General features: G+C 41.9%; 2 protein-coding genes and 1 non-coding gene across 3 annotated transcripts; all 3 read right to left on the reverse strand.

Moving 5' to 3' along the window:
- Positions 1–2,786: 2,786 nt before the first annotated feature.
- Positions 2,787–4,735, reverse strand: MSGN1 (mesogenin 1). Its single transcript, XM_056856898.1, has 2 exons — positions 4,584–4,735; positions 2,787–3,339 (listed from the first exon to the last, which is right to left on the reverse strand). The coding sequence occupies exons 1-2, from the start codon at positions 4,733–4,735 to the stop codon at positions 2,787–2,789; spliced, it is 705 nt and encodes a 234-aa protein (XP_056712876.1).
- A 21,072-nt stretch (positions 4,736–25,807) lies between these two features.
- Positions 25,808–56,217, reverse strand: GEN1 (GEN1 Holliday junction 5' flap endonuclease). The gene is made up of 13 exons (XM_056856723.1): positions 56,037–56,217; positions 51,398–51,584; positions 50,415–50,591; positions 48,747–48,857; positions 43,983–44,056; positions 34,832–34,923; positions 33,735–33,885; positions 33,612–33,648; positions 33,439–33,519; positions 30,407–30,537; positions 28,340–28,401; positions 27,469–27,612; positions 25,808–27,210 (listed from the first exon to the last, which is right to left on the reverse strand). The coding sequence occupies exons 1-13, from the start codon at positions 56,195–56,197 to the stop codon at positions 25,808–25,810; spliced, it is 2,811 nt and encodes a 936-aa protein (XP_056712701.1). The 5' UTR covers positions 56,198–56,217.
- On the reverse strand, positions 32,703–32,895 carry LOC130484036 (U2 spliceosomal RNA). The gene has a single exon (XR_008933678.1). It is a non-coding gene; the product is annotated as a U2 spliceosomal RNA (small nuclear RNA).
- Positions 56,218–60,948: the final 4,731 nt, after the last annotated feature.

Raw genomic sequence — 60,948 nt, forward strand, 5'->3', positions numbered from 1 at the left:
CGCTCTTAACCACTACACCACGCTGTAGCCTGAACTCTCTTTCTGTGTGATGAGCATGGAACACACTTATGTCAGTGCAAAATTCATATTGGTGTTTAACAATGATGTGTTACTCTCAGACATGGGAAGCCTCTGCCTGAGACCCTGGAGAGCCGCTGCCGGTCTGAGTAGATAATGCTGACTTTGATGGACCTTGATGGTCTGATTCAGTATAAGGCAAGGCAGTTTCACGTGTTCAAGCACCATAGTGTATATCATCCATTTAAAGAACAAGTGTTTCTTGTGTTTTCAAACCCATGGGCATACTAACATGCAAATTACCAAGGTAGGGGAGTATTTCAAACATGACACCATGCTACTAAAAATGTTTTGTATAGAAATAACATCCAATATATGCATAGCTTGTCCCATGGGCCAATTGTACCTGTCTGTATATTGTATGCAGACACGCTGGAGAGCCATTCGTTGCCTGTACATAGACACGTGATAGACAGAAAAATGCTTTGTCCATACATTTTGTCACATTTAAAGAAGCCCATACATATCACTTGTGGGGTACATGATGTCTTGGTGAATAATTTGCACAATACATGATGGGTACAACCTTTAAAAAGTCAGTTGTGACTGACTCTGTCATGAAAGCTTGCTGGGTGATTTTGGTCCAGTCACACACTTAGATTAACCTACCTCATAGGATTGTTGGGAGGATAAAATGGAGGAGAGGAGAGAAATGTAAGCTGCTTTGGGCCCCCGTTGGGGAAAAAGGTGAAATATAAATGAAGAAAAGTAATAAATAAAAGCCATTGCTTTCAAAGGGGCTTAACTGTGATGAGCCGCTGCCCTAATTGTTAGTCTTGTTACTACCTGGGCTTCGCACATCTGCTAAGCATGCTTTGAAATCAATGTCCAGATCAGTTTCCCTTGCTCTTTGGATGCTACACATTTGTGTTCAAACTACACTTATAGTGCAATCATATGTAGCTTAACTCCAGCCTAAGCCCTAAACCCTGTTGTTTCTATGGACCTCAAGCTATAACTTATTCAGAAAAAGAATATGTTTAGGATATACTGAACACGAGAGCACCTTTTTTGTAAAGGAGTAAGTACAGTGTCTACTTGCTGGTGCTCTAACTTAAAAGACACATCTTTTAAACATATGCTTTGGGCCTGTCCAGCTATTCAGTCTTTTTGGGAGGAAGTGATTACTCATATCAATTTAGTATTAGATTATTCATTGATCTTTGAGGATGTTTATGTCCTTTTAAATATCTACCTCTCTCTTGGAAACTAACTGATGGTCAGCTAAAATGGACCTTCTGTGCCCTTATGGTTGATAAAAGGCTTATATTACAACACTAGAGATAAATGCCCACCTCCCATAAGCCAATTGACTAGTAGTATTTATTGATATGGTTTATTTGAACAGCCAAAAGGTAATACATAAAATTATCTGACTTAATAGAACTGCAAAACTAATATAAATTACAAAATTAGATAAAAGTCTAATGATATTAAAATGTAAAATATTAATACATATCACGAGAATTAACTTAACATCCTAATATTTCTAAAAGCATAGCAAGGTTTAATAATTTTTTCCATCCTATTTTTGTGTGTTTTAATTGCGATGGCGCATAATTTGGTAGCTGGGAGCAAAAAGTGTGGAGTTTCACCTGTCAGGAGCCTCTTAATTAGGAAACCAACAGACTGAAGAATTTACAGCCTTATTAAAATTTGAACATATGACATATAGACAGCAATTTCGTGTCGACATACTTTTAGATATTTAGGAACCTTTTACAGATGCCTATCTGTGGACATGCTACCATTAATATTATATTTTTTATTTCTATTTTGTTTGGGGGTTGTGTTTTTTTAAAAAATAATATATTAACTAGTAGATGTCAATATTAATTGACATCTACTAGTTTAGACTGGAGTAACTCTGCATAGGATTGCACTGTCAGTGGCCAGTTACAAATCTGTCCCATGTTTATAAAGGAGTAAATGCTTTCTGGCTGAAATAGACCTAAAACATTATACTGTTTATTGGAAGAATAACAATCTTGCAACTAATTACTGAAATTTGACAAAAGGTAAACAACTGCTAAATAACAGTAATAGTAATGATAAAAATAATAACAATAGGAAAATAACTACTTAGTATTATGAATCAGTAAACAGAACTTAGATGGAAATGTCTTTTTTTAAATTTTACTTTCAGTCAAATAAATTTTTTTTTGTAACTACTGTAGCATATAGGTTTTTAAAGACTATCCTTCAACGAAGTATACATACTTTTTTCCTTCCTGCTAATACAAAGAGCCTACTAACCAATACACATGATTTCAAACATGTGCATTTCATTTAGAATCCATCGATGAACTTCTCAAAACGTATCCCAACATCTGAAATTGGGTCAGCTAATAACAATAAGGAAGCAGAATGGTGGAAGATAAATCCCATCAGAGTCAACATCGCATAAGAAGAACATAAGAAGAGCCAGGCTGGATCAGGCCAAAGGCATCAAGTCCAGCATTCGGTTGGCACAGTGGCAAACCAGCGGGATGGCTTCTGAAACCTCTGAGCTATTCTTTGCTGCATCCCAGAACAACCAAGGTCCTCTTTAACTCTGTCACTTCAGAGCAGGGGGGGGGGGAAATCTTCTGTGGAATAAATTCACTGTTATCCAAAAAAATTTAAAATGTCCTTTTCCTGTGGATGAGGGCTGGGAAGGGAGCCTGGTGCTTTTTTTTTGGTCTGGGGTCTTAAACTCCCAAGTCTCGTCAGGGCATTTGTGCCTGTTTGACGCTGTTCAGCAGGTCTGTGAGCTCGCCGATGTACTTGATGGTGCACTTCAGCGTCTGTATCTTGGTGAGAGGCTGCCCTCTTTGGCTGTAGACAGGAGGCAGATAGTTGCGCAGAGTGTGAAGCGCCTCCGCCAGGGCCCTCATCCTCAGCTTCTCCCTTTCGCTGGCTTTTCTCCTGCGCTGGGCCGACATCCTGACCTTGGGACCTTTCTGGCCCTTGCCCTGCCCAGGGTTTGGTAGATAGATGGAAGGAAACTCCACCAGGGTATACCCCATCAAGCTATTGCTGCTGTCACTCCTGCTGCTGCTGCTGCTGCTGTTGGCGCAGGGGACCTCCACAACAACCGGACAAGGAGAGGATGAGTAAGATTCAAAGGAAGGAGACGGAGACAGGCTCTCAGGGGATGGACACTGCCGCAGCACCACAGTTCCTGCGTTGCTCTTCCAGTCCCAGGAAGAAAGGAAAGGCGAATTCTCGGAGCTCGCATTTTCTCCCATGCTCACCAAAGTCTCTCGTAATTTCTCCTGCCTGGAACAAGGATGTGGGAAACCAAGAAGCAATCCCTGTCAGCTGCCAGCAAGAAAAAAGAAAGGTCTGTGGTCTCAGCCTCGAGAGACCCTTTTATGAGGAGGGAGGGGTGGGGTAATAAGAAGTGACAAGATGGGAAACAGTGTCAGGGTGTGGAGAATTCAAAAGGACCCAAGTGCTAAGATGGAAAATGAACTCTTGATGTGCTGCCTTCTCTATGATAATTATCAACCTTCAGCTAAAACTCATTTAATCTAACAGGCGACAGTGAGAAGGGAGGGGGAGAATTATCATCTTGTAACGAAAGCCAATTGAGCCTTCTTATCTACATTTAACAGTGCCCTGAGGAATAACTGACACCTGGAAAGGAAACAGAAAGAAAAACAGGCCACGGGTTCAATGCCCAGGTTTGAATTTTACTTGATGGAATTAAGAGTTGAAATGGTCATGGACTAAAAAGAAAAAAAGAAGACTTCTATTGAGTAAAATAGTTCAGGTAGAATTGTTTTAAGTAAAATACAGCCCACTGTAGCCAAAGGGAGGCACTTCATTACCCATGATGATCCAACACACTCCACATACAAAATACACCAGAGAAATACAAAATATTCCAGAGTTTGTATCTCAGTTTTGTGTCGTTTCAGAATAATTCAGAATATAAACTGAGAACATGTCTGAGAACGTTGTTTCCCAATATACATTTTCAAAATATTTAAATGCCCCATTATGTTATTTTCTAAAGTTATGAAACACATTTAAAAGGCTTCTAAATTTATAATACCCCTAGTCTTATCTAACATTTAGAGAACTTTCAATAAAATAATACATCATGCAAACTTGTGGACTTCTGGAAGCAACAGTGATAGCTAAACTGGTTTAAGTTAGGATGAACATTCCCCAAGGGTGTTTTCAGAAGTGATACTGGTTTTGCTAAGTACACATGAAAGGAGGCTCTGCACTAGAGTTGCCAACCTCCAGGTGGGGCCTAAAGTTCTCCCAGAATTGCAACTGATTTACAGAGATCAGTTCCCCTGGAGGAAACGGCACCTTTGGAGGGTGGACGGTATGGCATCACATCCCCACTGAGTTCAGTCCCCCCAGACCCTGGCATCCCCTTCCCAAATCTCAGGAATTTCCCAAACCAGAGTTGGCAACCCTACGAAACACACTGGGATCAAATAGCAGCAGCAGCTATATGCCTTTGTTCTGTGCTAAGTCCTAGGATGGAGCTCGCCCCACCATACCAATGCTGTGCTTCACTATGCCCCGCAGGGTAGAGAAAAGACCTCTGCTCCATACCTGGCCACTGAGCAGCCCAGGTGTGCTCAGTGATGTACTCTTCCTTGGACAATGTTGGAAGTTCACACATCCATATCCCGGTAGTTCCAGCTAACATATTGTGGAGTGCGAGGAAGGAAGGGCACTGCCAGCCCTTCTATGCCAACACTGATTGATTGAAAACATTTATATCCTGCTGTATCTCCTTAGAGTTAAGGCAGCTGACAATGCAACCAGAAGTTACAAGGCCACAAAAACATATCCATGAATAACATAGAAAAGGAACACATGGTAAAAACATTTTAAAGTATAACTTAAGAAGAAGAAGAAGAACTATCTAGGGTTGCCAACTGCCAGGTAGTAGCAGGAGTAGCAGGAGATCTGCTAATTCAACTGATCTCCGGCCGATAGAAAAGAGGAAGGCCCAACAAGAGATGGATTGACTCAATAAACGAAGCCACAGCCTTCAATTTGCAAGCTCTGAGCAAGGCTGTCAAGATAGGACATTTTGGAGGACTTTCATTCATAGAGTCGCCATGAGTCAGAAGCGACTTGACGGCACTTAACACACACACACACCAGCCAATAGAGATCAGTTCACCTGGAGAAAAATGGCTGCTTTGGCAACTGAACTCTATGGCATTGAAGTCCTTCCCCTCCCCAAACCCCACCCTCCTCAGGCTCCGCCCCAAAAATCTCCCGCTGGTGGCGAAGAGGGACCTGGCAACCCTAAACCTATCCTAGGCTTTCACCGTAACCCCCCACCAACCCAGCAGCATTTTTGGATGCAGTGGGTGGAAGGAGTCAGGGAAGTCCCCATTCCATGCAGGGAGCTCTTTCCGTGCACAGGAATTTTAGATGGCAAGTTATATTGGAGGGAGGCGTCCAAAATTCTGTCTTCTATATTTGCAAAGAATATTTTGCAAATGTGTATCTAAAATAATCTCATATTTGTGTGGTACAATTGCCAGTCTAGGATCAGGGAGACCGATGCTTGAATCCCCACTCGGCGATGGAAGCTTATTGAGTGGCCTTGGGACAGTCATTCTCTCTCAGCCTAACCTACCTCATAAGGTTGTTGTGAGGCTAACAGGAAAGAGAGGAGGAGGATGTAAGCCGCTTTGGGTCTCCATGGTGGAGAAAGGCCAGGTACAAATGAAGTAAATAAATAACTATTACTGGGAGGTATACGAATATCCGCTTTGGATAACTTAGTGCTGGATTCATTTTACTGCACAATAAATTAAATACTCTTTCTACATACCTTAAGGACTGCCTTCTCCCATACGAACCTTCCCGCTCCCTCTGGTCATCCTCAAAGGCTCTGCTTTGGTTGTCCCCACCATCTGAAGCTAGACAGGTGGCAACCTGAGAAAGGGCCTTCTCCATCGTGGCACCAAAACTTTGGAACTCCCTCTCCAGGGAGAGTCATCTGTCTCCCTCTATCAGTGTCTTTTACCAGCAGGTTAAGACTTTTTGGTTTCATCGGCATACCCCCAATAATGGTGTTGTCCCTTGTTCTAGGGCTGTGTGTTCATGTTTTTTTAATTCAATTTATAAATTTAATTGTATTTTTATTTGTTTAACTGTTTTCATGTTTGCCACCTTGTGGACCCTTATTTGGGTGGAAAGGAGGCATAAAACGTTTTAAATAAATAAAATAAATTAAATGCTGTAGGCCATTGAACCTGACATGGATAGCCCACGCAAGCCTGATCTCGTCATATCTCGGAAGCTATGCAGGGTCAGCATCTGGATGAGAGACCACCAAGAAATACCAGGGTTACTATACAGAGGCAGGCAATGGAAAACCACCTCTGAAATCTCTTGCCTTGAAAACCCTATAGGGTCACCATAAATCGGCTGTGACTTGATGGCAAAAAACAACAGACAAGCCATAGGGGGGAAAAATCGAGAGATTGTCATTCAGCTTTTCTGGTCCGTCCATGTTTTAAGGCATTTTTAAAGATAGGTATAAAAATAATTATTTGAGTCTCTCAATTTCTTCTATGTCATAAAAATCTAGGAGAAGTCCCTTTTGTCATTCAGCAGTTTCATAATGTTGACAGTTTTTTGAGTTATGGATCTAATATCATAGGTATGCTCAGTGACAGTTTAAAAACGATGAAGGCATTTTTTTGCCTGAATGATAGTTTTGTTTTTCTCTGCTGTAATTTATTAAGCTATCTGAAAGTCTTCCTCCGCTTTGTATAATGAGGAGTTCCTTAGACATATTTCTGAATATATAATTAGAGACTAAAGCAAAATGTGTGTGTGAAATTATATTATTAAATAGGTTTCTCCTTGAGCAGTTGCTGGCAATTTTTTTATGCAAAATAAAGTGGATAATTCACAGTGGGTAGCCTTGTTAGTCTGTCTGCAGTAGTAGAAAAGAGCAAGAGTCCAGTAGCACCTTAAAGACTAACAAAAATATTTTCTGGCAGGGTGTGAGCTTTTGTGAGCCACAGCTCACTTCTTCTGAAGAAGTGAGCTGTGGCTCACGAAAGCTCATACCCTGCCAGAAAATATTTTTGTTAGTCTTTAAGGTGCTACTGGATTCTTGCTCTTTTCTACTAAAATAAAGTGGGTAATATCACAGAAAGTTTTGTTTTATTGCCTTCATATTCTTCTAGAGAAATAGTTAAAGCCCAAGATAGAAAATCTTAGATGATACAAAGTGGTAAACTTCATCCAAGATAGCAGAGCTACTTCTGTCCGTATCAGCTGACTCAGTTGACTCTTACAATAAACTATTTATTTATTTATTATGAGAGCCAGCGTGGTGTAGTGGTTAAGAGCGGTGGAGGACTCTAATCTGGATGACCAGGTTCGATTCCCCACTCCTCCACAAGAGTGGCGGACTCTAATCTGGTGAACTGGGTCGGTTTCCCACTCCTACACATGAAGCCAGCTGGGCGACCTTGGGCTAGTCCCAGTTCTCTTCGAGCTCTCTCAGCCCCACCTACCTCACAAGGTGTCTGATGCGGGGAGAGGAAGAGAAGGAAATTGTAAGCCGGTTTGACTCTTCTTAAAAGGTAGAGAAAATCGGCATATAAGAAAACAATTCTTCTTCTTTATGAATGCTAGACCTATCTTTACTAGCTAGGGTTGGCAATCTTTTGGTGGGGCCTGAAGTTCTCCAGGAATTACAACTTATCTCTGCACTACAGAGATCGGTTCTCTGGAAAACCTGGAAGTTTTGGAGGGTGGATTCTTTGGCATCACGCCCCTGCTGAGTTCCCTCCCCTCCTCAAACTCTGCCTTCCCCCAGGCTGCCCCTCATAGGTATTTCCCAAACCAGACATGACAACCCTGCTAGCCACCCATATTCAGCCATATTACAGACCATATCTGCATGCATTTCTTTCTAATTATATATATGGCGACTAAAAATAAATAACAAAACTGCTATGTTTAAGAATGAATTTATCTTCCGAGATTAAATTACTATTTCAGTATCCAAAATCATTATCTGGAAAGGATGACAGTATTCTCACACCTCTATGGAGTTTTCTGTATATTCTAGAATCAGTTTACAAATTCTACCCAGATGTTCACCATCCTTAAACTTTTGGAGAATCAAAACTCCCTTCGTCAAATACTGACATTAGATATCTGACTTTCAAAAGCTTATACCCTGAAACTCTTGTTGGCCTCTAAGGTGCTACTGGACATGAATTTAGCTCTTCTACTATAGACCAATATGGCTACCTTCTGAAACTATCTTCATGCAAAGTAGTACTGGTTGGAGTATCAGACCTGGACCGGAGAGAATTCGGCTTGAATCCCCACTCTTGCCATAGAAGCTCACTGGGTGACCTTGGGCCAGTCGGTATCTCTCAGGCAAATGTATCTCACAGGGCTGAAGTTATGAGGATATAGTGGAAGTGGGGAGAACCATGTAATTAGCTGATTTGGGTTCCCTTTGGGGAGAAAAATGGGATATAAATAAAATAATAATAAATCCATTTCAGACACAGAATTATATAAGTTCCTTCTCCTTTAGGGAGAATGTTTATGAATTTACTGTGTCTATACCTTGGTCTTTCATTTGGAAAACCCAGAGTAGCTTCTGTGGAGTTCCAAATAGACTTCCATACAACTGCTGCTCAGATCCACACCTCCTGAGCTTTAGCAATGGTATAGCACTGGATGATTCCTGACTAGATACAGAATTCAGTGAGTATCTCAGTGTCTTGTGCGAAAAAGGCCCAGAAGCTGGATCACACAAACATTTTTGAGGTGTGTCACCACTAGGGTTGACAACCTCCAGGTGGTACAGCAAACTATTCACTAATGCGATAAGTTGGTTATCAAGAAAAAATCAGCACTTGGCTCATATCTAAACACATATATTAGAAGGAGAGATGCAAATAACAAGGCAGTGCAAATATCTACAAGTGAACCGTCATCAAACAGGAAATAAATACCTAACAAGAGTACAAGAAAATGTGTACAAGAAATCTATGTGCAGGTTTCCTTCAGAGTCCAAAAGACACTTCATGTGACTAAAAAGTCCTTGTAAAGGCAAGCCCTCGAAACCAAGGAAGAAATCTTCTTCATAGATCTGTACTGGTGAACAGACACTTGGAACAGCAATCCAAATGGTAGCTGTAATGTTTTTTTTCTGACGAGGAACCTGCTGGCACGAGCAAAGGAAATGTCTTCCAGGTAACTGACGCTTTCACCAATAATGGCTTCTTCAGCCTTATCTTCTATGGCTGCATAGCAGTCTTCAACAAGTCACTAAACTTCAGGTGGTAGCTGGAGATCTCCTGCTATTACAACTGATCAGTTCACCTGGAAAAAAGGGCTCTTTGGCAATTGGATTCTTAAGACATGGAAGTCCCTCCCCTCTCCAAACCCTGCCCTCCTCAGTCTCCCCCAAAAAAACCTTCAGGTATTTCCCAACCCAGAGCTGGAAACCCTAGTCACCACCGTGTTTTGTGAATGCTGTTCAGAAAGCATCCTTGCATGCCAAGATGGCCAGTAACCATGGCCTGGGGAAAATGCCTCTTTTGCAATATTTTTAAGGATATGGGTTCTTGCAAGTTTCCATATGAGGGACATTTCACAGGAATACTTCACAGAAATACTGAGAGGGAACATCAATGTGTCATAATGGTTGTTAGGGTAAGACCATGGCTTTGTGGCAGAGCATCTGCTTTGCACACAGAAAGCCCCAGGTTCAATCTCCAGCATTTCCAGCTAAAAGGATTGGGTGGTAGGTGATGTGAAAGAGTTGAGACCCTGGAGAACCACTGCCAGTCTGAGTAGACAATACTAATGATAGATGAGACATGTGATTCAGTAGAAGGTGTTGGTGTTCATGGGCAACTCTTCCATCTCAAAAAAGTACCCTATGAATGAACTCATGGCTCTTTTTGAATATTCCATTCAGAGAATGACAAGCCAATAATTCTTCTAGGCAAACAGGCCTGAACTGATTCCAATTCTTTTAAATAAACGAGCTTAAGACTGCAACATCTCTCTCTTACTATGATCCTCAGTTGATAGCAAATGCCCTACAGGTGACATTTCTGACCACACTGAGGTCTTGTACAGATGCTGTTTCACAGTCACTTACTTGCAAGATCAGGGCCAACACGCTCTCTTTAAACCCCTCAATGTGAACATTTGATCCTCTCTAAAGTGGCAATCCCAACGGACTGAGATGTGACAGCAACTTCCCAATTCATTAAGACAACTGGCCTCTAATCAACCAGCTTCCTAGATGAAAAAAAAGGAGACCCATGTGCTGAATTTACACCTACACACCTTTTAAGTACAGATTTTATGACTTGGCCTTTTCCAGCTGATATTAGGGAGGGCCTTTTTAATACCCCTGTTAACAGAAGTTGAAAGACGATTATACTGTGTGGTTGGTCTTTAATGTTTTGCTTCCCATCTCCGTAAGAAAAGGAAAAGGTCAAGAGATGGTATAGGGTTCAGACAGGCTGGCCTTTATTATATGATCAGAAAAGAGGAACTCTTAAGAAAACATATACTTCATCGACCACAATGGTAGAAGACCAGGATTAAAAGAATAATTTCTATTTTAAAAAAAAATCAATTCAACACCTTAATTTAGTCTAAATTCTACAGTAATTCTTAAATCTATAACATTTATCGTTTCAATAAAATTTTCAAATATTACCTAGTCTTCAAAAAACAGGCACAGGCACACTTGTTTGTGAACTAATCAGTCAGCAGGGCTTACCTGTGCATAAATTGGGTTGCCAACCTCCAGGAGGTGGCTGGAGATCTCCTGCTATTACTACTGATCTCCAGCTGATAGAGATCAGTTCACCTGGAGAAAACGGCCGCTTTGGCAAATGGACTCTATGGCATTGAAGTCCCTCCCCTCCCCAAACCCCGCCCTCCTCAGGTGCCCACCTGTGTGTTTTAGAAAGTAGGTGGGGCAAAGTGGGACTCCTGCCCAGCAGGGCTTCTGAAAGGCCGCTGGAGATCTGATTGTCCATGCAAATTAAAATTAGATTGTTTCAGTGGCAGCTGCCACCACAGTGTTGGTTTCACTCTCACTGTCTCTTCTTTCCCAGTGTATTTTAAAAAATTATTCCTCTTGCCCCCCGCACTTGGGTTTCCCCTGCGTCTGTGTGTGTGTGTGTGGGGGGGCTCTGCCTCCCATGGTGGCTATTTTGTGGTTGGCTCCATCTTCCATAGTGGCCATTTTGTGGTTGCGCCCACCTCCCTGTGTCCGAGATTCAAAAGTGCCCACAGGCTCAAAAAGATTGAGGACTGCTGCTACAGTTACTTTTATACCAAATTCTTGTCACTTCAAATCTAATACTGTTCAAAATGCAGCTCACAAATTCATCAACAAAAAAATAAAATAAACTTACATATGTGTGTGAAGCAGCCATAAAAGCTATAATCCTGTGCTGGAATGAATGTGAAATCCCTGTATAAGTTTGGACCCAAACCTTGTTTTCTAGTGATATATGGTACTTTTGCAAAGGGCATGAATGGTGATTTTTGGAACCAACACTCTCTTCATTACTAGGGTTGCCAGGTCCCTCTTTGGCACCGGTGGGAGGTTTTGGGGGCAGAGCCCGAGGAAAGCAGGGTTTGGGGAGGGGAGGGACTTCAATGCCATAGAGTCCAGTTCCCAAAGTGGCCATTTTCTCCAAGTGAACTGATCTCTATCGGCTGGAGATCAGTTGTAATAGCAGGAGATCTCCAGCTACCACCTGGAGGCTGGCAACCCTATTCATTACCCCCAAAGCCCAGGATTTAGGGGAGTTCAGTGGGATGCAGAGAAGGGGAAAGGAGGAAAGTTTTGCTTTGGTAGCTGAACTCTGTTAGCTGATGGTAGTTTGGATCCAGTTCATAGATACTGGATGCAAGTTTTCTGCTGAATGCGCATTTGATGTGCCTGTGTCAGGAAACTACCAAGTAGGGATTTGGTAATATAGGAATTGGCGTTAGACTTTCAGTAGTTCTCCCTAATGCCGCAATGTCATGATTTTATGCTGAATGCTTTTGTGTATTAAAAAAACACCATTTTACTCATAGCTGCCCCCCAAGTCCTGGAGGTTATTGCTCTGTAAATGATTCATTTTTTTAGCATGCTCCTACATTTGCGAGTCATCAAAGTTTTTACTCTGACATTTCATTTTTACAAAGCTTGTGCTCAGAATAACAAAACGGTCCCATTCTTCTAACTGCATCTCAGAGACAATCTCATCAGTTTTAGAAACTACGTGACAGGCTGTTTTGGCTTTAGAAGCACTGTTCCCAAGTCAGGCAATATAAAAAGAAGGGGGAAAGACTTGTTTAGCTTTCCAAAACATATCAAATAAACAAAATCTGTGGCATATTGTCAGCCACAGTCTGGGGCTTTAGTTGTCAGGGTTGCTTTATTCAGGTGAATGGGTGCCAATGTTTTGTGACTGGTCCCATCCCCAAATGGTGGCCATTTTGTTGTGGTGTTAGGGTTGACAGGTCCCTCTTCGCCACCAGTGGGAGGTTTTTCGGGTGGAGCCTGAGGAGGGAGGGGTTTGGAGAGGGGAGGGTCTTCAATGCCGTAGAGTCCAATTGCCAAAGCGGCCATTTTCTCCAGGTAAACTGATCTCCAAACGATAGATAGATAGATAGATAGATAGATAGATAGATAGATAGATAGATAGATAGATAGATAGATAGATAGATAGATGTAATAGCAGATCTCCAGCTAGTACCTGAAGGTTGGCAACCCTATGTGGTGTCCATCACCTGTTTTCAAAATTCCAAAAGCACCCCCAGCTCAATGAATTTGAGGGCTCCTGAAATCAAGAATACCAGTGAGGCCAAAGAACCCACCCACAAAAAAGAGTTCTTACATCATCACCGCATCATTTAGTGTTCTGTTTAGCAGCCTCCATTGAAGGCATACATTTTTACGACTCTGCATTAGATCATCTCTCCTAATGCCCATATGTGTGTGTGTGTGGGGGGGGGAACCTAGATCGCACTCTTAAATAGTTTGGTCAATGGCAGATTAATGAACTGAAGCTTCAGTTGATTAATAAGAGGGGACAATTTTAATAGACAGTGGCAAATTTTAACTGTTTTGGGGGTGAATTTGTACACTGGTTGCATGTTTTTAGCAGAATGCATAGAGAAGTGGAGCTAGAACTTTCCCCTATTGGGACATTGTTTCATAATGTACAGGTCAAAATGTCCCCCAAGAACTACTGCTTACAGCTTTCTTTCTTTGAACAAAAAAGCACCCCGGAGCTAGGGTTGCCAGCCTCCAGGTACTAGCTGATCTCCCACTATTATAACTGATCTCCAGAATACAGAGATCAGTTCCCCTGGAGAAAATGGCTGCTTTGGCAATTGGACTCTATGGCCCTGAAGACCCTCCCTTCCGCAAACCTCACTTTCCTCAGGCTCTGCCCCAAAAACCTCCCACCAGTGGCGAAGAGGGACCAGGCAACCCTACCCGTAGCAAACGTTGTTTTAGCAGAGTTACCTAAGTTAGCAGAGCTTTCTCCCAAGATTATGAGGTCATAGACTTCCAAGCTTCCTGAAGCTTAATTTATACAAAGAAGCAGGAACAAGGAAGGCTGATGTCCACATACACAATTATCTCTAGAACAGTGGTTCCAAAACTTTTTGGGCCACTGCTGCCTTGGTTCCACAAATTCAATCCCAGCGCCCCCTACCCTATCCAACAACACAGTTGAAGGAGCCCATCTCTAGCACACACACCCCACCCGCTGTCCCCTTGCCTCTTAGTGCCCCCCTAGGTAATCCCACCGTCTCCCAGGGGGTGGTACTGCCCACTTTGGGAACCACTGCTCTAGAACATCCTGACTGTGTCGGAATGCAAGATTGCAGAATTACCATTCTGCGCTCTGAAACATAGTTAAGAATGGTTGGAAGGCCGTTCATGCATCACCTGTCATGCCGGGGCAGGGAGGGGGCTGCTGTCAATCTTCTAAGTCTTGATGCCATTTCACTCAGGGTCCCACCCAGGCAGAAACACAATCCCATTGCCCAAACTGGGGTTGACCTGAATTTTGCATTGTGACACCTAGAGGTTGAACACAAATGTCTTTTTTTACACAAAGAAACCCCCACCTAGTTGCATTAAACCATCCACTAAATTTCCTACACACTATAATTCACTAATACTGTCAGTGCTGGCAACTGGGAAGACAAAGACAGAGTGCTGAACTTTGATTTCCTTGACTTGATCTGCCAGGCTCTGATACTCATATTTATCAGACGATGGCAGGCAATCATAGCTCTCTTATTCACCAAACGGTTAGAAATAAAATCACATATACAGATACATCCGTAACTGAAATGCACCTGTGGCACAAATACAATATAATCTCGCTAAAAGGTGAAAAGGAATTGGGGCTGGGGCAGAGGTGAAGTACATCAGGCTGTGCATATGCTATATTTCCAAGCATGCTGGACAATCAGCCCTGGGAGCTGCACAGATGGGCTTGAAAGTCTGTGAACAGTGCTTGTGGAAGTAAGGATTTAATATGAAGTATGGCCCTCCCGTTTTTTTTACAGCAGACTCCCAACACAAGTTGAAAAATCGCGTTCAAAGGACAGAGGCTAGTCTGAAGTGTCACTCCTTGAGGCAAGCTGCACTGTTACCCGAAGGGCAACACACATGCATGAAAATGGAAGGTGTGTTGTGTGTGTCCATGACCCTTAAGAGTTCTACCTATAAAGCCTGCTGCTTCTACCCAGCAAGCTTCCATGGCACAAGCGGGGATTTGAACCTGGTTTTCCAAGGTCCTATTCCGATACCTTAACCACTACACCATGCTGGCTCTCTTCTTTGGTGTACTGATCTTGAATACATGTGGCAATAAGAAGGTGACAATTTATGGACTCTCAATGAAGAAACAAGCCGAGTTATAGGAGAATGTACATACTGCAATTGATAATTTGCTGGGGGAGGGCAAGGTACAAATAAAAAATGTTAGAAGCTAAAATCCAACTGGAAGCGACTAATGCATTGGTTTGCCATGTAGCTCATAACATAAAACAAAATACATATTTTCCATAATCAAAACATTAGCTATGCATTAATGCTATGTACAATCATGAGCGTGATATTTGCAGATTTGCTACACATGTATTGAATTCTACCCCACAGCTGTTCCCCAGGCAGAGAGGGCAGGATTCTTCTCCCCCCACCAAAGCAACCCCTAACTACAATGATGCCATCATGTGCACAACTGATGTCCCACTGAACACAGGAGAACTTTTGTGTAAACATGCTCAGGACCTGGCTGAAATACACTTTCCCAAAGTCCATTTAAAAGTTTCCCAGGTTGTTTTTGAACAGACCCAATTTCTTCAAGACATTTCACCTGGCTTAAAAAAATAAAAAGGAAGGCGGGGGAGAGGGGATGCAGACATCAAAGGCTATAAATGTGACAAACTCTGAAATGCAAATCACCTGATTCAAACCGAACAAATCCTACATTAACACCTGAGTGTCAAAGGCTCAAATTAGGTGGCACAGACTAAAAAGAAAAGGCCAAAGACAACATCTTTATCGCTTAGTGGGATTTGTGGTCTTCTCTATTTAGCTAGACAATTGCAAGAAAGTCTATTACTCAGAATAATTTCTCCATAAATGTGTCAAGTGATCTATAAATAAAACAGATCCCCTGACAAATAAAATTTGTCAAGTGATCTATAAATAACAATGTGGCTTCATCTTTATTTAATTGTATCGCCAAGAATTTAGTAGCTGCTTTTTTACAGAGTTTCAACACAGAATACGCTAAAACCATAAAAAATAATTTTAAAATTAAAACAGGATAGCAAACAGAATAAAATTTCAAACAAACCACAGATAGCAGTTAAAAAACAACAACAACAGAGCTGCAGGGAGTTTAGGAATTAAAATAATGAAATAGCTCCATTCTACCATTTCCTCCCTTGATTAATATTGGAGGCACATCTCAATATTACATTTAAAAGATGTACATACATTTTTGTCATTGTCTCCCAGAACACAGGTCAGATGTCCTCCTTACAACTGCAGGATAACCTGGTTAATATTGCCTCCCAGGCTCCTTCACTCCCCTTTGCCCAGCTTGTCAGGACTTGGGGACAGGGCCATACTTTCCAGGCAATGAAGATATTTTTGGGATTCCTCTTGACCTGCCACTTGTAACGCTGCTGAATCCTGAAATCCCAGTACATCCTTACTGCCCTTCTGGAGGTGAGGTCACTGCCCATATATAGACTGAAGGAAGTGCGATTAGTAGATCAATGTTCCTCACTTTGTGGGGTAAGAAGGAATACATATATCCAACATGAGTGCACTGACAGATAAATTTGGAACCTGGATCCCAGATGAGGAGAGCACCCAGTCCTTTAATGATCAAAGGTCTCTGGATTTGGTGGCAAACTGTGCGGGTTTATGTTTAGCTCAAGCAGTGTATAAATTAAATTTATCCATTCTTAATGGTGCTGCACCAGGAGATTGCCTTGGTCAATTTACATTCTGGTCCGGTTCCAAGTTATCTATTATAGATTATTTTTTAGTGTCACAAGATAGGGTGCCTCAAATTTCAAGCCTCATGATAAAAGTTAGACCAGAAAGTGATCATCTCCCTCTTATATTGCGCTGTGATTTTAAAGATCAGTTAATGAAATATCCAAAGGTACTACATTTAGACCACACGGCGGAACCAGGCAGAACAAAAATCAAATGGGATGGACAACTCAGTGACAGATTAACTCAATATATCCAACAGGAACACACCAGCGTGCTCAGGTCATAGTTTAGAGCAAAGCTTCTTAAACTGTGGGTCGCGACCCCTTATAGGGTCGCGTAACTGAACATTGGGGGTCCGTGAAAAATTTGGCAACCGTAAATGGTAAAATTATATGTATACCAAAGAGTTGTTTTAAAATAAATTTCTTTATGATTTATTATCAGTAAATGTTTGATTTGTATACCTGTTTTATATACCTATATACCCGGGGGTCGCATAAAAGTTTCTCGGGCAAAAAGGGGTTGCTCGTGGGAAAAGTTTAAGCAGCCCCGGTTTAGAGGTCCAAAGGGCAATGCAGAGATCTACTCCCACACCGCTGGAGAAGTCCTGCATCTAAGGGGAATCCTTGTAGCATTAGGATTAGTATGAACATTCTACCAACTGCAACATGTTTTGTAGTGAGATCACGACAGTATTTCAGGCAAAGATGCTGGCACAATTCTTTGAGAGGATTATGATCCTGTACTCCAGTGTACTGACCCAAAGACTTGTGAACACTCTGCTGTATACCTGGAGCTCTTGCAGTTGACTGGCATTAATTTTAACGGGGAGGGCAGACCCTCAAATGCAAGGTCCACGTATTTCTGCTTTCTCCATTGAAATGAATGGGGGAGTTGCTATAGCTAAGGGAGCTTCATATATACGTTGGAATGCTTACACGTGACCTCTGTCACTGGATCAAGGCACATCTGTGGTCAAAGAAGAGGAACTATGAAGACATTTACTGCATAATTCCAAATGTTCTCTTCTTGTTGGTCAGTGGGCTGGAGGGACAAGAGGATAAAACTTGCTCTTGTGGAAGAGAAAGGAAGAAGAGTTGGTTTTTATATGCCAACTTTCCGCACCACTTAAGGATCAAACTGGCTTACAATCACCTTCCCTTCCCCTCCCCGCAACAGACACTCTGTGAGGCTGAGAGAGTGTGACTAGCCCAAGGTCACCCAGCTGGCTTCATGTGAAGGAGTAGGAATCAAACCCGGTTCTCCAGATTAGAGCCCACCACTCCTAACCACCTCTGTTAACCACTAGGAGGAGTTTGTTCATTGCCTTGCCCTTCCTCATTCCAGCCCTGCCCAAACCATACTTTTTTGAAAGTGTCAATAAGCATGTGGACAGAAATGAGCCTATGGACATTGTGTATTTGGATTTCCAAAGGCTTCTGATAAAGTCCCCCACCAAAGACTGCTAAGCACACCTCATAGTCATGGGATAGGAGGACAGGTCCTCTTATGGATTGAGAACTGTCTGAAAAATAGGAAGCAAAGAGTAGGAATAAATGGTCAGTTTTCACAATGGAGGGATATGAGCAGTGGGGTCCCTCAGGGATCTGTGTTGGGACTGGTGCTTTTCAATCTGTTCATCAATGACCTGGCATTGGGGGTGAACAGCGAGATGGCCAAGTTTGCAAATGACACCAAATTATTTAGGGTGGTTAATAAAAAATTGGACGGTGAAGAGCTCCAAAAGAATCTCTTCAAACTGGAGGAATGGGTATTAAAATGGCAAATGGGATTCAATGTGAGCAAGTGTAAAATGATGCATACTGGGGCAAAAAATCCCAACTTAATATATGCACTGATGGGATCTGTGCTGGGAGCCACAGACCAAGAAAGGGATGTTGGGGTGGTAGAGGATAGCTCTATGAAATTGTCAACCCAGTGTGCGGCTGCTGTGAAAACGGCAAATTCCATGCTGGCCATAATTAGACAAGGAATAGAGAATAAAACTTCTGCTATCATACTGCCCTTGTACATGTCTATGGTGAAACCTCACTTGCAATACTGTGTACAGTTCTGGTCACCACACCTAAAAAAGGATATTGCAGAGCTTGAGAAGGTATAGAAAAGAGAGACCAAAATGATCAGGGGGCTAAAGCAACTGCCCTATGAAGAGTAATTAAAGCATTTAGGGCTTGGAAAGAAAGCGGTTAAGGGGAGACATGATAGAGGTCTATAAAATTATGCATGGTATGGAGAGAGTGGAGAGGCAAGGTTTTCTCCCTCTCTCATACCGTAATACTAGAACGCAGGGTCATATGCTGAAGCTGGAGGGTGAAAGATTCAAAACAGATAAAAGGAAGTATTTTTTCACACAACACGGTTAAATTGTGGAACTCCCTGCCCCAGGATGTGGTGATGGCTGCCAACTTGGAAGGCTTTAAGAGGGGAGTGGACATGTTCATGGAGGACTATTCATGGTTACTAGTAAAAATGGATACTAGTCATGATGCATACCTATTCTCTCCAGGATCAGAGGGACATGCCTATTATATTAGGTGCTTTGGAACACAGGCAGGATAATGCTGCTGCAGTTGCCTTGTTTGTGGGCTTCCTAGAGGCACCTGGTTGGCCACTGTGTGAACAGACTGCTGGACTTGATGGGCCTTGGTTTGATCCAGCATGGCTCTTCTTATGTTCTTAAGCCAAACAACTCTATAATATCCCCATTCAATCTCTGACGAGCCCCAGCGTTTCCAGATGTTTGGTTCATGTACGATGGTATTTCTGGCTCAAAGACCTGCTGAGGCTTTTAGAAGAGCCCACATTGCCAACTGTGGTGTAGGCTGAATCACAATCTCTTGATACTACATTAGGCTCTTCCTTGGAATTATATCATATACTGGCCATGAGGGGATGGGGAGAGCTTAAGGCTAAGGACAATCCAAGACATATCATTACCAGAAAATCTGGTCCTATCCTTGACAGACAAGGCAAACTGGCAATAACCGTGCATGCCACATTTGGAAGGATTTCCAGGTTGCTCCCAGTGCTCTGGGAGCTAATCAAGAAAATATTTAAGTATCTTTAAGTACAGTATAGGATAAAATGTGGTCTAATTTTGAAAGAGTCCCGTGGCGCAGAGAGGTAAGCTGAAGTACTGCAGTCCAAGCTCTGCTCACAACCTGAGTTCGATCCCAACGGAAGTTGGTTTCAGGTAGCCGGCTCAAGGTTGACTCAGCCTTCCATCCTTCCGAGGTCGGTAAAAAGAATACCCAGCTTGCTGGGGATAAAGGGAAGATGACTGGGGAAGGCACTGGCAAACCACCCCGTAAACAAAAGTCTGCCTAGTAGTCCGGATGTGACATCACCCCATGGGTCAGGAATTACCCAATGCTTGCACAGGGGACCTTTACCTTTTAATTTTGAAGAAAGGAAAACAAAACAAACCCTGTGTCCCACAGAGTTTAGGAGACACTAATGAACATGTAAAGCCTTCATTGGTACATCATTTGATTTTGAAGTAGCTTTTCCCGGCTCCCTAGGCCTGCATTATGCATGCACACAAATAAAATGCAAAATCCACTTATGAGGATTACCCTTATCTCCTTCAGATGGATCAACAGCAATACCCAGGGCTGATGATACAGGCAATTTACACAGGAAGTTGCTGTGACTGATTCTGGAATTGCCCTTGGGGGTTCTTTATAGGACCCTGGGCACACAGTCAGCCAAAGGAAACTGTTCCTATCAATACGATTTTGAGTCCACAACCTGCCGGGGCTTTTGAAAAATTCATTGTTAATTTTTCATTTCCACAGAACCTTCCTTAACTGCGAGTTTCTAACCAAAAACAGATGTGCTGAAGAAAGGCTGTTTGACTGAAATGTCTAATAAAAGGGCTAAATAACAATTGTTTATTTTCCTATTTTAAGCGAAAAGAGATCAGCTGATGCCTGGCATACCTTTAAGAAAAGGACAATAATTTTCTTTGCTTAAAATATGGCATATATTGGAGTGGGAAATTAATCTTTTAAAGAGGACTTTCTGAAAGGCTTCTTGTTATAACCAGGGATAACTTGAAGCCCTCTCTGAGAACTTAGCAGTAGCACAGCTGTAAGGTAATGTGGAAAGCTCACAGTGAAAAAGATTAATGGGAGCTGTTATCTCGAGTCAAGGTAAAAATCTTTTCATGTCTAAGGAGGTGTTAAGCTCAGCTATTTTACATCAACAGATGAAAGGAAGCTGCATTTAGCGATATTACTAGATCTGTTGTAGGCTAGGTGCTACTGGTAAAACACTAAAACAACAGTGGTAGATTTAGCACTTTGCCCCTCAGGAAACAAACACTTTGTGTCTCTAACACTGTTTAAATGTGTAGCTATTACTCATTTTCCACCAGCTTCCCTTTGCCTCAAGTTCCAACAGTTCCAGGACAAATAAAAAAAAAAAAATAGCAAAATCATAACAAGGTTGAATCCTAGGCTTCCACAAATCAAGCAACTTTACACAAATAACTTTTTTTTTCTGAACAATGTCCTGTCAAGCAGATCTCTGAAAAGGAAACCCTCAAAGACAACATGCCATGTGGCATGGGAGAAGGGTGTCCATGCAGCAAGAATTAGTCAAAATTGCCCCCATCACCCTTGGATAAGCGGAGCTCTCCAGCTCTGAGCCGGGGCTTTGAGGGGTATGTGCGCAGAGGAGGGTGGTAAAAATCTCTTTGTAATGGAAATCTTGATTCAACCCTTTGTTTCCTATTAAAAATGGGGGAGAGGGCATATAGCTCTATACTTCCTTTGCGATGCAAGTTTTTTTAGGGGGGAGGTAGCATCATATCTTGACTATCTAATCTTTGAGCCAAATGGCAATCTGTTGAAGATTTTGTAAGCACTATGACTTTCTGTAGTAATAATTTCATGTGCATAATTTTACAATGGAGTTGAAAGGGAGTCTAGGATATCTGTAGATACTACACTGAGTTAACACGAAGACTGCACTCAACAATCCCAGGCTAAAGGTATACTTCTGTACACATAGTCCTCTAGCTGCAGCCACAGGGAAATGTCTTGTGCAGTTTAATACATGCATTTGACAACCCAATACATTTTAGTGTCGCCCTTGTGTGCGTGTAAAATGCCATTAAGCCCCAGCCGACTTATGGTAACCCCAGCAAGGGGCTTTCAAGGCAAGTGATTAAGCAGAGGTAGGGTTGCCAGCTCCAGGTTAAGAAATACCTGGAAATTTTGGGGGGTGGAGCCTGAGGCTGGGGTTGGGGAGGGACTTCAACAGGCTATAATGCCATAGAGTCCACTTTCCAAGGGTGGCCACTTTCTCCAAATGATCTGATCTCTGTTGTCTGGAGATCGGTTGTAGAAGCAGCAGATCTCCAGCTACTACCTGAAGATTGGCAATCTTATGCAGAGGTGGTTTGCCATTGCCTTCCTCTGCAGTCTTCTCCGGAGGTCTCCCTTCCAAGTACTGACCCTGCTTACCTTCCAAGGTCTGACAAGATCCGACAATACCATGCCCTCCTGGCATAGTCCTGCAAATGGGTTGATCGACCAGACTGGAGCAGATAGAGTCACACCTTACTTCATACAGCAAAAATCCCATCCTTTCCTTTAAAAAAGCTAGGTATTAGAAAGGATTCTAGTCTTATCTTTTTTCCTGTCATGTTAGTTGTCTATAGCCCTGTTCACAAGTTACAGTGAATGCATGTACAATTGGTGTAAAGGGTGCTCTTGATTTTTGTTTATATATGCATTGAGTAATTCTCATGTTACTTTCAATGCATGTACAGCTGAACATGACTGAAACCCCACATTTATCCAGGTACCGGTCCCTGATTCCATTTGTAAAGTGAATGTGTGTTGGTTCTTTATTACATACAGATGTATGTAAGATGTGTGTTCACTGTAACATGTAAATAGGGGTTATGCATCAGATTGTTGGGGCGGGGGAGACTGATGGAGAAGCATTCCATCGTGTTAATCCTGCACTCATGTAGTACAGTCTACATTCGGATTAAATATCTCCATGAGAATTCAGCCTCAGACCTCAAGGGAAAAATACAATAAGGCCTTTTGGAGAGTCTGAAGTTGCTAATATTACTGGCTATGTATTATGGCATGAAAAGTCACTACTTTTTATAAAGGGAAAGCTGGACAACAAAGTTTTGTTAGCATGCTCTAAAAGTTTATGATCTTGATACCCATTTGAAGAAATTGGTTTCTGGACCCAAGACCTGTTGAAAAATTTGAACCATATCCACACTATAAATAAGTGTAAAACTAGGTTACCTGCCACTTTCCCCAAGGAATCTTGTGAACTGCATTTTTATAATGATTGAAATCCCCTACTACTAGTAGTGTGACAGTTTTAAGCACCACTTCTTTGTGTTATCAAGCTACTAAGGAACGAAACAGGAGATGAGGGAGAACATTAGACAGAAATCACAAATTCCACTCCATTAGCCATTTCACAACCTTTACACATCATTGAGTAAATCATCACTTAACCATTAAACAACCAATGGAATCCCACCATGCTGATTACTTGCTTCTCACTCACTGTAAATTGAATCCAAAAGTTGAATTTTTCTGCTCACAGAGGTTCATGAAAGTAATCTGCTTCCACAATGGAAGGGTACCTTGAATCCTACCCCATGTGCCTAGAAAAAAACAACAATTTTCTTCCCTCTATCATAGCTTGATCTTCCATTTCCTTGGGTCGCTGAGATCAGTGGAGCCTCCCCCAAGTAAGTATGCATAGGATTACAACCATACATTTTGATCTTCTACATTTTCATTCAGAAAATGTTTCCACTGATGTCACTGGGACCTTGCGCATAGGATTGCAATTAGTCTTACAGTACTTACTTGAATGCAAGACTAGGGTTTTTTCATAGATATGCCATAAAAAGGGGGTGGTCTAACATTTGCATATAAGTTACAGATATGTCCAATAATATATGTCCCCCCGTCACGGGGGGGAAAAGGGTGTTTAAATACAAAACCCCTTAAAATGGGGGGAAAGACCCAATTGCAAAGAGCAATGCTGCACCACCAAGAATGGTTAGGGGGCATTCCTAGCGCGACTGAGGTTGGGAGGTGCCTAAAGGCAGTTCCACCCCCACCCCACCCCTGGAATGCCTCCTGGGACTCTGGTTGTGAGGACTTGCGCCGGGAGAAAGCCAGCAGGAGGCTGTGCTGGAGTGAGGGCCACGCTGCCGCCGCAGTCCAAAGGAGCCAGCGTAAGTTGCCCTATGCCGATGTCCGTGCCAGTTTGCATGGTGCAAATGGCACAGATGCTGGCTTAGGGGTCACACTGGCTCCTAAGAGCATTCGGGGGCCCACTTCAGGATTGTACAGTTAGGCTATAACCCAGCCAAAGTTGAATACTCTGAAGTTTCCTTCCAATGATGTTCCAAAGGGATAGTTAATCATGTGGTTAAATCTCATTCAGTAAAATCAATGGAACTTCAAAGTGGCTGGATTAGTTGCTTAAACCTTGTCTTTGAATCACTTCCTTGTTCAGTGTGTAGGTTAAAACTCTACTTCTCTGTGTTTCTTCATCTTTTTTTGGTGGGGGGGAGACATATAACGCAATGAGTTTATTCTCCTGGTAGAATTTGTGAAGGAAAAATCTTCCTCCCTGAGGAGCTGTAGGAGGAAACAGAAAGAGAAGACAGATCTCTGAGAAAGGGAGAAAAAAGCAATCTGAGGAAAAGGGGAGAGAACAAAGGAGCTGGAAGCAGAGCTGAGTCTCTGGACATCTGAAGCAGCATGGAGTGCCCACGAGCAGCACCACAGAGAGCCAGCCAAGCCACAAGGAAGACTGAGAGACATTTGCCAGGCCTAAGACAGCCAGTAAAAGAATCTAGCACCTTTCTGGTTCCAGCTTTAAATCATGTGACCTACATTTGAGTTTTTGTACATGTTATGTCCTACTTTGATTTCCCGTCCCTCTTTATTTATTTACTTCATTTACACTCCACTTTTCTCCCCCATGAGGACCTAATGTGAATTACAACATTCTCCCCTTTTCCATTTTATCCTCACAACAACCCTGTGAGGTAGGTTAGGCTGAGAGTGTGTGATTGGCCCAAGGTTACCTAGCATGGGAGAGTGGGGATCTGAACCTGGGTGAACCTTGTATTGGGAGTTCCACTTGGAAATGTTAACAGGTGATTAGAAATCCAACTGTTTTAGGAATGAGGCCTAAGCGTGCAATCCCAAATACGATAATATGACATCTTTGTCTGTATGTAATTAGTGGGGAGTTTGGATAGTATTACATAACTCCATACAGACCGAAGTTAGGCTTCGATTTTACCTCCTATTCCGGGAAGCAAAATGTACCTAAGTGTTATTCTGTTTTGACATTTCAATCAAAGACTTTGGGGCTGCAATTCACCTATTCAAAATGAAAGGCGATACAGCACAAAATAATTCAGCATTTACCATTAATCTGTTCCATCAGTACTAATTTACTGACCTTCCCTAGAACTCAGTGCTCACATTTTTTAGTTTTCACATTCACACACACAAATAGACAGGCCAGCAGGACATTCAGTTAAACGACAAGGTGTTCTGAAAAGGTCATATGTGACTGGCTTGAGCTGAATTTGGAGCACGAAAATTTTTTGTAATGATGAAACTGATGAGGCGACAGTCCTCTGCTATGGCTCGTGGCACCTCCAGAGAAAAGGGGCTCCCGATACCAACAAACCAGGAATTAAATCGCACCCCTGGAGAGTTCCTTGACTTGTCCCCAAGCAAGTGTCAGGCAGAATAAGAGCACTGGCTGGAGGAAGCTTCGTAAGTGTATAGATAGCAGATATCACCACTACACCACTGTCATCCAGCTGCGTACAAGCAAGGTTCTTGACAGAAAGACGTTCACTGATTGGGATAGAGAAAAAAATGTTTTTCTTAATGGATCAACCTCATGGAACTGTGGTGTGACTGTTGTTCTGGGAAACACACGATCCACACAATTCACATCCTGTCTGCGGCAAGTACTACAGGGAGCCACTATAAGTTCGGCTTAAAGGGATTAGACAATATTTCCATCTCAGACCTCTGTACCAGCTCTTCAAGCTGTCCTTCTTTTCTCAAGCTTTCTTTGGAGCTTTCACCTATGAACCGAGAGGAGACTGTGATTACAGAAATGCCTGGCATAATGAAACGAAGCGTAGTTTTAATGGCTCTGCAGCCTGAGTTTCAGCCTTTCGGACAGTGGCAGGGGGCTCTCAATGCACACACTTCCACTCTCTCGGAGATGAGGACAGGATATGTCTATAGGGCTCGGAGAAGTGTGAACATGCACAACCGAGACAGGTTCGGGATGCTCTTCCGCTGATAAGTCTGTGCCAGGGACCTTTCCTCTCTGCTTAATTTCATGTTCTGGTTTGCTCTCGCTTCTTTTCACAGGGCACTTATCCTTTGGTTGGACCAGATTGCACTTCTTTTGCCACCGGGGACCTCTAGGAGCCTTCCTCCCACCTTGCACGTTTCCTCCATCGCTGTCTTCGCTGGAAGAATGCCCGCTTTGACACACGCTCTTCAGTGAGTTTTTCATACTCATTTGTGCAAAATCTTCTCTCATCTGGCAGTTATCTAGATTCTTTGTTGGCTTAGGAAGCCACGTCAGTGGCTTGTTTCCAGAGTAAGTTGGTTCTATGGTTTCAATGCACAGACCCATAGACCTGGAAGCGCTTGAACCGATGTTTTTTTGTGACGCACGTTCAGATGATTGCAGCAGCTTTGTATTGTTTTCTAAGCTGAATTCCCTTGGATGTTTTTCGGGTAGCACATTTTTAGTTCCTTGAAGGCTGTCAATTCGCTGAGCGAAAACATTTGAAAATTCACCCTCAGGGCTAGAAGTTCCTTTTATTTGTTCTGTCATTTGCAAAGGGCCGAGCAGGGATACTTTTGGATCCTCGGAAAAACTTTCTAAAGCAGAAAGCTTTAGATTTTCTTGCTCTTTTGAAGATAAACAATTTTGTCCTTCAGGAAGGTTGCTGACTGAAACAGACCAGTCTACACTGCTGGGTGGATTTTGATTATGTTGTACAGAATTAGAAAACAGTGGGGAAATTTCTGCTGTTTTACAATGCAGTGGAGCCCGTTGTCCTGTAGAACTGCCCCACGCACACCACTCAGATTCTGAACGACAAGAATCATTAACAGGATCTGGAGAAACACTAAAGGATGTGCCTTTCCAGTCAATGCCACTCAGCTGTAGATCAGCAGTCACAAAAGAATCACAAGAGTCCACGGGGGAGTTAGTAAATTCTCCCTGAGAGCTCATATAGCCACCAGAGTTGCATTCGTTCCCTGTGTTTTGTGAAAGAGTTACAAGCAAGGGAGAAAGCAAATTCTGACTCGATAAGATTTTGGCAGAAAAACTTGCAGATACGAATGGTACCTGAGATTTAGAGTCTGGTTTTGCCAGTGTTTGGCAATCAGATTTAAGATCCGACTTGGGATTACGATCGGGAAAGATCTTACATGATGACTGCAAGTTCAGCCGAGAGAGAAGATCTGCAACATCATCATCACCTGATAAGTCTTCTTTCTTTTTCAGTTTAGCCTTTTTGCCTATAAGAACAAAACAGACTGCTTGTAAAACGGCTTTATCCTTTGAGATGAACTAAAACGAAGCCATTAGTTTCCCATTCAGGTGCAAACAAGTGAATGATAAGGTGACTTCACTATAAAGTTCTGCTGATTAAAAAGCATAAAGCTCTGAAGAAGAACTGGCAATTACATGGAACAACACAACAACCTAAACTAAGCAAGCATCTATTTGATGTAAAACAAGCAAACAAACAAACAAAAAACCAGACCAAAGATCACCTTTCTTTTTTTCTTTGCAAATTTCCAACTTCTCCATTTGATACAGGGCAACAATTTCTGGATAAGCGGCCTGAAATAACGATGACTCTTCAGTTGTTATTAAAAAGGGTTCCACAGGCTGATCATCTGCTGTAGCATAATGCTCTGGATCAATACATAAAAGGCATGGAAGCATCAGTTAAAAAAAAAATAGCAGCGCCAGAGCCACATACAAGATGGTTCTGCCCATAACTCTACCTTTACAAGAAACAGATATGGATCTTTCAGATCAAATCCACACAAAGAAGCCCCATGGTAGGAATCTGTCATCACAGTTTGGCTGATGCAGTCATGGGCAATCTGTGAACCCTATCCATAGTTTGAGCAGTTGCTTGTTCTAATTATTTTGTATGGATCCCATTAACACCTGTGCCCCCTTTTTTTCAAATCCTTCACATACTTGTCACTGGCAATCCTATCTGTAGGGTAACATAAAGCAGAATAAGCTGTCCCTATTGAAACAACCACACACATAATATCAGTTTAGAGGTGCTGGAGAAGTAGCAAGAAACACAATTTATTTTAAAAGTTGATATCTCCGGTTACTTGATTTGATGTGCTCAGAAAGGGAAAAAGCCAGAATGTGATGTGTACTGATCTACTGCCAGAAAAGTAACATCGCTGCATGCCAAGATGTGAAAATCCAGTTCTGGCCTCAGTGGGTGTCCTAACAGACATTTTGGAAATCCAGGACCAGTCTTCTTTCATTTATAATACTGAGATATTTGGAAAGTGGTCTCCAGTGACAAGATTCGTACATACTGCGTCCTCTATATATATTTCAAGTGTTATGTGATAACCCCCACAGAAATGCATAGAGAACAGCACCAACCTGGCTTTTGCCACTCAATTTCAAAACAAGGAATCCCATTTTTAGTTCGTGTCTTGACTATCCTGTGAAATAAGGACAAGAAGAAGAAAAGTTGGTTTTTATACCCCGCTTTTCTCTACCCTAAGGAGTCTCAAAGCGGCTTACACTCAACATTCCCTTCCTCTCCCCACAACAGGCACCTTGTGAGTTAGTTGGGCTGACAGAGTTCTGAGAGAATTGTGACTGGCCCAAGGTCACCCAGCAGGCTTCATGTGGAGGAGTGGGGAATCAAACCCATTTCTCCAGATTAGAGTCCACAGCTGTTAACCACTACACCACACTGGCTCACAACAGTGTTAAATCACAACAGTGTTAAATAATGCTGAAAGAAAAACGACTCAAGAGTGTAAATCGTGCATGACATAAAATTTAAGGATAACAGTGTTGGGGTGGGGGAGTGATAAATGTTCCATGCATCTAATGCTTCTTAAGAACAAACAAACCAGGTCAAATAATTTACCGAAGAACTGCCAGTTATGTGTGTCTAGCGTAAGCTGCACAGGAATTTCTTCCCTTAGCAACCCCCCCTCCAATGGAAGCAGAATCTCTGTGAATAATGCAACCATGTGGCCATGCCTAATATGGATCTTTACCTTATGATCAGCCATGCCCATATGACTGCAGTTTTCAAATGCGCATGGAAAGGCAGGAAAATACCGCAGCAGCAGATCTCATGCATTCACTATGACTTAGCCTTGGTCTAGTAGGCCTGTGTACACTTGTCCTCCCATATTTAGAAAGTCACTTTGCGCAGGCCAACAGTGTTTTGTGGGTAGTTAGTACTATAACCACAGCAGGGTATTGATGACTGCTCTGAAGTGCTCCTCAGACTCAAGGAAGGCGCCTTCTACTAGCCCAATAACATTTTTTACTATATTCCATTTGAACAATTGACTCCATGCCATATCACAAACAGCTTTTGAAACTGCCCTTCAGCCTGAGGAAAAATGGGCTCTGTGGTAAACTGAAAAGACAAACCTGAAGCACTCCCTGAACTAACTGCACGGTTCTTCAGATCCTACATGTGAGTCTGAAGTCTGCATGCCAGTGATTAGAGTGTTGTGTGCAGGTTTGAATGCCTCCTCTGCCAAGAAGCCAGTCTCTCTCAGCCTCAGCTGCCTCACAGGAAGGGAGTAACTGCCTGTCCGGGGACAAACTCATCAAAGGCAGAGTTGTTCCCATCTACTCTGTTTTATGAAATAGTTTGTTTATGGCATGTAGTAATTGTGAAATTGTCCTACTTTGCATATATGTCAAATTTGATTGTCTTTTGTGTATTTTGTACATCGTAAGCCACTTTGGGTCCATGTTGAATGGAGAAAAAGCAGGTTAAAATTGTCCTAAATAAATACAGGGTTGTTGTGAGGATAAAACTGGAGGAGAGGAGAATGAAGAAAACTGTTTGGGGTCCCCACTGGGGGAGAAAGACAAACGAAGTAAATAATTGCACACGCTTCAACTTTCACGGTATCAACATTTGAACTAGAAGACTGATTTAAACTTTCTATAAAGGTGAATGAATGAACGAATCTTTATTCTTACAGTCAAAGACCAGCATGCATACAAATTATAATCAGTAGTTATAAAAAGAGAAACAAGAAAAAAGGAAACGGTATAAAGTCAGAAACTAAAATCCCTGATTGAACGTATAAGCTAATGATAGCTAGATAGCTATCATAAGTAAATTATGTGCACCTCAGCTACAATATAAGTTAGTATTGTGTATATAAGGCCATTAATCCGCCTCCTTACTCGTAAGTGTGTTTCTCTTCTTAATAGCTAGAAATCAGAGTTTTGCCATTGCTTGGGATATGGCAGTCTCCTTATCCTTAAGCAATAGTTTAACCAAGGCTAACTCCGTACCCGCCCCCGAAAAGTTCAGATGCTATAAAGGTGATATGTAGCTAAAAGGCAAAGGAAAAAATGTCTTTCACCCTTTCATAAAGTTATAAGCAACATGTATTTTACTTCTGGCAGATGTGAAGAGGAACACTGAATGAATTCTAACAACTTTCTAAAGTATATTACCGAAGTGCCTGCAGCTGCCATGGGTCAGTGTGGCCAGCCTTCCTTCTGTTCATGTCATAGTACGTCAGAAGAACACACAGTTTCTTGCATGCATAATGTTTGGGCCAGTCCATTTTCTCAGATGCAAACATCTGTAAGAGTGAGGAATATTTCAAACAAGCCAATTCCAAATATTAACATATAACGTAACACACATGTATAAAGAAGACAGAGGCAAACTAAAGGAAAGACAGTAGAAAAAATACCACATTAAGAAGCTCATCATGTCCATTACAATGTAAAACAAAAGCATTACAATGAAGTGGGGGCCCTTATGGAACTGTGGGGGGGGGGACGACTTGAAAATCCCAACGACCTCTCAAAACCTTACAAGATTTTCTAAGCTCTCAGGGGCTAGAGCAAGCTAATTTCTCCTCTACTCTGCACTTGCGCAGACAATGCTTTATTTAATTTGGGGATAATTTAAATTCCCCAATGTGTTTTTTGTAAAATTTTAGATTTTTCTGCAAACCCAGGGGTTTTTTCAAGTTCATAGAAAAATCTATTTTTGAGAAGTGTGGACCCAATCTGGAGATTTAGACAATTGCAGGTAGGGGGCACACTTGGGAAATAGTATACAGATGAAGATGACGATAAAGAAAGTTGCGTTGTCTGAAGTGCTGTTTTTGCTATCCTTTTTTAAAAAACTTGGGCAACATTTGATGTTAATGTTGTGTACTTGGTGGATAGCAGCACCAGAAGAAAGGTTAACTGCTAATGTTCTAAATCATTGGGATGTACTGAGTATAAGGAAAAAAAGATAATTTGAAGAAACATCTAGAACAGTGTTAATAGAGACATCTAATTTCCAAACTCCAAAAACTCTTCTTGTTCTGAACCACTGTGCTGTACCATATGTTTCAGAAAAATCTTGAAGGCAATATAACTTACCGTATATTCTCGCGTATAAGCCGAGTTTTTCAGCCCAAAAAAAGGGCTGAAAAAGCCGGCCTCGGCTTATACGCGGGTCAATACGGTAGAGGGGGGAGGGAGGAGGGAGGGGGGAACTTACCGCCGCCATCTTTTCTCTGCCGGGAGAGGCTTCCAGAGCCTCCCTGCGGCCGCGGGGAGGGCGCTCGGCCGCCCCCGCCGCCTTCTCCCGGCCGGGAGAGGCCTCTAGAGGCCCTCTGCGGCCGCGGGGAGGGCGCTCGGCCGCCCCCGCCGCCTTCTCCCGGCCGGGAGAGGCTTCCAGAGCCTCCCTGCGGCCGCGGGGAGTGCGCTTGGCCGCCCCCGCCGCCTTCTCCCGGCCGGGAGAGGCCTCTAGAGGCCCTCTGCGGCCGCGGGGAGGGCGCTCGGCCGCCCCCACCGCCTTCTCCCGGCCGGGAGAGGCTTCCACCGGCACAGCCCCTTCCTAGCCTCCTGAGGACTTTTGTCCTCAGAAGTCAGGAATGCGCCGTAAGTGCTTCTCCCCTCACACTAAATAGTCTCCAGTACAATAATACGTTGCCTTTTTTCCCCTACAATCCAGCCTTCTTGTCCCATGCTTTTTCACTTATCCTAATTCCACCAAGTTGAATATCACTAAATGTATCACTAAATGTATACAAAACATTATGTATGCATTACTAAAATAATAACACTAATCTGTAGCTGGTTATATGAAGCTCAGGATATAGATATCACATTACTATATCACTAATACCAACTAGAGCAATAATGCTTATTTTTTCCAGGTTGGGACGCAAGAACTCCCTTTGAAATACAACAGCTAGTCACCACCTTTTATTATTTCTTATATCAAACCATGGCACTTGCATTTTGTAGTTTTACTGTCTTGTCTCAGGACTTTTTGGTGCTCCATATAAACTGATTTAATTTGGTGACGGAAGAATGTGGAAGTATAAATAAAAAGGATACAAGCTGTTCCCTCTGGATGGATATCTGGAGAACATTCTAAAGGGACAATTTCCTCAGCCAACATTAATCAGGGAGAGAGAGTCAGTAATAAGGTAGCACATTTTGTAATACACATATAGCTTATTATTCAATATAGCTTATTATTAACATATTTCTGTCATAGATGGAGTGCCTTTTGGCTTTTCAGGCTCAAGCTCCAAAATGTCTAGCGCACCTTGGTTTTAAACCTGAGGTGAATACATTTTAAGTGCATTTTCATCTTATTTCTGAGTAGATTATTTTATTTAAGTTTATTTTCAACTAAGAAGTCCTGAAGCAGTATACAACACAAAAATACATGAAAATCAATAAAATCCCTAAAATATAATAAAAATTCTGCTAAAACACAGGAAGATTTACAGTAAAAATCAACACATCAGCTTGCCGATAGTGCTACTCCTCCCACAATACCATTTCTGCAATGCTGATGTTTTGAATGCAGCAAGTTCCTAGCCCACCTCAGAAAAAAATGTAATTCTTAAATAAAGGGCATATCAGACATTAAACTGATATGAACAGGTACTACATTTGATCTTAGCCAAAAGGCAGGTCTTCAAACCCATCCAGAATGTTTCTAGGGAAGCAGCCATTCTCAACTCCTGAGAGAGCCATCCCTTGAATTCTTACCCTTGAAACCTTTCCTAAGGTTGGTTCATAGAGGAAAGCCCCCTACACTGACCTCAAGTCTTGGGTTGGTTGATTTTGGAAGAGGAGGTCCTTCAGTTACCCCACACCTACAATGGTCATGATCCAGCCAAAGTTTAGCACTTCCTTCAGAACCACTGACTTTAATGGCAGAGTTAAGTATGCTGTGTCTCTCTCACACTGAAATAAGTGGACTTCAAAGTCCCATTAGCTTTGGATGAATGGTGCTGAGATTCAGAATTTCTCTGGGGGGTGTCTTTCATGTTGTTCTATTTCCTCATTACTCTGAGTTATCACCTATACATATTGTATACTGCATTATCTCCTCGCATTTTGTATATCCACTGTTTTCCAACAAGACAGACAGAATTCTATCAAAGTTTTTTCATCTGATTGCAGCTAATTTACATTGTTGCAAATCTGTATGACATTTTAACCAGAAAAAACTGTACCTGAAAGGACAACAAATTTGGCCTTTGGCACTCATATGGCTTCATTAGCTTGTCTTTGCTGACGAGATACTCTTGGATGACCTGTGGTGGGAGGAGAGGAAGAGAGTGTAAGAGATGTTTAAGTAAGATGATAAGAAACTGATTCATTTTTTAAAAAAATCTTGTTAAATTACCTCAGGAAATGGAAAGCCTTCACATGCTTTAGTCTTTCTGCAAATACAATACTCACATGAGATCACAGATATAAATGTGCTCCCCAAAGCAATCAAATGCACTTCACGTGGAACAGCACCTACTTTCTAATGCTCTCCTCCACTGTCCTCACTTGTCGATCTCGCTCTGAGAAATGCCAGTCACAAGGACAGAGATATGTCACCTCGTGGGGTTTGCAGAACTCCACGCTTTCACAAAGCTGACATCCAACATGTTCGTGATCTTTAAAGGTGCCTAGCAGAAAACAAGAAATGAGTGTAAGTGCTGCACGTATGTTAAACTTGCAAGTTTATATTCCAAAAAGGTTCTTAAATAAACATGTATAATTGCAGAAGTCTATGAAGTACAGCTAACACCCTTAAGAATCAATGTAGCTCAAGGCCAAAAAACAATAAAAGCTCAGCTTCTCTAAAGTGTCTCAATATTTTAATAGAGTGAAAAAAGTTATTGGCTGGGATCCAATGGACCACGAACAGAGATCTGCTTGGGAAATTTGGCTTTCTTGCCTCTTCCTGTACCCCCTAAAAGGAGAGTACCCAATGAGTGGGAAGAGAAAGTGCCACAGGTTGCTGCAGGGAGAATGGGGAATTAGCAAAAAGTGGCGTGCCCTTCTGCTTACGCAAGGGCAGGTTTGGATCTAAGCTACAGTCAGTTCATAGTTTCATACTGTGTGGATATACTGGCACCGCTGTTGTTCAACATTTATATTAATGATACGACATCCTTTCTCTCTCATGATGAGTTTCATCCTCCACATCTGTCCTCTTAGAAGCTTCCAACTCTTTTCTATGTGAATGATACAGTCCAACTGGCACATTCAATAGTTGGTTTGTGGAGGCTACTAAAATCATTTGGTGAATATTGTTCCAGGGAAGGTTTGGTCATCAATTATAAGGAGTCAAAAGTATTGCTATTTCATAAAAAGTGAACTTATAAGAAAGATAAGTTGTCCCTTACGGGGCATAGTATTGAACAGGTTGAAAATTTAGATAGCTCGCCAGACCTCTAAACCTCGTTAGTATTTTAGTTGTGTTTCTTGTTCATGATGTTGGCTGAATGAACAGTAGTGCAAGTAAGTATTGTGTGGATACTGTGATAAACATTTTGGGTTGGATTCTACCAGTTTAAAGAGTGAGTATGGTGCACAACACTTCCTTTTTCAAGCCACACAACAACTCACCTGGATGACGGCATACAGTACAGTGAATCACCTTTTTAAGTGGTCTAGCTGGGATTTCGCTGTGTTGGAAGGGGTCTTTCCATTGCTCGAATCTAAAATAACATTAAAAAGGATGACTTCATTATCTTTTTTTTTTATATAAATTTTATTGGGTTTTATAATAGAAATTTTCCATTGCATTAAACAACATCTATAACAATATCGAATTTCAATTCTAACCTAAAGTTGTTATAATTCCATATCATATAATAAAAAAAAGAAAAGAAAAAAGAAAAAAAGAAATGGAAAATTTTTTGACTTCCCCATCACCTCTATCTGCCTCTTAATAAAAAGTTCCTCCCGTCATAGGTAATCTAATCTTGATAAAATATCAATACCATATATAAAAAACCATAATCTGTTAGTAAATATAATTATGCTTATTCAATATAAAAAAAAATCAAAAATAATCCTCTGGATCAGATTAGAAAATATTCTTCCATTCTTCCCAATTTTAACTCATATTCACAATAATGCATCCACGCCCCCCATTCCCCCAAAAACCGAACGTCATTTTCTTCATTTAGAATAGCTGTGAGTTTTGCCATTTCTGCCACTTCAAACATTTTAACAATCCAGTCTTTTTTCTCTGGAGTTTCTAGCCCTTTCCATTTCGCTGCATAAAGCAGTCTCGTAGCTGTTGTGGCATATATCAAAAAGGTTCTTTGTGTTGCTAAGTCGTCTGGAATCATACTCAATAACATCATTTCTGGTGTTTTGGATATATTCTTTTGTAGTATTAGTCTCAGTTCGTTATAAATCATGTCCCAGAAGTCTTTGGCTTTGTCACAGGTCCACCACATGTGATAAAAGGAACCAATTTCTTTGTTACATTTCCAACAAATAGGGGACATCGTTTTATAAATCTTTGCAATTTTCTTGGGTGTTAGATACCATCTATACATCATTTTATAGATGTTTTCTCGCACTGACTGTGCTTTTATTCCTTTTAAATCTTTAGACCATAATCTTTCCCATTTATTTAAAACAATATCATGTCCCACATTTTGAGCCCAATCGATCATAGTTGGTTTAATCGTGTCCTGCTCACAGTATATTGTTAAAAGGAGATTATACATTTTAGAAATCAGCTTTGTATTATTGTCTAGTAGAATCCTTTGAAAAGGAGATTTTTCTTTAGAGAAACCTTTTTTTGCATCTTGTACAAAAACTGATTTGATTTGGTAATATTGAAGCCATTGTAAATCATCCTTAAGCAGTTGAAAGTCTTTTAGTGAGCATTTCTTTCCTTCCCAATTAGTTAGATCTTGATAAGTAATAAATTTGTCTGGTCTAAGTGGGCGCAAAGTTAGCATTTCTTGGGGCGATATCCACATCGGTGTTTCTGGTTCCAAAATGTGTTTATATCTCATCCAAATACGAAGTAGAGAGGACCTGATTATATGATTACGGAATGTTGCTTGTAGTTTAATTTTATCATACCACAAATAACCATGCCATCCACTTAAGTTATTATAACCTTCCAAGTCTAGCAAACGTACATTTGACAAATTCATCCAGTCTTTTAGCCATACTAAAGCTACCGCTTCAGCATAGAGTTGAAAGTTAGGCAGTGCTAAACCTCCTCTAGTTTTTAGATCCACCAAGTATTTATAAGCAGTCCTTGGTTTTTTTCCTTGCCAGATGAAGTTTGAAATGTCTTTCCTCCAAGTTTCAAAATATTTTGTTTGTGATATTATTGGTAAATTTTGGAATAAGAAGAGCATCCTCGGTAAGACATTCATTTGGATCGTTGAGATACGTCCCATTAATGACAATTTTTTGTTTGACCATATAATCATATCAGTTTTAATCTTACCCCATAACTTGAGGTAATTGTTGGTTAACAGATCTTTATTCTTTGCAGTGATCCAAATTCCCAGGTATTTAACTTTGTTAGCTTTCTCCCAGCCAGTATATGATATAAATTCCTGTTGTTGTATTTCCGATAAATTTTTAAATATTATCTTTGTTTTTTCTTGATTCACTTTAAAGCCTGATACTTTTCCAAAATCATCCAAAGTCTCCTGAAGTATATTCATTGACTGTGTTGGGTTTTCCAAAATTAGCAGTAGGTCATCCGCGAATGCTCTCAACTTAAATTCATGTTTTTTAATTCTTAGCCCGCGGATGTCCTCCATACTTCTTAGTTTCACACATAGCGGTTCCAACACCAACAAAAATAAAAGTGGAGACAAGGGACATCCCTGTCTAGTCCCTTTCGTGATTTGGCAGTTATCTGACATTGATTCATTAACCAAAATTTTAGCTTGTTGGGAGGTATAAATAGCCGATATACCTTTCTGAAAACGATCTCCAAAATTCAATTTATCCAAAATCCGTTTCAAAAAGTTCTAAGAGACCATATCAAAGGCTTTTTCTGCATCCAAAAATACAAAAGCCGCAGTTTGTTGAATATTATGGTCATAATATTCCAGTGAATCTAGTAAAATTCTTACATTGTCTTTTATTTGCCTTCCTGGTATAAAACCTGCTTGGTCCTCATGTATAAGATCCTTAATAAATTGCTTTATCCTACATGCCAAAACCGAAGCAAAAATTTTGTAATCCACATTTAAGAGCGATATAGGTCTGTAATTAGATGTTTTTTCTGGATCTCTTCCTTCTTTGGGTATCAGTGATATAAATGCGTGTGACCAAGTCTCCGGGGATGTTCCCTCGTCCAAAATTGCATTGTAAAGTGAACCAAAAAATCCAACTAAATTGTCACTAAAAGTTCTATAAAATAGTGCAGTAATTCCATCTGGTCCAGGTGTTTTATCCGTTTTTTGTCTCAGTATTGCTTCTTGTATTTCTTCCCTTGTTACTGGAGCTTCAATACATTCTCTCTGGGTCATTGACAAAGCTTTCATCTGTATTGAGTTTAGAAATTTGTCTATTTTCTGTTTTGGAGTATTTTCTTTCTGATATAACTTAGAGTAAAATGAAACAAATTCTTTCTGAATTTCTGAAGTTGAATAAACTGGTCCTTTAGCAGTTTGGATTTTTGTTATAATCTTCTTTTGAAATGAGTCCTTCAGTTGTGTTGCTAAAAATTTTCCTGGTTTATTTGCATATTCAAAATACTTTTGTTTAGCAAGTTTCAGATTTTTATTCATTTCCTCCATTATTACCAAATTTAATTGGTGTTTAGATGCAGAAATCTGTATTTGAATTTCTCTTCTCTCCTCTTCCTGTGTTACCATTACCAATTTCTGCTCCAAATTTTGTAAATTCCAAAGTATGTTGTTTGTAAATTGCAATTGAGTCTTCTTCCAGGCCGAGTGTTTCTGTATCATAAAACCTCTCAGAACAGCTTTGAATGCGTCCCAAACTGTATTTAAAGAAGTTTCCCCATTAAGGTTAATTTCAAAAAAGTCTTTCATTAAAACCTGTAATTCCTTTTGTATCTTGTTGTCTTTTAAAAGTTTATCGTTCATTCGCCATCTAAATGCTTGTTTATTGTTCCAATCAAAGGTAACAGGATTGTGATCAGAAAAAGTTCTAGGTAAAATATGAATTTTACGTAGTTGCGTGAAAATTGATTTACTGGCCCATATCATATCGATTCTGGAGTGTGAATCGTGTCTTGCTGAATAAAAGGTGTATTCTTTAGCTGTTGTATTCATTGTTCTCCAAATGTCTTGTAATTCTAATTCTGAAGCCATGGCAAAGAAAGTTTTAGGCAAGCATCCATCATTGATATCTTTTGCTTTTGATTTTTTGTCCAGAGATGGGAGAATAATTCCATTGAAGTCGCCCATCAATAAAATTTGGTCTTGTGCGTACTGGGTTATCAGGTCATGTAATTTTTCATAGAAGGATTTTTTCCCTTCATTGGGTGCATAGATTCCAACCACTATTGTCCTTTGTCCCAATATTTTAGTTCTGATAATTACAATTCTTCCTTCATTGTCTTTATATACTAGTTCTGGACAGAGACTGGGGTGGGCATAGATTACCACTCCCTTTGTTTTAGTTTTAGCAGAAGCAATAAATGCTTGTCCAAGCATCTGTTTCTCCAAGTATTTTTTATGCTTTGAAGCTATATGGGTTTCTTGTAGGCAGATTAGGGAGTATTTATATTTCTGTAGATTTTTGAAGATTCTGGCCCTTTTAGTTTTCTCATTCAGTCCATTTACATTCCAAGAAATTGCTTTTGCCATAATGTAGTATTTTTTAGCAAAATAAAAAGTCTATAATTTAGTACCACCTTCTGCACCCTGTACCTCTTCTTCTTCCTCTTCTTCTTCCTCCTTCTCTCCAGGTAATTCTTTAAGGTCCATTTTATATTTTCTCAAAAATTTCCCCACATCTGCTTGGGATAGAATTGTCGTTTTCACTTCCTTATAGGTGAAAGCCAAACCTTGTGGCATAATCCAACGATATTTGATGCCATTAGCTTTCAGTATAGACACAAAGTCTTTGTAGTTATTCCTCTGTGAAAGTAGATGCCTTGGAATATCCTTCAGTAGTATAAGAGAGGAGTCTCCTGCTGACACTGGATTTTCATAATGAATCTTCATAATCTTGTCTTTAACTCTGGTGTCATAGAACACTATCATCAAATCTCTTGGCTTAGATCTTCTCATTCTAGCAGGTAGTGGTATCCTGTATATTCTATTAATGGCTTGTTTTAATTCTTGTTCATCTATCTGAAATAAGTAGGCCAAATTTGGTATTGCAGATTCTTTATTATCTCCCATCATATCTGGAAAATTGCGTATACGAAGGTTGGTCTCTTTCACTCTCATCTCCATCATTGCCATTTGATTTTTTGCCGCCATCTGATCCGCTTGTATTGTTTCAATCTGTTTTTCTTGGCTTGTTAATTTTTTCTTTGTGTCCTTGTGCTCATCCATCACTTTCTTAATTGATACATCTATCGCTTGCATATCTGTCTTCATAACAATCATTTGAGTTTTTACTTCTTTCAAGTCTCCAATGACCACATCCAACTTCTGATTAATAGCTTGGGATGCTTGACCAAGATTTGTCATCATAGAAGTCAACTGTGCCATCTGTGCAGACATCTGTTCAAACTGTTTATTTGTTGCCTCAGTTTGTTTAGTTAGCATATCCTGTAACTTTTTTTCCATGGTCGAGGTTTGTAAAGAGTCCCTTAGTTTAGTATAGGCAGGGCTATGTAGTGAGCCAGAGCGGGGTCGAGACATTTACATTCAAAAAAAGCTGGTAAAATATATGTCCACCGACAGGGCCTTTAAGGTGCTGGTTAAAAGATGATAGTTCAAAGATCAGCCTAGTAATTTTTTCGGGTTGAAAAGAGTCGAAATTGGCTTTAAAATTGCATTTTAAAGTTTTAAAATACCAGTGAGTTTTTTCGGTCGCTCTAGATCGGATTAATCAGGAAGTAAACAGGAAGTTACTAGTGCTGCAGACCTTCTATCGCCTCTTCTCGATGGTTATTCCTTCAGGAATGATTTGAAAGTAACTCGAGTGCGACGGATATTCAGTCCCGCGGCTACTTCCTGTTGTTTTAGTTCCAATGATAGAGAGGGTGTTATAGAGAGTCTTCCGTTACAGGCACTCCCTTACTGCAAACGTGGCAGGAATTCGCCGGAAAATCAGGAAGAGAAATCACCCTCCCCTTCCTTCGGACCTCTCATTGGTGATAATTCTTGTCAGTCTAAAAGGTATCCTTCCGACTTTTTGTTATGGTTTAGGCTGATCGATCCGATAAGGCTCCTGTCGCTAATCCCGATGACTAACTCAGATCAAACTTTTTCAGTTCGGATTATGGAGGGGTGGGGGTCCCAGAAATATTCTTATCAGCCTCCCGTCTGTTCAAATTTCTAGTAAGTAGACGAAGAGTTCTTTTGTACTCACTTGGGTGTCAAGAGGTGAGGTTCTTTTCTTTATGTAGTCCTTATGTTGGTATTAAGGCGGTGGAGGGTAGAGCTTGCTGCCAAAGTTGCGTTTTGGCGATGTCCTTCCCTAGTGCCCTCGCAGGACCGGCGTCTAGGACTCCGAGGGGCTTAAAAAAGCCCCCTCAGAGTACCTAGGAGGTCAAACCGCGTTTGCGGGCTGCAGGGAGTTCCTGCTTTCCAACCCACTTGCAAGGGTCGGATTGGGGTATCTATGTACCCCAAAAATAACGCAAACTTGGATTTCTCCCAGGACAACCTGGGGAAATGGAGTGCTCTCTCCAACGGCACCACCGGAAGTCCCAGGATGACTTCATTATCTGACACTGGTTAGTCAATCATATCTTTCATGGCCTGGGGTCCTCATACTTATCAAACTACATCTCCCAGTGTAGTTCCTCTGCCAGTCCCTCTTACATTGTGGAATGGGCTACCAGAGGCTTCTGGAAAGATCCCCACATTATTATCGTTTCGTAAAATGAGCAAAACAGAATTGTTCAGGAGGGCATTCTGGTAGAAGGAACAAATTGTGGTGTAATGGTGCAGCCCAACTGCATTATTTTGTCTTACTAGGAATCTTTGCTGTTAGTTTCATATGTCTTGTAATCCACTTACAGATTGGCTGCAAAGTTTTTTTTTTAATCATACTTGTTTTTAAAAAAATACTTTATTAAAACAAGCCAAATAAAAACCAGGGAGAAGAAGAAGACGAAGAGTTGGTTTTTATATGCCAACTTTCTCTGCCACTTAAGGGAGACTCAAACCGGCTTGCAATCACCTTCCATTCCCCTCCCCACAACAGACACCCTGTGAGGTAGGTGGGGCTGAGAGAGCTCTAACAGAGCTGTAACTTTCTCAAGGTCACCCAGCTGGCTTCGTGTTTAGGAGCGGGGAAACAAATCCAGTTCACCAGATTAGCCTCCGCCGCTGATGTGGAGGAGTGGGGAATCAAACCCGGTCTCCAGATCAGACTCCACTTCTCCAAACCACCGCTCTTAACCACTACACCACGCTGGTGTATTAAAAAAAATACACGTTTGAACTAACTGTACATTCTAGTTAAAAAAATCCATTTTTCATTCTGACAGTGTAATAGACAGGTTAGTTTACTCAGACAAATACGCTCTGTCAGCTTCTCCAGCCATCCCTCCTTCTTCGGGATTATATTTTTCTTCCAGTTTTGGGCAAGTCTGAACCTTGCCGATGTTACTACATTAAGCACAAATTCATGGACTTCTTTTGGAAGGAAATTCAACAAGAAACCCTTAGGGGATAAAGGTAACTCTTTCCTTATACCTTGAGAGATCACCATAGCAATAATATTTCAGTATTCTACCATTCTGCTGCATTCCCACCATAAATGTATAAGATTTGTATTAGCCGCTCCACATATCCAAAAATCCCCTTTAGCTCCTTGATAAATTCTTGCCAATTTAGAGGGTGACAGGTGCCACTAGCAAAGCATTTTTTTAATATTTTCTTTGGCAGAGATGTTTCCAGAAAATGTTAAACCACTTCTTAACCCGAATGCCCCAACCTCTGGGTTTACTGCGCCTTTCAGCTCTTTTGTCCAGAGCTCTGCAAAAATATTTTCCTGCTGTTTACTATCAATCTTCAATAGATAATTATAAATCTTAGATAATTATAAATCCTTTCGCCAGCTGGTGCTGATTTTTCAAACCCATGCTAGTTGGGTTCTTGTTACCTGTTTACATAGCAGCATTTGCAAGAAACTTTTAATCTATAGATACCGGAATCAAGGAAGCTGCCCATTGCTTAAAGATGATATGTCTGCAAAGGTGATAATTGTTTGCCTGTTGGGGACTAAAGATTTATAATCAGATATCCCCAGATCTTCCCAAACTTTAAAATTCCCTTCCTTTGAAGCCTGACTAAAGTCTTTGGGTCTTATAACAGAAGTCAACGGACATATTCCAGAAGCTAATTTAGCTCTAACCTTTGTCCAGGCATTATCTACGGCATTAATTACAGAATTGTCCTTGGCATAACAGCGATTTCCCCCCTTTTATTCAGCCAAATCCAGACTCCCAGCGGTACTGACACAAAGAATTGCTCAGTTAGAGTTAGTGTGTGTCTTTATCCCCCTTTATCCATTTTGTTATCCAACCTACTCTAGCTGAATAGTAATACTTTTGTATGTTAGGGATTCCCAGGCCTCCTCTTATCAATTTTTCCGAGCATCCTGAAAATTAATCCTGGGTCTCTTATAACTCCAAATAAAGTTAGACAAGTATTTTTCCATGCTTTTCATCTCTTGCTCCTATATTAGAACTGAGACATTCCAAAACAGCTACTGAACATTCCAAGAGACCTGAAACTATTTGGCTCAGTCTGTAAAAACTATAAGAGCAAGCTGAATATCTGATACTGAAGAAAGAGGAATAATATTCACTGTATAAAACATAACATAACCCCCAAATGAACAGTATGAAGCCACACTCTGTTACTCTGTCTCTAAAGTCAAGTTGTTAGGTTCCTGTAAACTGCTTAGTATAGACCACTTGAAATCCCGGAGTTAGCTGATCTGAGCTTTAATCAGGAAGACGTAGATAACTTTAAAGATATAAGAGAGGGCAAAATGTTTTTTAGGGATTGGAAATAATGTTATGATTTTTGGTCCCAAGAGCTAAATTAAAGTGCTGATTAGCAGAACTGTGCAATGTTTTAATAATTCTTAAAACTTTTGAAAAAGCCTTTGTGACCCTCAAGTTTAGCTAGTTGTTTAGTATAGTTACCATAGTCATAATGTAAATATGTACAATTATTTTGCTGCTTTAATTGTAATATATAGCTGGATTTTATATCTATAATTAAATATATGTGGACTATATACTCATAAGATGTTCTTGAGATTCCCACCAAGAAACTTTCACCTCAAGTTTGCATAGCACAAATGTAACAAATAGCAGCTATTATATATATTAAATGGACTAGATCCAGGAAAGGATAGAGAAGGACAATTTTCCTTGATTCCTTCTTCCCATTGCAGGCTTCCAACTAACCCTCATGCTCGTCTTGGGGCTCCTCGGTCCCCCAGGAGCATGATTTCAGGATGCAGAGAGAGGGGAAAAGATGAGAAAGCCACGCTCCATGATGGAAATCCCTTCCATTAGCAGAAACAAGTGCTGGATCAAAGCCACTGTCCTTAGATACCAAAGGCAGAAAAACTACTGGAATTCAGGAAACAGGGAGGGGGGGGGATTTACCTCTCCAGCAAACTTTGCCCTCTCAAAGTCTGAATCAGTTTTAAAGCCTGTTCTTTTCCAACTCCCGGTACTCCCTTTTAGAGACAAGAAGAATGACACAAATTGATTCAGGCAAGACAAATGTACAGCAATATCTGCTAAACATTCTAATAAAAACAATGCATCTTTCTCACAATGGCTTGCACACGAAGTTACATCATATATGTCTGGACGTTAAAAATTAAGGGTGTTTTGACATACCTGTTGCTGCAGCAAAAGAAAAAAATGTTAATTTCAATATAATTTAGAGGAAAGTTTAGATGTAAATAGGTTATGGTCAACATGGGAAGAAGGTACGGCCTCCTGCTTGAAATGCTTGTAATTGAACATCTGCCTAAGATTCCCGACTCCTTCCAAGCTGGGCTGCATATATATTTAATTTATACCTCACTTACCTCCCCAATGGGGACCAAAAGTGGTTTACAACATCCAGCCCATCATTTTATCCTCATAACAACAACCTTGTGAGGTAAGTTAGGAGAAGGTGTGACTGGCCCAAGGTCACCCAACAAGCTTTCGTGGCAGAGTGGGGATTCAAACAGGTCTCCTAGATTCTAGGCCAACACTCTAACCATTACACCCAGCAGGCCACATCAGTTTGACCTGGGTTGTAACAAGTAAGTGTGAAAACACCCAGAGACAAGGCTTTCAAAGTTATGAAATACTAAAAAATAAAAATAAAAAAATAAGCAGGAGTCAGAAAGGCACAGGCACTGAGAAAGGGTGTTTCAGTTGACAGGAGCTGTGAAATTTAATCGAGCACCAGAATGGTCAGATCATATTGGAAGAAGAAGAGTTGGATTTTATACCCTACTTTTCTCTACCTTTAAGGAGAATCAAACCGTCTTACAATCTCCTTCCCTTCCTTTCCCCACAATAGACACTTTGTGAGGTAGGTGGGGCTAAGAGAGCACAGAGGGAACTGTGACTAGCCCAAGGTCACCCAGCTGGCTTCATGGGTAGGAGCAGGGGGAACTAACCTGGTTCACCAGATTAGAGTCTGCCATTCATGTGGAGGAGCGGGGAATCAAACCCGGTTCTCCAGATTAGAGTCCGCCTCTCTTAAGCACTACACCACACTGGCTCTCTGAAGACCAGTGATACACGATCAGACAGTAAGAGACCTGTGCAACAGGAAGGGAAGTGTTCACTGCATCTTGAAGGCATTTTTAGAAACGATACCCAAAGAGCTGAAAGTCATTTTTTTAATCTCGTATTTAACAGTAAATTTTAGAGAAATGAGATTTGCCAAATACTGGGGAGACAGGAGTGACCAAAATAAGATAGATGGGGGTGGGGGTGGGCACAGATTTGCGTTTCAGAGCTCAATCACATCACTTCCCTAACCACCCGTTAGTCTCTTGCCTTGAAAACCCTACGGGGTCGCCATAAGTCGGCTGCGACTTGACAGCACTTTACACACGCACACACCATGCTTTTAGCCATGGCCAACTGCCTAATGCTAAACTGAGCCTTGCTCAGCTCTTCACGTTCTGTTGCAGAAACTGGGAAGATCTGGCATTGGCCAGTTAAGTGGCAAAAGCCAATCCCGTCTGTTCAGTTGACAGCAGTCAGTCAACCACGGCACAAACTGACTGAAAATGGCAGTTGCCACTGGCTTCAACAGTGATGTAACTGAATCTTTGGAAGAGATGATGACAGAGCTTGGGATGACTTCAAGGAAGCCAGAAAACCAGAAGCTTGTTTGGAACTGAAATTCAACTGAAAGATGAAACTGAGATGGAAGGTCAAACTTGCAGTAAGAATTATATAAACAGAATTAAGAAAGGCAAACATGTCTCCCATAAGGCATGCTGACTCCAAGAGTGATTCATTACCACAAACAATGTCATCAGTTATCAACCGACAGGGTCAGGTAAAGAGACTGTTAGTGGAATGTGCAGAGAATGACAATACCAAAGTGTGCTTTGGGGGAAATCAATTATATCCAAGGGTAGTCTTGCAAATTTTACCCCTTCTACAAGATGGAAGATGTTTGGATTACTTAGCTCACCTTTGCCGCGCAAGTGGATTAAACAAGTTGGCTAGCATACACGGAGTCTTGCAGCAAAACAAGTTCCGTGGCTGGAAACAAAGCAAAACTTGTCTGACAAATGGAAGGAACAGCAAACCGATGGTTGGACAGGATGGTCATCTGGAAATTGAAAGCTGGCAGCAAACTGCCGTACGGTTTTATGCAGACAGCTGCATTAGCTACACACGAATGTCAAAGGAGACATAAGGATGTTGCGGCAGGACTTGCTAACCCTGCATTGCGATAGCTGCTGGACAAAAGCAAAACAAAAGCCTACAGCGTTCTTATGGTTTGGTTGATAAGATGCCTGAACTATAAATATGGGATTCAATTTAAAACAGCACTCCTAAAAAAGACCACAGAGTGATTTGGGGTGGGGGAGAGGAAAGTGGCACATCTGATGAAGATGATGATGAAGAAGACGATGATGATGAAGAAGAGTTGATTTTTATATACCGACTTTCTCTACCACTTAAGGAAGAATCAAACCGGCTTACAATCACTTTCCCTTCCTCTCCCCACAACAGACACCCTGTGAGGTAGGTGGGGCTGAGAGAGCTCTAAGAGAGCTGTGACTAGCCTAAGGTCACTCAGCTGGCTTCATGTGGTGGGGAAACCAACCTGGTTCACCAGATTAGAGTCCACCGCTCCAAACCACTGCTCTTAACCACTACACCACGCTGGCTCTGTAGCTGTTTTGGTTTATTGTAGCAAAATGAAACAGATGTCCAGTGGCATTTTAAAGACTAACGACATATATTTCAGCATGAGCTTCCTTGAGTCAGGACTCAACTTTTTGGATTCTACGAAAAAGAAATCGTATTCCACATGATGACTCAATCAGTGGTCTACCAGAGTCTCTGCTGAAGCTACTAGAGGGCAAAGGCAACTTTATGTGATGGAGAAAATATGAAGTTCTAGGAAACAGTAAGCTGAAAGTTGGCTGTAGGATAGCCAACTGTCTTGTTAATTGGAATGGATATGCTTCATAATTTTCTTAAATTTACTGCATGGATGCAGTTTCTTTCTCCAGGGACTCTAAATATCAGTCAAAGCAGTTGGATTCACAAATGAGAGTTTTGCTCAACGGGTTGGATCCTATGAGCTTTTCTGAAGGTGAAAAGGGGAAGAGTGTCCCCTTTTTCTTACCAAAGAGGCTACTATGCCTGAGGGAAACTGTGTGGATAGGATGGGAGCTGCAGTATGGAGAGGAAATGGGCAAGATCAAGTGAAAAAGTTACTAGGATCCAACCCATTTAATCCTAATAAAGCCAGCAAAAGCATCCTGAGCCACACAGCTGATCTCAAAGGAATATATTTTTAGCAGTGATCCCCTGTGCGGTGCTCAGCAGCGTGTTTCCTGGCACCCGCTTCCTTCTTCCTCAAAGCAAAGAACCAGTCCTGGCTTTTCTTCAACTCACTGGAGCATAAGGTGCTTCAGAAGACCCCAAGAGGAAGCCATCTTTGAGTTTGGATGGAACACCCATCCACAAACAGTTGCTTCCATCATAGGAAGACGAGGAGGATGAAGAAGAAGAGTTGGTTTTTATATGCCGACTTTCTCTACCACTTAAGGAACAATCAAACCAGCTAACAAACACCTTCCCTTCCCCACAACAGACACCTTGTGGGGTAGGCGGGGCTGAGAGAGTGTGACTAGCCCAAGGTCACCCAGCTGGCTTCATGTGTAGGTGTGGGGAAACAAATCCAGTTCACCAGATTAGCCTCTGCCGCTCATGTGGAGGAATGGGGACTCAAACCCGGTACTCCAGATCAGAGTCCACTGTTCCAAACCACCACTTTTAACCACTACACCATGCTGGCTTGCAACTTCTCAACATTTTGTGATTGGCCTCAGCTCCCATTGCATCCATTTTGTGGTTAGTTGTGACCCCCTGGCAGTCATACCCACTACCTGCTTTCAAAATTCCGAAAGGGCCCACAAGCTCAATGCAGTTGGAAACCCATGGCTTAGGATCACCCAAGGGCCAATGGGATTAAATCTACACCCTCCAACTTTGACTGACTGCATGAATCTGCAGTTCAGTTTGCCTTTTAGGCTTATATACATCACCGGTAACCAGGAAAAAAAAACACAAATGAAAAATGCCCACATGAAAATTGCGCACAGAAAAAAACCCACTGTCATAAATTTGCACAAGAAAAATGCCCATACGGAAAAAAGCCCACATGGAAGAATATCCCTATGGAAAACTACCCACACAGAAAAATACTCACACAGAAAAATACTTTATAGGGTGTCTCTGAGGGACACACATGAGTGGAGGGGTCTTGGGCAACCCGCCCAGCTCCCTGAAACCCCTACACCGGCTGCGACTGCCTCCCCACCGCAGCCATATATCCCTCGTGACAAAGGAGCAGCATTAGTGGGGGTGGGGGGGAATAACAGTCTGGGACTCTTCTCTTCATCTTTAGCAGCTAGTCACAATTATTACAGTGCATGTAATAATTTCAAATGCATGTGCTTAGGATCCCTGCTGTAGGTAGACTGGAACACATTGCTAAGGGCAGTGAAAAAATGTCCAGGAATGAACATAAAGAAAAATGTGACATAAAAACATAGGTCATACTATGACAAGACTCTGATGCATCTCTGGCTTGAGGAAGAGTCACAGTTAAAATGGAAAATTAGAAGTTAGTACCAGAGCCTTAATTTTTTTGCTTGTTACCTTAGGAAGATAATCACAGCCAAGCAGAATTGCTAATCCAATCAGACACTCTCTGCTGCAGCCTAGCGTCTCCTCAATAGAGGATATTGAGTAGCAGTCAACATGTGGGTCCTGTAGGAAATAGGGTACAATGGTAATACCTTCTGGAATTTCATAATCTAAAGCATGGCCTGACCACCAAAGGGGCTAGAAAAGGCCAAAAGCGATGCATGTACAGTGAGAGCTGGAGATGCTTTCTCTGCCAACATTAGCATAAAATACTAAAAAGTACTGCAAAATTGTTCAGAATAAGAAGGAATATACCACAATGTATACTACATTAAAGGCCTAGATTGTTTGAATTTTTATTTGAAAATTCCAGATGTTCAGGAAAACCTCACTGACAACGATAATAATACTATTTTAGAAAGCGACGTTCAGTACATTGTTTATTTTAGATTAAAATGACCATGACCTCAAATGGGGATGCTTTTACTACCTGCATCTGTGACAGGTTTTTGGAGTCAGGTGCTCATTTGTGAAATACCAAACCATGGTTTGGCCTCATTGTATCTGAACTCAGCCATAACATGTAATAAAACTCTTACTATAATATGAGCTTTCATAGAACTGCCTTTTACTTTTCAAGGGTTCTGCATTCTATTGTGTAGCTATAGGGTTGGAACCAACCAGCTTTTCCACTGGTGAAAAAGGAGGAAGGAATTCTGCTTGACCACTACAAAGTTTATACTGCATGAATAAAAGCGATGTAGGATGGGGGCTATAATAAACACTGAGCAAAAAAGCTGACTGGATCCAACCCATAGTGACTTCTGTCAGAGTAATAGCTGTGGCTATGCTTTTACGATTCAGACATCATACTAAAGCACAGTTAAGCTTCTGTCTATATTTTGTATTTATTTATGCTCTTTCTCCCCAATGGGGATCCACAGCGGATTAAAACACTGTTCTCCCCTCCATTTTCTCACAAAAAGTACCCTGTCAGAAAGGTTATGCTGGGAGAGAGTAACTGGCCCAGCTTCCATGGCAAGAGCGAAGATTCAAATCCGGCTTTCCCAGGATTATAGTCCAACACTATTCACTATACCACAGTGGCTCCCGTCAGACAGACAAGGTTTCATAGATCAAAGACAGAGAACAGAACAAAGGCCCTTTTTGGACAATGATACAGAAGCAGGATAACTGTTCAGAATAGCTATCACCCCTTACTTGGGTTGCCAGACCCCCGCCAGGGGCGGGGGATCCCCCGATTTGGGCCCCTTTTCCCTGGCGCTGCTAATTGGCTGGCAGGGGTCTTACCCGGCTTAAAATGAGCCCCTAGCCCCAGCGGCGTGATGACGCCACTTCCAGAAGTGACATCATTACATCAGCAATCTCAAGGGAGACACTCTGGTATTTGGGCAAAACTCTACGGTAGAAACGGCTTCTACCATAGAGTTTTTGTCCAAATACCAGAGCGTCTCCCTCAACGTCGCTGATGTGATGACATCACTTCTGGAGGTGACATTGGTGCGCCGGGCTTCCTCCAGTGATGGTAAGTCACACACACACACACACACACACTAGTTGCCAGGGAGGACCTGGCACCATACCTCTTACAGCTATTTGAAAGAACACTGTGGGTAAAGCAGGATGCATGTGCCAACAAATCACCAAATCATAAATTACCTTTATGTTCATGGTAAAATTCCGGTAGACTGTCTGAGCACCGTAAAGGAAGGCATCGCCATCATTTGTGATGCAGCCGTCCACATAGCCCTTTGCATTCAAATAGGCACACATGGCCTCCGCTTCACCAGCTGCTTGGACCCAAGGGATTCCTAAGCACTCCAGCATCTCCAGGCACTAAAGAAACAAAAATCCCAAGAGAGGTAAGTGGGGCTGAGAGAGCTGTGACTAGCCCAAAGTCACCCAGCTGGCTTCATGTGTAGGAGTGGGGAAACCAATCCGGTTCACCAGATTAGCGTCCACTGCTCATGTGGAGGAATGGGGAATCGAGCCCGGTTCTCCAGATCAGAGTTCACCTCTCTTAACCACTACACCACGCTACCAACAGAGGACATTGATATCATAAAATCAAAGCTAGATGAATCCTACACACATGGTGCCAGCATGGATGAACAGATAAGGAGTATAATATTCACACTGGAAAACCTTCAGAATTAACAATACCATTTGCCAACCATCTTGCCCATGTTTAGTGCTGCCACCTCTCATGAAATGGGGCTGGCCTAAAAGAAACCCTTCTAGAGTAGTGGTAATTGCCCCAGGTATGCTTCCTAGCAGGTGTGATGCTGACACATACCAGCTGGGCATCTCACAGCCGTGCCAAAAAGTCGGAAGAGAGATAAGCTCTCGACAACTTTCCAGTTCACAATCTTCCAACAGAGGTGGGAACTGAGAAACATATGCAGGGTAATGCTTTTGTACGCTATTAACATACAAGTCATTATGTAGTTGGGAGAGATAGGACAACTCGCTTTGCTTTGGACTGGTCCTTGTGGCTCACCAAAAGGTCTCAAAAAACCTTGAAATTTATAGTTCAAAAATACATAATCTTAAGCAACATGCCAACAACATTCAATGAAACCACCACCACTGGTAATATTGAGCACTCTGAAAACACCACCGACCAAGCATATGTAACTTGCCTCCTTCAAGAAAGATCTGAAATGAGATCTCCCTGTTCTTGCAGCCCCAGGTTTGTGGGAGGGCCCAAAACGCATCTCTGACCGTTTACTCATTGTATCGGCTTTCAGCTTTGGAGCATCTCCCTCCATGACAAAGACCAGACGGATCCCCATTCGTGTTAAAGAAGAGACTCGGAAAAAAAGATTCCTGCAATGACAAGAAAGAAAAGTCACTTCTGTGCAAGTTGGGAACCAGTATGAATTTTATGGTGGCCTAATGTTGGTCAGGAAACAGAAATATTTGATGGTATTTCTATGGCAGGGAAGAGAGCATATGCATAAGTCCACAGATAGGCCCATCTCCAGATTCAGGAGACATACCCAAGGGCAAAACCACCGACAGAGGCTGCAGGAGTAGCAGCCCCAGACCCAGTGCAGCTAGCAGGGGCTCAGGGGCCCTAGAGGACCAGAATGGCAGCAGAAGGGACAGCAGCGGCCATAGCAGCAGCATAGCGGCCATAGCAGTAGCATATCACCAAGAGAAGCAGGCGGCTAATAAGGAGGAGGGTGAACAAGCATCACAGGCAGTCACTGGGACTGGGTGGGCCCTCAGGAAGCCAGCCCAGCCTAGCTGGTGGGAATTTCCTCAGGGGCTGAGAGGCAGCCCTAGGAGGGACCTATCAGGGAGACAGCAAGGAGGAGCCAACTGAATCCTACTGAGATTGCGAGAAGCTGGAAAGAGGCAGGGCCAAACCCAACCTATATAAGGCAGTTCCCACAACAGGCCAGGGAGGTAGCTGTGAATTCTGCTCCAGCCCTGTGAGAGCAGGTAAAAGTGTCAAAGCAGTTGTAAGTGAAAACATACTACTAGTACTAAGTACTACTACTATTAAATTTTCACACACACCAATATAAATATAACATAATATAATATAAGGGAGCGAGAGGAACCAGGTGGTGCAACCCCTTCCAATGCCCACCCGACAGCAGAAGGGCAGACTTCGTGGCCAGTCGGGGGGAGCATCACAACATAATAGAAAAGTATATCTAGGCTAGCTCATCTAGTTTTCCAAATTCTCTTTTATTTGTGGTATGTCATACATACTTAAATGACCCAAGTCACTGTCAACCCAGTACAACATTTTGGCAGTATGACATTTTGTGGTAATTTCATAGCAACACCCACTCATCTCCCAACCCACACAAGTTTCAGTGAATAAATATAAGATTGATTCAGTGATTCCCACAGCCGCCAAGAAGGGTAATTCTTTGCAAAACTGTTAACTGAAGCAAATTCATTGGCTCAGTTAAGTCACGATGTGAAACCGTGATTTATTTTAATTATGGATGGTTTTGTGACACCAGGAGTCAAACACAGACAATGGCTCAAATCTTGGTTTGCTTCCACAAAAGTTCGCTTTATCTCATTATCTCTGTGGCCTGAGAGAGCTTTGCTAGGGAACAAGCGAGAATGTCTGCGACTGTACATAACACACAAAAAATATAGCTTACGCAAACTATGATTAGCACACTGGCTTCACATTCTGGCTTGATGGACCCTATCAATAGGGTTACCAGCCTCCAGGTGGTGGCTGGAAATCTCCAGCTATTACAACTGATCTCCAGCCAAGAGAGATCAGTTCCCCTGGAGAAAATGGCTGCTTTGGCAATTGGACTCTATGGCATTGAAGTCCCTCCCCTCTCCAAACCCCACCCTCCTCAGGCTCCACCCCCACAATCTCCAGGTATTTCCCAACCCAGAGCTGGCAACCCTACCTATCAAACTGTAGTTAATGTGATGGCCTGTGTTCAAATGCTAACTACAGTGTGATTTCATGCAGTGTCTGAACCGAGCCTTTGCCTCTCTCATGCCTGCTTCAAAAGATTGTTTTTTAATACACATGCACACACAAATTCAAAAAGGTTAGGCAACCTTCAATGGACATTAACCGTGCCATCCTAAGCAGTGTTACCGTGAAGTCAATGGACTTAGAAGGATGTACTTATTCGGAGCCCTGACCTGGATGGCCCAGGCTAGCCTGATATCGTCAGATCTTAGAAGTTAAGCAGGGACAGCCCTGGTTAGTACTTGGATGGGAGACCACCAAGGAAGAAGAAGAAGAGTTGGTTTTTATATGCTGACTTTCTCTACAACTTAAGAAGGAATCAAACCAGCTTACAATCACCTTCTCCTCCCCACAACACATACCCTGTGAGGTAGGTGAGGCTGAGAGAGCTCTAAGAGAACTCTGACTAGCCCAAGGTCACCTAGCTGGCTTCATGTGTAGGAGTGGGGAAACCAACCTGGTTCACCAGATTAGCGTCCGCTGCTCATGTGGAGGAGTGGGGAATCAAACCTGGTTCTCCAGATTAGAGTCCACTGCTCCAAACCACCTCTCTTAACCACTACACCACGCTGGCTCTCCCAGGGTTTCTACAAAGAATACCAGGGTCTCTACACAGAGGAAGGCAATGGCAACCCACCTCTGTTGGTCTCTTGCCTTGAAAACCCTAGGGGGTCGCCATAAGTCGGCTGCAACTTGACGGAACTTTACCCACCCTGCTCCTTCTTAGGACTGCACTGTAAGTCTCATTAATGGGCCTAGTAAGACACACTGAGTTCAACCGGACCTCCTCCCAGGGGTACAGAGGAAAGCAGCCTACATTGGGTGAAACCAGAGTGTTTCAGATTATGAGTTGTGGATCAGGCTTACTTGTGCCTTCCGGTAAATAGCTGGAGGTAGTGGCAGCTTTGGCTGTTTAAAGCTGTCAAAAGTCATCCCTCATCCATGACCCCTGTGCTTTGAAATCACATCATGGTGTTAATTTCGTCCTTTAAAAGCCATTCATGGTGCTGAGCTGGGCAGTTGCACCCTTCTAAGCCCACTGATTTTAATGAGAAGGATGTAACTCTGCTTGGGATGGCCCAGTTAATGTACCAAGTAAACACACTCAGTGTGTGGCTCAGAGGTAGAGCATCTGCTTGTCATGCATAAGGTCCCAGGTTCAATCCCCAGCATCTCCAGTTAAAGGGACCAGGCAAGTAGGTGACATGAAATACCTCTACCTGACACCCTGGAGAGCCACTGCTGGTCTGAGTAGACAATACTGACTTGGATGGACCAAGGGTCTGATTCAGTATAAGGCACCTTCATGTGTTCATACCATATTTATTGTAATGGACTCTTCTCTTGGCTCTTCTAACTCCAAAAGACAATTTCTCCCATTTTGTAACCACACAAGGTTACGTCACAGCTAACTGTGGAGTTTTACTACATTCCAATAATTAGAAACTTAAGTCATTTATCATTAAGAAGATTATCTTCCTGGTCTCAATTTCATCACCTTTATCATTCATTTTAACAATTTCCCAACAGGGGAACTCTAAATCTTCAATAATAGGTGCATTTACCAATTTCAGCTGTTCAGCTATCCCCTGCATTGGCTGCTGTTATAAATTACTGACCATTTCCAAATCCATTTTCCTTACAGGTTCATCTGAATAGCCAAGTAAAAACCATTACAGGATCCACAGGCAATTAACACTCTAGTGTCTGTTTATTCAAATTATGTGTTTCCAAAGTGAGAACAGCCTCACCAATAATGCTGGGATGTAAGGTGGGGTTTTCAAATTTCTCTATTAAAAAGGAATGAAGGGAGAAAACATTCGCTTTTTGAATGATTTTACTTTTGACCTAGAAAGGAATTTAACAAAGTGTCACTATAAAGCTGTTGGAAATAACATGGAGACGTGTTTAGAATACACCTCGGATTGGATCCAGATGGGCAGAGCAATCCTGAGTGGGGGAAGGGTAGTTAGGGAACGTACGGGATGGAGCCGCTACGCTGTCTCCTGAGAGGCTTCCCGGCCCGAAATAACAAGAAAAAAGGGCGATTCACACAAACCCCGTGAAACTCCTCCACCAAGTTTCATGGGACTACTCCAGCTATTTTGCAGGCACAAGTAGCTGCCTGCATAAGAACATAAGGAAGGCTATGCTGGATCAGACCAAGGCCCATCAGATCCAACAGCCTGTTCACACAATGGCCAACCAGGTGCCTCTAGGAAGCCAAACAGCCCCAAGCATTTTAACCGCTCCTCATAGGGCAGTTGCTGTAGCCCCCTGATCATTTTGGTTGCTCTGCAAAAAGAAGCATTCCCAGACCGAGGGTTTTATGGATACCGTGGACCACAAAAAGACAAATAAGGGTGTTCTAGAACAAATCATGCCTGAACTCTCCCTAGAAGCTAAAATGACCAAACTGAGGCTAATATACTTTGGTAACATTAAGAGAAGACAAAAGTCACTGGAAAAGACAATAATGCTAGGAAGAGTTGAACACTGCAGGAAAAGAGGAAGACCAAACATGAGGTGGATTGACTCAATCAAGGAAGCCACAGCCGTCAGTTTGCAAGACCTGAGCAAGGCTGTTAATGACAGGACATTTTGGAGGTCATGAATTCATAGGGTTGCCACATTTATTTGTTGAATTTATATACCGCTCTTTCCCAGCCAAGTCTGGGCTCAGAGCAGTTCACATTATTAAACATCAGTTAAATAAAACCATAAGTCAGAAACACTTAACACACACGCAAGGAACATGCATTGCAGCAATGCCCAATACTTGACAGTCACATACAACGTACTACTGTACCCACCTGAGGTGAGGCTTTGTGACTACACCAACCATCTTTTTCACAGTCTGCGCTTCACACACCCAGAGGCTTAAATCAACCGCCAGTGTCTTTCCTTTAAGATGGCTGAGGGGGCTGTGTTGTTTTACCGGTTCCAGGATCTGCCACAGACTAGTGACTCCCATTGTCCCAGATGTTCAGTCAGTACAAGAACAGCAGCTGTTCGGGCCGACACAAATATGACGGAGGGCTCAGTTGACACAACTGAAATCGCAGCAGACAAGGGAAATTGACATTTGTAAGAACATCAATAGAAGGCATTTTTCAATAGGCTAAAACGCCAAAAAACTTTCCTAGGAAAACCCTGATTCCTTTCAAAGGCATGTATTAAATTTTTTAGCTTTGGTGACAACAGTACATGCTAATCTTCTCTGTGTCGTTCTATTTTTTAGTGTACGTGCTGCTGAAGTGAGCAGATGACTACAGTAAATGAAAAGAAAGCATTTAATATATATTTTTAGCAATCCACAGTCCTAAGTCTTTAATGAGTGATATGTGATGGAAACCACCTCTGCTTCTCCCTTGCTTTGAAAGCCCCTTGCTAGGGTCGCCATAAGTCGGCTGCGACTTGACAGCACTTTACACACACATGTGATGGAAATCTTATCACCTTCCCTTAAAGCAAGATTGTTTTTTGCTCTGAAATAAGATTTCTCTGTATTGAAGAGTGCAGTCACTCTCAATTTAACCTGCCTCACAGGGTTATTGTGAGGAGTAACCAGAGGAGGGGAGACTGATGTCTCTTTGGATACTTGCTGGGGAGAAAAGTGAGGTATGCCTACCTAAATAAAGGAGTGACTAAAATGTGCAATTGCATTGGCATTTACTTAAAGAGGCTCTGCTTGCCCATTTCTGGTTTGGTTTCTAGCTCCCCCAGTTGAAGTAGTCCCCTGTGCAAGCACCGGGTCATTCCTGACCCATGGGGTGACGTCACATCGCAACGTTTGCCAGGCAGGCTATGTTTACGGGGTGCATTTCCATCTATCATTTATTTAAATCCTGCCCTTAGGGAAGCCGACATGGTTCTTCCGTCCTTCATTTTCCCTCCCTGTGAAGTAGGCAAGGCGGAATGAGGGGTCTGACATTCATGACAAACATTCAGTACAACTGTACTGAAATCCAGTCCAGAGAGGAAGAGGGGGGAAAGGAACCGCTATGAATTCTTACCAAAAAATGGGAACATTGCCATCTAGTGGACCGTTTGCATATAACATTGCACTTTGGAAGAAAATATATATAAACAGTCAGTGAATGGAGGTGCTTTTTGGAGGTGCAGTGTCCAATTTTTCTTTATTTTTTAAAACTGGCATTCCCCTGGATCACCCAATGCATGTGAAATTTACAAAACAAGTGAGTGCACTCAAGACCTCTTAACAACTAAGGCATAACTAATCTGGTATCTGTGATCCTAAGCATGCACTTCTGCTTAAAAACTGGCCAGATCAACCATCACGTAGTCCAGCATGCTTTGCAAGAATCCTACCAGTCACTAAGTGATCTATCGTTGGACCCCAATCTATCTCCTGCCCAGGAAAAAAATATCAGTCCAGAAAATTACAGTATAAAGCAGTGGTTCCCAAAGTGGGAAGTACCACCCCCTGTGGGGCGGTGGGATTACCTAGGGGGGCACTAAGAGGCAAGAGGGAAGCAGGGGGGCGCTAGAGATGGGCCCCTTCAACTGTGTTGTTCACTAATTTACAATAGATCAGGCTATGGCACCATGCTGGCAAATTTGGTGGAAACTATCAGATTTTTTTTCCAAACTCTGAAGAGCTGGTACCCCTGGATAAAGTTCATCAGTTTTGTTGAATAAATTTCAACTAAAAAGTTTTAATTTGATTTTGAATAGATGTTGAATTGTTACTGTTTTGAAATTTTATTGTTCTTATCTTCTTTAGTGCGTCATGCAAAACCCCACCCCCCTATTTTGAATAATGCTTTTTACAGGATAGAGTAGGGGGCGCTGGGGTTGAGTTTGTGGAACCAAGGGGTGGTGGCCCTAAAGGTTTGGGAAACACTGATATAAAGCATAATGTCGTATCGGACCACAGGCCATTCAAAAGACCCCATGTTTAAGATGCTGTACCAAAACGTGAACATAAAGGCAGGGATTGAAAACATTAAAAATTGCTCTCCTGATGGTGCAATCCTGTTCACATTTGCTTGGAAATCACTTCTAAGCTGGATGGCATTTAAACAGGGACAGCACTGCAGTCTTATGCAATATTAAAATAGAACTTCAGTCAAAATCCCATTTGCACACTGCCGCTTTTTAAGTCAACGACAAGGTGCATTAGCCTGAAAATGTGTTGGTTCTAATTCTTAACTCCTTAATGCTAACTCAAAATGAATTCTTAATTCTGTAGCTATACTTCTGTATATGGGAATTTCCAAATCCTGGAAATAACTTAAAAACAACAACAAAGAACTGGAGTGGGAAGACGAATCATGAAACCCTTTCAACCTCTCCTCTGGAATGGGTGTGTGTGTGTGTGTGTGTGTGTGTCAATAGCATTTTAACAGTCTCCTAGAAACAGACCCACATATAACTTAGGTTGCAATCCCAATGACACTTAGCCCTGTTGAATAACGTGGCACTTACTCCCATGAAGACCTGCTTAGGATTGCGTCCCTAGTCTTTCCCTTCTCTTACAAGAGCAAATAAATGTGGTGAACAACACTTGAAATGAAATTAGCCAGCATACGGCACACCATGAAAATTAAGAGCACTGGTAAATTGTTCTGTGCTACTTTTGGACTTCAGGGAAGAGTTTTGTGCAACGAGAACTTTGCATGGTTTTAACAAGCAATGGGATTTGGACTGGAGAGCAATGTGGGCAAACAGGTAGCTGTCTTACCATAACTCTAGCTGTCAACTTGTTGGTTGATTCTCACCAACAGGGAAGAACTGGTTAACGAGGTGAAAGTAGCTGGCACCCTGGGGGCAGAGTGCAGGGGGTTGGACTAGATGACCCTGGTGGTCCCTTCCAACCCTATGATTCTATGCCTGAAGCAATCCACCACTCTTTAATAAGCCTGATTTTTACTACAGGATTTTTCCAGGCTCATTCTCCTTTATTTTCTAGACCAGACCCAGATGTTTGTTAAAACCATGGAAATCTTTTACTAACTACCCAAAAGGTCAAAAGGGACTTTACGGATACTGATAGTTTGCTGCTGGGAATGATTTATTTTAGGAACACAATTTGTATCTAAGGCCCGCTCATTTAAAATCAAGCACAAATGCTTGGGAATGTAGTACTTCCAGGTAAGTGCAAAGTTTCTTTTATCTCAGGAGCTAACACAACTATCAAAGGCTACAGCATCCAATAACATTGTTGTCCTGTCTGAAGTGTTAAATTTCTCAGCTTCACAGTTCTCTTCCCTGTGCTATTGACAGCCCCCACCCCGCTGCAAATGGCATTAAAATCCTATCTATTGACCTGCTTAGTTATCCACAGCCCTCCCATGTATTACTGCTTGAGGAGTGCAGTCGTATCTACAGTAAATAGAGTTATACCCTTCTAAGTCCACTGAAGCCAACGAGGGGTATAATTCTCTTGCTCTTGAAGAAACCCTGGAAATTCACACTCGTTCAGAATGCAGGAGCCTGAGTAGAGAGCCAGCGAGCGGGGTGTAGTGGTTAACAGCGGTGGACTCTAATCTGGAGAACTGGGTTCGATTCCCCACTCCCCCACATGAGCGGTGGACTCTAACCTGGTGAACCTAGTTTGTTTCCCCACTCCTTTACATGAAGCCTGCTGGGTGACCTTGGGCTAGTCACAGTTCTCTCTGAACTCCCTCAGCCCCACCTACCTCACAAGGTGTATGTTGTGGGGAGAGGAAGGGAAGGCGATTGTAATCTGGTTTGAGTCTCCTTAAAGTTAGAGAAAATTTGGGGTGGGTGGAAACCAACTCATCTTCTTCTTATGTATTTTTCTGGCAAGGCTGTAATAAAGTGTTGTTTGTTCATCTTCTTCTATTGTCAGGGGCTTGCCTGTCTTTAAACAGCTACATTGGGGGCCAGTTTGTTTCTGAGTCCAATTCAATGTGTCGGTCATGACCTTTAAATGCTTCTATGGCACTGGTTCCCAACCAGGGGTCCGTGGACCCCCAGGGGTCCGCAAGGACTAAATTAAGGTCCGTGAAACAAAGTTATAAACCCATAATAAATTAACATTTTCAAGTAAAAGTTCTCTATTATAACAATATATATTCAAATATTATTCTAAGCTTAATGTTTAACTAACAGTTATGATTAAAGTTTATTTTCAAATTCTCGGAAATTTTATTTTGAACCTGGGGGTCCCTGCACCGAACAAAAAAGCCCTTGTGGTCCCTGGTCAAAAAAAGGTTGGGAACCACTGTTCTATGGCCTAGGACCTAGAAAGAACCATTTCCTCCATGCTTACTGAAGTCCCCCCGCTGCTACCTACTAGCAGTTAGTTCCCTCTCTTAAGGCGTCAACCAGTAACTGTGCTGTTCCCCATTGTTGCTCTCACTTTTATGTAATAGGCATCCTGTGCTCGTGATGGGGGACCATCTTTAGACATTTTTAGGAGGCACTGCAAGCCATTTTATTCGCCAGGCCATTGAATGGCAAAAACTCAAAGGGGTTATTTAGGTAATTTTAGCCTGTTGTTTTAAAGCGTAATGACTTTTTTTTTTAACATTCAGATTGGCAAGCCACAAGACTATTTTAATAAATATAGTTAATAAATAAATTATTGTAATAATATATCTTATTAATAAATAATAATAAATTGATAAAACAGTGGTTACTAGGAAACATTACGCTTTGGAGCACAGCTTCCCACTATCTGTGATTAAAGGTAAAGGTAAAGGTCCCCTGTGCAAGCACCGGGTCATTCCTGAC

Source organism: Euleptes europaea, chromosome 10 (assembly GCF_029931775.1).
Source record: "Euleptes europaea isolate rEulEur1 chromosome 10, rEulEur1.hap1, whole genome shotgun sequence".
Lineage (NCBI taxonomy): Eukaryota > Metazoa > Chordata > Lepidosauria > Squamata > Sphaerodactylidae > Euleptes > Euleptes europaea.

Coding starts and splice junctions, on each gene's coding strand:
- MSGN1 (XM_056856898.1), bottom strand. CDS start 4,735: ATGTTAGCTGGAACTACCGGGATATGGATGTGTGAACTTCCAACATTG. Junction 3,340..4,583: donor CATAGTGAAGCACAGCATTG/GTATGGTGGGGC, acceptor TCCTTGTTCCAG/GCAGGAGAAATTACGAGAGA.
- GEN1 (XM_056856723.1), bottom strand. CDS start 56,197: ATGGGAGTCACTAGTCTGTGGCAGATCCTGGAACCGGTAAAACAACAC. Junction 33,649..33,734: donor GTGGAGGAGAGCATTAGAAA/GTAGGTGCTGTT, acceptor TTGTATTTGCAG/AAAGACTAAAGCATGTGAAG. Junction 30,538..33,438: donor CAAATTTGTTGTCCTTTCAG/GTACAGTTTTTT, acceptor TCACTCTTACAG/ATGTTTGCATCTGAGAAAAT.